Source organism: Podarcis raffonei, chromosome 7 (genome assembly GCF_027172205.1).
Source record: "Podarcis raffonei isolate rPodRaf1 chromosome 7, rPodRaf1.pri, whole genome shotgun sequence".
Classification (NCBI taxonomy): Eukaryota; Metazoa; Chordata; class Lepidosauria; order Squamata; family Lacertidae; genus Podarcis; species Podarcis raffonei.
In genome coordinates this window covers 67,140,936-67,212,865 of record NC_070608.1, presented here as the reverse complement: position 1 = coordinate 67,212,865, position 71,930 = coordinate 67,140,936, and the positions used below count along the sequence as shown (strand labels likewise).

The following is a 71,930-nucleotide window of genomic DNA, read 5'->3' as shown; positions in this document are numbered from 1 at the left end:
AGCTTTGTAAACAAGCATTTTGGTTTCCCTGTAAATGTTCCAGTCCTCAAACACTCTGCACTTCAATTGGGAGAAAGCTGCATTCACAGAGCTCAGTCGATGCTGAATTTTGGCATCAATGTCAGCCCTTGTGGAGACATAACTGCCCAGGTAGGAGAAGTGATCGACACTTTCCAACATTACACCATTGAGTTGGATTGGTGGTACTGCAGAGTGGTTGTTTTGTACTTTTTGGTACAGCACTTTGGTTTTTTGGATGTTGAGTGATAGACCAAGCTTTCTGTAAGCTTCTGCAAATATATTTAGGATGGTTTGGAGGTCATCTTCCGAGTGTGCACACACTACATTGTCATCAGCATACTGAACCTCTATGATGGAAGTTATGGTAATCTTACTCTTTGCTTTCAAAGACTGCTGCCTTCTCCAGAGTTTTTTGAGGTCTAAGACTTGTGTCCAGTATTAAGTCACTATATGAGTATAATGAATGCATTTAAATGCAAGGTGTTCATATTTCCTCATGGCCTGTGCTGGCAAGATCACATGAGAAGCCCTGGACCGCACAGGAGAAGGCTGTGGTGTGACTCCTTTCCAAGCCGGTGTAAACCTTTTAAAAAATTTGGTTGATGCTGGCATGGGAAGGGGGGCGGGGAAAGCCACAGGGTTCCTGCATACGGTCCAGGGCTTTTAACATTGCCTTGGTAAGAACAAAGGAAGGTGCTGAGGCAAATCTACAGCCAAGAGTCCTGGGAGCGTTAGGTGGAGGGTGTTGTACAATTTGTGACCCATCAAGGCAAGACCAGCCCACCAGCCGTATGAAGGACTTAATAAACCTTTTGCTTTGGTTACTGCCTTCCTGGGGTTGCAAAAAGAGACAGGTTGCCATAGCACCAGGCAATCCACAGTGTGTACCTTGTAGGCTGTGCTCAGCTTTCTGACTTGCAAATGGCGGAGGCCTGCCTCACATCTGTGTTTGATATGAAAGCTGCAAGTCATTGGTTCTCTGTCTCTGTCTCTGCAACTGTTACAGGAAATGGTATTAAGTAGACGGTGTTTACTTTGGAGTGTTAAGGAAATTCTGTCTCTGTCCCTTTGTGGCTGCTGTGACATTAAGGTTATAGCATTTTCCAGATATAAATCCCTGCCCCCCCATTTGTTTTGATTGTCAAATAATTTTAAATCCAAACATTTCCCAGAAAATGGATTGGAATCCTTCTGTCACCCTCAGTGTGGTTTAGTGGTCGGAGTGTCAGACTAGCTACTCCCCACTCAGCCATCAACCCAACTGGATCTGGCTACTGGGTGAGTTATTTACCTCACCCAACTGCCTTGGGCCTTTCTGACCAGTGGACACAGTTGCCCATCTATCAATAACCTGAAGACACCATGTTGTCAAGTGAAGGATTTTCCTTTGCCTATGTTAGGGGTGCCCAAACTTTTTACAAAGAGGGCCACATTTGATGAAGTGAACATGTGTGAGGGCCGACTTTTGTTTACAATTTTACCCCAAAGTTGATGAGCTTTTTAAAGGATTTGACCCCAATAAATAAACTGCCACAGGGGCCGGATTAGGCCCCCAAAACAGACTTTGGACATGCCTGGCCTATGTAGTTTGAAAACAAACCACATGGACAAAAACTGAGAGGTTTTCTCAGGGTGCAACCCGTTGACAGTTAAGCTTGATATTATCAAGGACTACAACTCCCAATATCCCTGACCATTGTCCATGCTGATTGGAGATGATGGAAATCGGAGCTTAATAACATCAGGAATGCCACAGGTTCCCCGCCCTTGCCGCAATATGACCTAATGGCATATTGAGATGTGATGCAACAGATATATGCCACATTTATCTTGCCACATATTACAGTCAAACTGACCACATACTACACACAAGTGGAGGATGACTTGTTGCTTCCTAACATGTGGAAAACTCTTAAGCTGACTTTAAAAAGTTGAGGACAGATAGCTCCCTATCCTACTACCCGTGTTTTGTTCACCCAGGTATTTGTATAAATATGCACATTTCCTTATTTCATTAATCTTTTTAACAATGCACATTAACAACCCACGACGTCTTTAGAGTCATCAGCAGTGCTTAAACATGAACAATCCGGATTTCTTAAGAAAGCTCCAAACAGAAAGTTTAATAAGGGTAATGTCTCACCTAGACATTTCAATCATATGTGGGTGGGTCCCAAGCTAACTGTACTTCAAGGATACCGCTATGCCATGGGCAATTGGTTACATGCTGACTTAACATTTCTTCTCCATAGGGAAGAAAGAATGTGGTATGAGCTTGTACAGCAGCAGTTTCCTCAACTCATGTTTCAGTTTTTCCTTGACTCCACCCCGCCTGAGATTTCCCAGCGCCTAAGAGCGGGTAGTGATTGTCAGATGTTGCTTCATTGTGAATCAATATTAAAATTGCGCTTCTAGGTCTACTGCAGAGCGTCACTGTTCCCACGGCACAAGTCCTAGCCCTCCTCACACGGCTGTTTGCTTCCCATGGGAAGGTTAAGGCTGGGCAAATTTGGTGTACCATTAGAACAAACTGGGCTTTTCTGAATGTAGTTTTCTCCAGCTCTTTTCCTTCTGCTGTTGATCACTCTCTGTTGGCTCCTGACACACTTCTTTGTCTGGTTGGAAGACTGTATGGCTGATTCAGAAGTACAAGTTGTTCCACCGGTGAGGCCTGTAACTCAGTGGTGCTCGCAGGAGAAGTCACTTAAGAATATTCCCCTGCATAAAGCAGGCACTATGTCAAAATTTACCACATCAGAGCAAATGCTTTCAGACCGACATAGAGATGGGTGAATCTGTCAACTTTGGTTTCTCTTAGCTTCTCATTTTTCCAATCTTCTGTTGAGTCCTCCACATTTCTACATCAGTTTGTAAAAACAACCACAACCACCCATGTTATTATGAAGAGTCATCTGCATTTGAGTGTATTTTTTTCCTAATATAAATGTTTATATGCAATTAGCCTAATAACACAAGCAATTTTCCATAATACAGTGCCTTTTTGTATGTGATTTTCCACTAATATTTGCATTTTGATGGACACTTTACCTCATGATATTCATTTCTGTAGACATTATTTGGCTGCAGACTGACACAGCAAAATTTTGAGACGTGCAGATTCTGAAGGATGGCTGCATTTCGGTTCTTGTTTTGGAAATTCCAATTTTGGTCCAGCTTCAAATGAGTACTGAACAGAGGCCCCAACTTGTGAGCGAGATTGGGGGAAACGTTGTGTGTGTGGTGTCATGTGTGACATGATATCATGGCATTGGGAGGAGCTGGGGAGGGCAAAAGGGTTGGGCCCCAAGGAGTTGGCACTCCTGGAACTGTACAAAATTCCTTCTCCATTCCTAGCCCAGCCCTCTTTCTGTCATGGTAAGTTTCCACGTGTGTCATAATTTCCACAAGGGAATGCTTTCAAATCACCTTGTCCTAGATGGTGATATGGTAGAGTCACCACATGAGTAATGCACCACCTAAGAAAATAGACGCTAAGGATACCAAGGATGAGATGGTTAAAGAAGTTATGATAAAGTGGGCTGTTGATTTTGGCTATAATATTGAATACGATAAATGGACTAAACTATGGAACGAAGGGATGAAATTTACAGCATGCTCAACCTTGAGAGAGAATTTGGGGGAAATGATGTACCGGTGGTATATTACCCCGGTCAAATTGGACAAAATGTATAAATTGAACAATAAAGCCTGTTGGAAATGTAAATTAAAAGATGGGTACCTCTACCACATGTGGTGGGATTGCGAAAAGATGAAAAGGTTTTGGGACCTAATATATAATGAATTGAAAAAACTTTTCAAGTACACATTTCCGAAAAAAACCGGAAATCTTTTTATTAGGGATAATAGGGAAGGAAGTAAAAAAGGAAGACCATAAATTATTTCAATATGCTACTGCAGCAGCCAGAATACTTGTGGCCCAAAAATGGAAATTACAGGAGACCCCAACGATAATAGAATGGCAGGCCAAATTTTTTGAGTACACAGAATTAGCTAAAATGACATATAGAATTCGAGACCAAAAAGGTACAAAGTTCGAAGAAGAGTGGGGTAAATTTGTGGTATATATAAGAAATAACTGTAGAAGTTTAACAACTACGGCACAGTTAACATAAATCCTGCGATGTGTATAGAAGGTCAATAAGAATCTACAAGAGAAGATATGTTTTAAGAAAACCGACGCAGGGAAGGAAGGAAGTCGTGGCGTGAAGATACGCAATGTAAATAAGATGACACAAAATGTTGATTGTAAAAGATTGTTTTATTTGTTGTTTGTTGAAAATTTAATAAAAAAGCATTACAAAAAAGAAAAAAAGAAAATAGACGCTAAGGCCACAATCCAATGCTGAATGAAGTGTGTTTTGGCCTGTTGAAATCAATGAAGTTAAGCACCCTTAACTAGGAAGGCAAAACAGCAGTTCTTTATAGGCAGGATTGGTTGGTATGGTAAATGTGTCTTTTCTGTTTCAGAACCACAGCAATGGATGCCCTACAAGTTGCAAACACTGCATTTGCGGTTGACGTTTTGAAGAAACTGGCCGAAAAGGACAAAACTGCTAATATTATTTTCGCTCCCCTTTGCACTTCAACCTCACTGGCTCTTGCCTACAAAGCTGCCAAGGGCGACACAGCAACCCAAATGAAACAGGTAGGTTTTCGCTTCCAACTTGGATTTAGGATAACGCAGCACATACATTTAAAGAACATTCAAAGGACATTCCCTCCCCCAAGAATCATGGGAACTGTAGTTTTTCAAAGGGTAGCTCTGTGAGGACTAAACTAGAATTCCAGAATTCTCTCTCTGTGTGTAAAATGTTTTTATTTAAAAATGTACATTTCCCCTTAATAACATGAGACTACACCACACACACACACACACACACACACACACACACACACACACAAATGGCCTAAGGTTGCACTAGATATTTGCTTGTAAACATATTTGGGGTTAAGGAGGGAGTTTGGAGAACCTAAAAAGTTATCTTAAATATTACCTATGTTGTTGCTGCTGTTTATAGTATTTGTTTTCCTCCTCCTCTGTCGCTGTTGTGGCGGCGCCATTTCTTCCTGCTGTCCCAGGCAGAGCAAACCCAACCAATCAGGAATCATATACAATGAGATCATAATGCCCTGTAGCCAGGAGCAAAGCATTAACTTTGCTCTAAATGAGTGTTGGGGAGGGAGCCTCGCTGCAAAAGAGTTCATCACTATTCTCAATTCCCCTGCAGTTGTTTGCAAAATACAGCTGGTACTTGTAAGTTTCCTCCTAACTGGCAAATAGCAGCTGGGGCGGTGTGATTTTCATCAGGAAAATGCAGCACCAGCCTAAGATGTTTTGCCGCCTGAGGCAAAGGGCAACATGATGCCTCCCCCATTCCACCTGCAGAAGTCAGTGAGACGGATAGTGCTGCCAATGGGACAGTATCATCCCACATACCTGATGTGGGCTAGCTTAGAGAGCGCAGGGCAGGCTGTGTGATACACACACAAGTTCCTCAGTATCTCTTACCCAAGGCAGCTGCCTCACTCTGCCTAATGATAGGGCAAGCGCTGGGAACATAGGTGCCAACTTGAACAAAATATTTTTTTGGGGGGCCTCCCCGATTGCTGGCTCCTCTCCTACCTCTACACTTCTCCACACCTTCCTCTGCCACGGGCAACTGAGAGCCAGTCTGTTGCTATGGCAATGATCCAGGAATTGTCACGGCAACACAGTCTCCCCTTCCCTCCACCAACCCACCTCTTGCCCCCGCCTGAGTGTAAGAAGTTTCTATGCACACTGCATTATGTGTTACAGGATATTTGGCACAATTGTGTTGACAGATCAGTACTTTCAGAGATGCATAATGGAAGCAATGTTAAAATCTAAACTAATTTCTTAACAGGGCCTACATTTAGAAGATGTCAAAGATGTTCCTTTCGGATTCCAAACAATAACAACGGATGCTGCCAAACTTAGTTCTTTTTATCCTCTGAAAATGGTCAAGCGACTCTTTGTAGAAAAATCCCTTAACCCCACTATGGTAAGCTGCTCAGAAATTCTAGCTGTTTCTGTTTGGGTCAACTGGTTGACTATGGTGGTTTAAATCTCACTGTAAACAGTGTTTCTACATGGCGGCATTGTAATAATAATAATAATAATAATAATAATACCTGCACTTTATTCAAACATGTTCTGTACTTTTTTTCTTTGTAAAACCTCCTTTGAAATTACAATAATTTTCTCTTTTTATAGTTTTATTGCACGAGTTGCATTGTATTTTGTTTACAGATTTTCTTTTTTTAAAAAATAAATATTTTTATTGATTTTTCAATATCATTCCAATAACAGCCTCATTATAACAATGCCAATTTTATCCAATTAATACAATTATTAAAACCAATTATTTATATACCAAATTATACAATTTAGTTGAAGTGGCTTCCTCACGTGTTAGATTTCATGGCTTACTCTTTGGTTTTTTATTTTATTTTATTTTCTGTGTTCCAAAATCTTAATAATTTCAATTACATTCCCTTCAAAATCATAATCCCATAAACAACAGCTATAGTACCATTACAATTGATGTTTAAATCACACATATTTTTTGTTAAGGGGTTTCGCCTTAAGTTGTGCGTGCTTATATTGTACACTGGATTAAAATGCATAATGGGTGGAATTCAACTTTGTGCTATTATGGTCTTTCCCTCAGCACAGGCATTACAGCTTGCCACATGGAGCAAGCCCCCACTCTCATCAGTGATTGAAAAAAGTTTCACTTCCAGCAGAAGAAAAATGGTTATACAAAACCCACTTTCTTGAAATGGTGTCAGTGCCACTGGGCACATCTGTTAGGAAGTTTGGTTCAGCATTATGCATTAGAACTTAACTTGGCTCCTCGTGCCTTTCAGGAGTTTGTAAGTTCTGTGAAAAGACCCTTCCCATCGGAATTGGAACTAGTGGACTTTAAAGAGAAAACAGAAGACACCAGACTGCAAATCAACAAATCTGTTTCTGATCTCACTGATGGTAAGCGTATCTTAACAGAGTGCTCTGTTCAAAATCCTTAAACACAGAAGTGAACTCCAATGAACAAACTCCTTGAATCAGGAGTGCCCCTCAGAGTGGAGCTCACCATATGTCAAATATTAAAATGGCACTTTCCACTTTGCCAGGGACCTTCAGAGAAACTTCTCATACCCTCCAACCTTTCTCCAACAAAAATAGGGACGTCCTGTCCCATAATGATAATAATATTTTTTTTATTTAAGCCCCACCCGTCTGACAAGGTTGCCCCAGCCACTCTGGGTGGCTTCCAACACATATAAAAACATAATAAAACATTAAACATTAAAACACTTACCGGTAACTATCCAGGACTGCCTTCAGATATCTTCTAAAGGTTGTAAAGTTACTTATCTGCTCGGCTTGGGGGGGTCACATACCATACCCTCCAACACTTCTCCAATGAAAATAGGGATGTTCTAAGGAAAAGTGGGACATTCCGGGGTCAAATCAGAATTTGGGGTGGCTTCTGTAAATCCAGGACTGTACTTTGGAAATAGGGACACTTGGAGGGTCTGACTTCTTTCCCAGCCTGCTTTGCTCCATATTTTATTAAGCCCCAGCAATGGCTCTTTCATTCCTCCATCAACGCACTTCCACCCCTGAACTCCTTTTCTCCACAGCATTCAGAAACCCTTGGCAGATTGGAGCTCCTCACACAATTGCACCTCACACCTGTCCCTCTCATGAGGATCTTCTTCCTGTCCTTTCCTCTCCATAATATATGAGGGCCAGGTTTGTCCTTTTGCCCTCTTTGATCATTTTAAGCAGCAAAAGCACCCAAAATCTGGCAGGACTGCAAAGAGGAAAAGCTCTCCTCCTGGGGCGCTGTGATAAAATTGCAGTTTAAAGTCCCCTAATACAGTAATCAGGGACGCGGGTGGCGCTGTGGGTTAAACCACAGAGCCTAGGACTTGACAATCAGAAGGTTGGTGGTTCGAATCCCCACGACGGGGTGAGCTCCCGTTGCTCGGTCCCTGCTCCTGCCAACCTATCAGCTCGAAAGCATGTCAAAGTGCAAGTAGATAAATAGGTACCACTCCAGCGGGAAGGTAAACGGCGTTTCTGTGCGCTGCTCTGGTTCGCTACAAGCGGCTTAGTCATGCTGGCCACATGACCTGGAAACTGTACGCCAGCTCCCTCGGCCAATAAAACGAGATGAGCGCTGCAACCCCAGAGTCGGCCACGACTGGACCTAATGGTCAGGGGTCCCTTTACCTTTACCTAATACAGTAATAGGTCTGGTTGATGGAAGGCCATTGGGTACATCCCAGATGCATGTAAGGAAATTCTGTGAATGCAGAGGCCAAGGATACTATATTGCATTGAAATGTTTTAACTTTTTTTTTAAAAAAGCCAGCAAATCCAATCCTGACTCCATTAGAGTTGAAGTAAAATCCCCCAGTAGTTTCAGTGAAGTTGTGTGAGCTGTTAGTACATGTGGCCATCAATTCATTTAACTCCCAACTGATCTATAACACCTCATGCAGCTGATGAAGTGATCTCTGCTTCATGATGGTTTCTTAAGCCGTAATATATTTGTTAAATCCTTAAGGTGCCTTAAGGCTTTGTTGTTGTTGCTGCAACAGACACAGGGCTCATCCAGATGACTATTCATTAAGCATTTGTCCTGATTTGCTTGCACAAAGCTTACATGGAGGTTAGATATCTGTTCTTTATTCTGATTTGTTTGCAGGGCAGTTATATGACAATGAGCCTAAATTCTGCATTCAGCTTGTCTTCCCTTCTATCACTTCTTTATCCTGTACTTTTCAATGCATTTTCACCTTCCAAACCATAAAAAAATTCTGATTATTTTAAAAAGTGAATTTGTTGCACTCTGGCAACAAAATGCTCTAATCTACTAATTGCGCAAACCTAAATTTACAATATGCACTTGGATCTCTCTTGTAATATAGTTGACACCCTAACTTAGCTATACCTCAGGATTTTTAAAAAAAGAAATCGAATGAACACTTGGGGCTTGTTAATTTGGAGAAAATGTGAGTATTGGGAGGCATGACACACCTGAATAAAAATATGCATTTTGTGGAGAATGTGGATAGAAAGAAGTTGTTCTCCCTTTTACACAATACTAAAACTCAGGTCACCCAATGAAGCCGATCACTGGAAGGTTCCGGACAGACAAAAGGAAGCACACCTTCCTTTTTACTCCAAAAGAAAACAGATGTTTGATATTAGGTGTGCTTTCGCCATACCTTGTACTGGCAGAGAGTAATTATGCTGTCGACAGGCAACCCTAAGGCTGTTCATTTGAAGCCTTAACCACTGCATGATATTTTTGTATTGAGTGCCCCCATGTGGCAAGAACATAGAAATGACACTCAAACATCCTTTTTGTGGAGGTAAATGAGGTACCTCACCCCTGAGGCCATGTGTGTGCTTGTTTGCAAGCAAACATTGCAGACTAAACTAAATGTGATTTCATTCATCCAATTAGCGATTCCATGAATGGGCTCTTAATTATAAGTGTCAATAGCAGGTGTCCTGTTAGGGCAAAAGTATGAGTGCATGCATATTTTTTCCTAAAAAGGCAATTAACAGTCTGGAAACAGGCTAATTCTCCTTCCCCTAGCACTGCAGTCCTGATCAAGTTTGCGCTCTCTCTCTCTCTCTCTCTCTCTCTCTCTCTCCAACTCTCTCTCTCTCTCTCTCTCTCTCTCTCTCTCTCACACACACACACACTTCTTTTTTTAAAAAGAGATGGAAGATCTGATTGTGGATCTACCTTCCATAGGCAACATTTTCTGCAAGCAGTCAATTTGCCTGTTTTATGACATGAAGTTGACACGTTAAGAATCTAGGCCAGGGAAAGTCAAGATAGTGTCCTTCAGATGTTGTTGAACTACAACTCCCATCAGCCCCAGCTAGAATGGCCGATGGTCAAGGATGATGGGAGCTGAAGTCCAGCAACATCTGGAAGTCACCACGTTGGTTGTTCCTCATCAATTATTCTGGAAATTGTTGAACTGCAATTATCCTAAAGTGTTAACTTTGGCAGAATGTACCTGTGACCCTGTACCTGTGACATTTGGGGTGTGTGTGAATACTGTTCTAATGAAGTATTATTTCTAATGCATCTGCAGGTAAAATGGAGAATATTTTGATTGAGGGGACTGTCAATGACCAGACAAAGATCCTCTTGATAAATGCTGCCTATTTTGTAACCAACTGGATGAAGAGATTTCCTGAGGCGCAAACTAAGGAGTGTCCTTTTAGGATAAACAAGGTATGGAAGAAAGCATTCCCCCCTTAAAATAATGATATATCATTTATCAGATAGAACCCGTATTCAAAACAGAAATTAATATTACACGAAAGTCCCTGACTTACTTCTGAGCTTTTAAAGCAGTCTTTGATTCTATCCACACCACCTAATTCAAGCAGTGCTCTATGGCAAAATGTTCCCTTAGGCACTGTTTCACAGACAGACCAGTATTAAGCATACGGGCAACATGATTAGAAGACATAGAGATATTTATAACGCAGTTAAAGCTGATTGACCATAAGATGACTACTTAGCATGTTGCAGTTGATGGTGTAGCAGAGAGATGTTTTGGGGTCATGCCAATTGAGCCGTAATTTATTTACATAGATACCATGACTAAGTAACCACTTTTCCATCATCCAGTTGGTTAATGATTCTCCACCACCTCTCCTCCCTTCCATTCTGATCCTGGATTCCTGGAAACATAGGAATTAACTTACTTGTTTGCATGACAATAACTGACCAGACATTGGGAAGAGCAGGCTGGCAAAATGAGCCATTCAGCAGTGGAACAGACTGTCTCAGAAGGGGTGGACTCTTCTTCATTAGAGGTTTTAAAACATAGGGCAGATGCCCCCCCCCTTAGAGATGCTGTACTAGTGGAGTGGCTACATTGTCCCTTCCAACTCTATGATTTGAAAGACAAGTTTTTTGTTCACAAAGCATCACATTGCTTAAAGCTCTGTCAGAAATCCCAGAAAGCCAGTGAGAGGTCTGTGTTCTTTAAAAGCATTTTCACAAACCTTGACTTAAGCTGTACAGTGGTACCTTGGTTTACAACCGTTTTGGATTACAACCATTTCAAACCCTGAAGTGTGTGTGAAGTGAGGCCCCTTTGGCGAAAGCGCGCCTTGGGTTACAACCTGTTTTGGTTTACAACCAGACCTCTGGAACAGATTATGGTTGTAAACCAAGGTATCACTGCAATCCTAAAGTGTTGGTGGTATAAATTATCGAGGTGGTTCTAACTGCCTCATTTTTTTTATCTTAAGGGACGATGACTTCCCCCCCTTCCCCCTCGCAGTTGGAAGAAGTGGGAGGGAAATGAGAACAAGGGTTTTAGACATATGAAAAGCATATCTAAATTTTATCTCAGTTGGGGGGCGGATCAGGATATCCTTTGGATCCCAGCTGCATCCTAGCACTCTGCCCTTTTGACCTTACTGACATTGGACTTCCTTCTTCAGCATCAGAAAGGATCACCTGATATATCCTATGGTCCCCAAGATGCTCTCCTGACCTGCCCCCAACCCAGAATACAATTTATATATTGAATTGAGCATTTCTCCCTCTCTCCCCTTGTTTCCAATGTGAGAAGGAAAGGGTTAAAAAATTAATGCCCCCCCCCCCCCGGGCTGGAAATGAATGAAATAATGCAGACAGTCCCTCCATCCTCAGTTGTGCCATGCTGGTGAGAAACTGGCAGGGCATTTGAAGGTGACCCGGAAACTACAACTAATCCAGAATGCGGCAGCTAGACTGGTGACTGGGGGTGGCTGCCGAGACCACATAACACCGGTCTTGAAAGGCCTACATTGGCTCCCATTACGTTTCCAAGCACAATTCAAAGTGTTGGTGCTGACCTGTAAAGCCCTAAATGGCCTCGGCCCAGTATACCTGAAGGAGCGTCTCCACCCTCATCGTTCAGCCTGGACACTGAGGTCCAGCACCAAGGGCATTCTGGCGGTTCCCTCACTGCGAGAAGCAAAGCTACAGGGAACCAGGCAGAGGGCCTACTCGGTACTGGCTCCCACCCTGTGGAACGCCCTCCCATCAGATGTCAAAGAGATAAACAACTACCCAACATTTAGAAGACACCTGAAGTTTTTAATGTGTGACATTTTAATGTATTTTTCATCTTTGTTGGAAGCCGCCCAGAGTGGCTGGGGAAACCCAGCCAGATGGGCGGGGTACAAATAATAAATAAATAAATAAATAAATAAATAAATAAATAAATAATAAAAAAACAACTATTATTACTGGGTGAGAGAGTTCGACAGCCTTCATAATTCCCACCACCTTACGACTGCCCCCTAGGCAACCATAGGATTGCACCATTAAAGGGTTGTTTCATATGCATTCACATAGTTGAGCAGTAATATATTTTATCTAGTGGTAAACCTTGCCTGGAAACTGTCTGAGAACTCATTCTCCAGGCACATTTCTAATGCAGGAAGGCGAATGTGAACATGCTCAACGGGGATCCCCATTGTGGGATCATCCACAATGAGCGTTCAAGCAAATTCGTTTTAATTTTTTGTTCATTCTTAACAGACGGAAACCAAGCCGGTGCAGATGATGAACCTGGAAGCTACGTTTTGCCTCGGTTACATAAACGATTTAAAAGTCAAGATTCTGGAGCTGCCCTGTCATAACAAGCACATGAGCATGCTTATCTTGCTGCCCAAAGACATTGAGGATGATACCACTGGACTCGAACAGGTAGGAAACCCATTTGAAAGCCCTCTTTGATAGCTCAAGTAAGACCTACACGTTGGTCACCCTCATCCTTAAATGCATCATAATGGTCCATTGAGAAGAGAGCAAATACATATGTCTCCATTGCCCTGGGTCAGGCTGCCCAGAGTCATCCAGAACTGTCAGGGGTCGGGGTATTGGGCAGGAAAGCTACAGGGGTCTGCTATACCAGTGTGTTGCCTGCAGGGAAGTCACTCATTCCTGACCATATGCTTCATCAGGGTTTTAAAAGCTCCAATTAAACATTAGCCATGCCCCCAAATTGACAACTTGAATAAAATATTTTGGGGAGGGCAGATTAGCCCTGCCCTGCATAATCGATCACATGATGCAGTGCACGCATACCATTTGAATGGCATTGCCCATCAACTTTGGGGGGCAGCCCCCTCAAATATTTTATTGGGGGGGTGAAGAAGAAGAAGAGTTTGGATTTGATATCCCGCTTTATCACTACCCAAAGGAGTCTCAAAGCGGCTAACATTTTCCTTTCCCTTCCTCCCCCACAACAAAAACTGTGAGGTGAGTGGGGCTGAGAGACTTCAAAGAAGTCTAACTAGCCCAAGGTCACCCAGCAGCTGCATGTGGAGGAGCAGAGACGCGAACCCGGTTCCCCAGATTATGAGTCTACAGCTCTTAACCACTACACCACACTGGCTCTCTAGGGAGTTGGCTCCTGTGGTGGGTGGTCCCTGGGTTGGCCCAGCACACGGGAAGTGGGGCCATGCACATCTCTGGTAATTAGTGTTATTCCTTTAGTGATGCTAAAATGTTGCACCAATGCAACAGGTGACAATTGCCATCTCAAAGCGTAACAGAGATTGTTCATAGGGACAGAAAGGTGTGTGGCCAGCATTGCTCAGACCTGCTTAAGTTGTGGCTTACCAAGCCAAATGAACCCCTTCTGAATATTGTGCCTTTCCAGGTGTTTGACAACCCCGCTCTTTTTGCAGCCCCAACCAGCCAGCCGTACCAGGTTTCCTGAACCTCCCATAAATGGCTGATGGGCTGCATCCAACTTTGGAAGCCACAAGTTGTACAAGTCTGCCATAGACTTTGATGGCCATCTGTCATGGATGCTTTAGCTGAGATTCCTGCATGAGATTCCTTTGGGTCCCTTACAACTCTTATGATTCTATGATTCTAACCATATCCTAATTGCTTGGGGGTTGTGCCGGGTGGACAGCATTGCAAGACAGATTTATGTTTGTACTCTTGCATAAGAAACTGCTGTAGCATCGTTGCACGTGGTTTCAGCTATGTAAGACATTAGACAGCTCTGTTGCAGTTTATTGTGGCAACTAATGGGCTGGCTGGCTAACAGAGCACTGTGACCACTGATACTCTAATTCATTTGCTGTCTTGTCTTATGTCTTTAGCTTGAGAAGGAACTCACCCCCGAGAAGCTAATACAATGGACAAATCCAAGTGTGATGGCAAACACGAAAGTCAACGTGTTTCTTCCCAAATTCAAAGTGGATGGGGAATATGATTTCAAGCCAATTTTAGAAAGTCTTGGCATGACCAACATGTTTGATGAGAGTGCGTCAGATTTCTCTGAAATGTCAGAGACCAAAGGGGTAGTTTTGTCTCAGGTCATCCACAAAGTCTCTCTGGAAGTCATTGAAGAAGGGGCAGAGTCTCTAGATGTACCAGGGTACCGGATCCTGCAACACAAAGATGAATTTAAGGCCGATCATCCATTTTTCTTCTTCTTCCGGCACACCAAAACTCGCAATATTGTTTTTGCTGGCAGATTCTGTTCTCCTTAAATGGAAAAAAGCAATTAACCAGAAGCCTGATTTATATATTTCTATCACAACAATTTTTTTGCAAACCTTTGAAAGCTGAGTATGAAGTATTGAAAAGGTAATCTAAGTGGTTTCATATTCTGAGTATTCTACATGAAGTTATTACTCAAAGCAGAATTGACAATATGCACTTTCCAGAGGCAGCAATTAACATAGCATGTAACTTTGTATTATGTCTCCAAAATAATGTGGCTCATTTCTTACTCATCTACAGTAATTAATTACTTTTCTGGAATTTTGGGCCTTGGGAAATACTTGTAGCATCTCCTCAGATGTAAAAAAACAACAACCTCTGGAAGTAAAATACCAGTATGTTACTGGAATCATTGACATCTTAAGTTTATATGGCCTTTGATTTGATGCTGTTTTCTGCCTGTGGGGAAAGAATTGTTCTAAAATTGAAATCCAGTTATTATTGTGGGATTGAACCAAATTCAAGTTGAATACAGTAAAAATGTAAGTTTTCATCTTTTGTTAACTCCCTTCCTGCTACCTGTGTTTGGTCATCAAGATTACCTTAAATCATTCCAAATAAAGCATTGCAGAAACTGAGTGTCTTCTCTTATTGCCAAAGATAAATGGTTTATGTAGGAATAAGTGTCGACCTTCACCTAGGGCCCAGCCCTACCATTAGGCAGAGGGAGGGAGGTGTCTCAGCAGTGATGGGTAGACAGAGTTGTGTGTGCCATTCAGTCTATGCTGCACCCTATTCTTACCTTTTGCCCTCAGGAACAGTGGAGGGTGTTGAAATACAATTCAGCTGCCAGCTTGGTCAGCTTTTGTACATGGCATGGGGAGGAGTGGCCATCTTGTATTTTGCCTCAGGCAGCAAAATTTATTTGGCTGGCCCTGCCTTTACCTCATAAATTCTGGCCTCAGATACCAGGAGAGAAGGGAATTTAATCAGCAACACCGTTTGTTATATAGGAAATGAAAACTGAGGTCCAAAATCTTGTTTTTAATGGAGCAATCATATGTATGTTATTCCCACTGTGTTCCATGAGGTTTACACCAAGGTACTGGCTAGGGATCCAATTAGATCTCATATAACTGCTGTTTTAAGACAGCTGCACTGGTTGCCAGTTGATTTCTGGGCTTAATCCAGATACCCACATTAGTGTTTAGGGTCCTAAATGACTCAGGTCCAAAATATCTGAAAGACCACCTCCTTCCCCACAGACCCTCTTAGGTGTTGAGATTGACAGAGAGGGGCACTCTTAGTAGTTCCTCTGCCCTCAGAGGCTTGGGGGTGGCAGCAGCCCAGGAGAGGGCATTTTCTTTGGCAGCCCCTAAGCCAGGGGTCAGCAACATTTTTCAGCCATGGGCTGGTCCTCTGTCCCTCAGATCTTGGGGGGGGGCAACCTGTATTTTTTTGGGGGGGGGAAATGAATGAATTCATATGTCCCACAAATAACCCAGAGATGCATTTTAAATAAAAGGACACATTCTACTCATGTTAAAAACACGCTGATTCCCAGACCATCCATGGGCCAGATTTAGAAGGTGATTGGGCTGGATCCAGCCCCCGGGCCTTAGGTTGCCTACCCCTGCCCTAAGCTATGGAACTGCCTCTCCACAAGGTGTGTCTGGCACCTTCATTATACAGCTTCCAGAGAATGTGGAAGATACACCTCTTTACTCCGGCTTTTGACACTTGAAGTGTATATTTTTAGAATATCTATCTATCATCTATCTATCATCTATCTATCTATCATCTATCTATCATCTATCTATCTATCATCTATCTATCTATCTATCTATCTATCTATATCTATCTATCTATCTATCTATCTATATCATCTATCATCTAACTATCATCTATCTATCTATCTATCATCTATCTATCTATCCTATCATCTATCTATCTATCTATCTATCATCTATCTATCTATCTATCATCTATCTATCTATCTATCTATCTATCTATCTATCTATCTATCATCTATCTATCTATCTATCTATCTATCATCTATCTATCATCTATCTATCTATCTATCTATCTATCTATCTATCTATCTATCTATCATCTATCTATCTATCTATCTATCTATCTGTTTTTAATACGTTTTAGTGTTGTAACTCACCCTGGGACCTTGGGGTGAAAAGCAGGCAATAAATAAATGAATATAATTTCAACTCAAACTCAGTTAACTTTGCAATGGAGTCGGTTTATGTATTCAAGTCTTCAAGTGATGAGAAATCAAGTGCTGTACATACATGTGTGAACCACACCCTAGAGAGAGAAGAAGGTTGCTCTTAGAAACTGAAGTCTACACAAGTTTTCTGGTCTCTCAGTTCATGGGGCTGGTACATACATGAATAAGCCTCCCTATGGCTCCAAACTACTTGCAGACTCAACCCTTTCAGGTGAGTCAGCAGTGAATCATTAAATTGTAAGGAACGTTACGTGTACATGTGAACTACTAAGTTGCACTCCAAGCATATACTTTTCCACACCCTTCCAGTTTGAATAGCTAGGCTTTTGAGGTTCTCAGCAACTCACCTCATCTCAGGAAAAGATCACAAGTTGCAGCAGGTCTGAGCCTGGATAGTATCTCTATGGAGAAATTGCACAGCAACGCCCACATGACAAGAAGGTGGAGGAAATAATTCTGCTCAGAGAATTATTGTGCACCCATACAGTGAATCAAGCACTAAATCCAAACTGCAAACCAAAACAGAAGGCAGCAACTATAACTATAACAGTGAAGTTCTGCTATTTTACTATGGGGCCACTGTAGTGGTGAGAATAAATGCCTTTTTAGCTACCTTGTCTATTGTCATTAAGCTGTTTCCTTTTCTTTAAAAAATCTTATATCTAAACTGTTCATTCTGACTTTGATTTTGGGTATTATACAAAGAGGTAAAGGTAAAGGGACCCCTGACCATTAGGTCCAGTCGTGACTGACTCTGGGGTTGCGGCGCTCATCTCGCTTTATTGGCCGAGGGAGCGGGTGTACAGCTTCTGGGTCATGTGGCCAGCATGACTAAGCCCCTTCTTGCGAACCAGAGCAGCGCACGGAAACGCTGTTTACCTTCCCACCGGAGTGGTACCTATTTATCTACTTGTACTTTTTCGTGCTTTCAAACTGCTAGTTTGGCAGGAGCAGGGACCGAGCAACGGGAGCTCACCCCGTCATGGGGATTCGAACCCCCAACCTTCTGATCGGCAAGTCCTAGGCTCTGTGGTTTAACCCACAGCGCCACCCGCGTCCCAACATACAAAGAGGTATTACAAATTAAAGCAGCCTTGTATTAAAAAACTAAGATGGTAGTCACAGGCAACAAGAAATTGCATGCAGATGAGTGAGGGAAGCAAGTGAGGAAACTTGTGGAGGAGGATATTGGGTACCACACCCCTTCTTGAAGCTCAGCATAGTCACCAAACAGGCTGCCAAAGGAGGGACAGAATTACCAGCAGTCTGGTAATTTTTCTGCAGGCTACTCACTTTCCTAAGCTTATTAACGCGTCTGAATTAAACAGTTCCATTTCAAGTGAGAACAGCCCCAACATCCATATTACAACAATACTTTTATTAGGCCAATCCTATCATTGGAGTTCTACAGAACTCTTCATCAGACTAGATAACAACAATAATAAAAATTATGTTACGGGGATAGTGACAAGGTACAAAATTTGGCTGGAGATAACTCCATGATTCTGAATCTGGTGAGAGCCTAAAGGCAGAATGTGGGAGGAGACAGCAGACATTCAGATAAGACTCTTAGCTGCTATGAGGGTATGAGATTGCACCAAGAGCTGCTTGGTTGGAATCAAATAATAATTATCAAAATAAATGTATTTATTTTTATTCAGTATGGGAATGAAAGAGCACATGATGTGTGTCGCCTTGTAATGTATTGACTTTAATTCTCTATCAAAGTGTGTTTTTCAAATCTGCTGTACCCCCTCTTTTCTTTATCTTCTTTCTATTTTTTATCTTCTATTTAGAATTCATTTTGCTTACTATTATTAAATTACACACAAACATAAAATTTATATCCCACTCTGGGCGGCTTCCAAAACATATAAAAACAATAAAAGTCAGACATTGAAACATCCCAATACAGGGCTGTCTTCTAAAAGTTGTGTAGTTCTTTATCTTGACATCTGAATGGGTGTGTGTGTGTACATGCATACGCACACACGTACATACACATATGAGCCACTGGGAGAATTACTTTAGGCAGTGGAACATAAAACGAATCCTGCTCATTCCTTTCATTCATATTACTTGATATAATTTGTATTGGCAGACTCCTGCTTCTCTGCTTTGAGTACATTCAGATGAGTGTGGTAATTTCGTGTGATAAAAAAGCTGAGACAAATGTACAGCTTTCTGTGCAATCAAATCTAAATCTGAGAAAATATAATCAGTGCGGGAAGACCAGAAGTCGGGAATGATCATGAAGTCATGTGGAATATTTATTAGTGGGCGTGGCCACACCTTAAATATTCCAGTTCCTCCAGAAAGCCGGAGACAGAGGAAGAGAATACTGAGTATATACTGATCTCTTGACTCCCGAAGACAAGGAGGTAAATATATGTTTAAAATTATTGTTTAAATAACAATATGCCTAAAGGTTGATTTCGCAAGGCATCTTGTTTACAACAGATTAGGGGTTGTAGACGAAGCTCAAATTTGTGGGTTTGCAAATGAAATGTCAGCTTATACCTTCAGTTCATTATACAATACAAAATCAGGCTAATTTGTTAAAATCAAGGTGTTCACATGCCTACGGCCACGGGGCCAAACTAGGCATGATGTTAATTGGGTGAATACAATTAATTATCATATATATATATATATATATATATATATATATATATATATATATATATTAAAAACACAGTAGCCATAGGGGTGGGCAGAGCAGCAGTAGAACTCCAGGGGGTGGGGAGGGAAAGTTTAATTATTTCTCCCCTGATGTGGTCCAGATGAAAAGCCCCCCCACCTCCTGAACATGATATATAAATTGGGAAGGAAACTTGGTGCTGCAACTGATACCCCATCTAGTTTACAGCACAAAACTAGCACCAAACTTTGGCATCAGTTTGGGGGAATCTAGAACTCTGGGTTCATTCGTTAATGAAGCTGGCAACAATCCCTACTCTCAGGTACTAACTTTTGAAACACTGAAAGCAAGCATGGATTACAAGACTTCACATGATATTTAAGTCTTGTACGTTTTGACATTGTAGTGCATAAAGGTAAAGGTAATGGTCTGTGGGGGAAAAAACTTTCCACTTGGGTGTGTGCCTTTCCAGTCATATATCTGCAGCAGAACTAAACCAGTTCCATGAAGTCAAGTTTTCCTAACTTGAGCAATCAATCATTTGCACGGCAAGTCCCCTCCCCCCCATGTGAAATGAAAACACCGGACACATTATTTAAGGTTAATGGGCGTAAAAGGCCACAACTTTATTGATTACAGGAATTAGAAGGTATTGGCCTTAGGCATTGGCTCCTATCGACTACCCGGCATGGAGACCGGGAAGGGTTATCCACCAGCCGTGGGTGTCCTGTTGAAGTACGCCAACTAGGATCCCACGGGTGTCACCGCTTGGGGGGCGTGCCGGAGGCCCTCACCTCCCTAGGTTTCGGACAAGGCAACGCCCCCCGGAGTCCTTTATCAGACTACCCTTTTCCATTGGGGGAAGGTGATGGCCTTTCCTTCCCCCTCATTTGCATAACAATTACCCCTGCCAATGCCTAACCACCAATCGAGCAAACCAGTCATATATCTGCAGCAGAACTAAACCAGTTCCATGAAGTCAAGTTTTCCTAACTTGAGCAATCAATCATTTACCTAACTATTTATTGATTTTCTCTCTGTCTCTCTCTCCCCCTCCCTTCACCTGCTAGTCATCATGGATCTGCATTTCACCAAGGACCCCCTTCCTACAGCAATTATTGCTTTTGGTCTCGATCTTTACAAGAAGTTGAATAGAAGTGACATTTGCAAAAACATCTTCTTCTCTCCAATAAGTATCACATCCGCCTTGGCCATGGTACAACTTGGTGCCAGGGGAAGCAGCAAAACTCAAATGGAAGAGGTGAGCAACAACAAATACATACAATTGCATCTCTAAGCGGCAAGAGGCTGCAGGCGCTCCTGCTCTTCTTCTTCTTCTTCTTTCTTCTTCTTCTTCTTCTTCTTCTTCTTCTTCTTCTTCTTCTTCTTCTTCTTCTTCTATTATTATTATTATTATTATTATTATTATTATTATTATTATTCAATGAATTTATATACCGCCCTATACCCAGAGGTCTCAGGGGGGTTCACAGAAAAGATCACTACAGTGGTACCTCGGGTTAAGAACTTAATTCGTTCCAGAGGTCGGTTCTTAACCTGAAACTGTTCTTAACCTGAAGCACCACTTTAGCTAATGGGGCCTCCTGCTGCCACTGCGCCACCGCTGCACGATTTCTGTTCCCATCCTGAAGCAAAGTTCTTAACCCGAGGTACTATTTCTGGGTTAGCGGAGTCTGTAACCTGAAGCGCCTGTAACCTGAGGTACCACTGTACATATATAATCAGAATAAAAACAATACCCTCCCATCACATGTCAAGGAAATAAACAACTATCCGACTTTTAGAACACATCTGAAGGGAACTTTTTAATGAAGTTTTATTCTGTTTTTAATGTTCTGTTGAAAGCTGCCCACAGAGTGGCTGGGGAAACCCAGCCAGATGGGCGGGGTAGAAATAATAAATTATTATTATTAACAACAACAACCCAATAACATCCCCCCACTTACCCAGGACTTGGTTTCTCTGGAATGAAGGTCAATGGGACTGAGGTGTCATTAGGATATATGGCTGGCTTTTTTTTACACAGCTTTATACAACCTGAGCATATGTAGGAGGAGGAGCTGACAGCATTAACACTCCCACAGATCTAGCTTCCCCACTAGGTTTCCAGGGAAACCCTGAGCCACAGCTTTCGCCCCAGCACAGTGTAAGACAACTCTCTATGTCTTCAGCTTCCAGCATCAGCCAAGACTCACACATACACAGCTCTCCCTTGGCCTATTGTTCTCCATCCTAGGATGGCATGGCATTCCCATGGTGTGAGATGGGGAAAAGCCCTTCCATGTCTCTCTACGGCAGCAGAGCTTACTCTTTAAAATGCAGGTGATGGGTACTTACCTGATAGGCTGTGGCCATTGCCTTAACAAAGGAACTTGTTCGACTAGTGTTAGCAAAGCAGAAAATTTGTAAGAAAACAAGTGTCGAAACACTATATATTCAAAGTAGCTGTAAGAGTGATTAAAAGAAGCCATTGGTACAAACCTGTAAGCTACGTACTTCATTTTTCATATTTATTTCTTGCTTTCTTTTTAAAACAACTACCGCCACAAACCAATGTAGTAGCTGTTTCAGCAGTAACAATATTTTTTAGCAGTTGTAGTCTCTTGTTTATTTAATCAAGGTAAGTGGGATTTTTTTGCCCCTTCCTATCTTGGATGCTTTGCATTGCTTTCAACTTGTTTCTGCTATAGGTGCTACACTTCAGTAGGACTCTGGGAAGCGCAAGACCAGCTGCTTCTGAGGGGAAAATGTGTCTTCTTGCGTCAGAACCCGAGAGAGATACTGCAGCTCAGTTTTCGGTGGTATGTCCAGAACTATTCTTAAAGCCATAGGACTAAGTGGCGGGTTATTTTTTTGGTACCATCAAGACCTGTAGCCAGAAATGTGGCAAGGAAGCCAGGCCAAGTGACCCTCTACACCAATTGCACTGAGTTGGCGGTGGATAGATAGACCATCAACACACTGGTAGAATGGCCACATCCACACAGCCTGGAAAGCAAGCAACACAGGAAAACAGGAGATGAAGTAAAAATGGCAGGCAGGCCCACAGCATCCCTGGGAAATGGACCAATCAGGAACAGTGCCAGCAATCGCACCCATAAGCTGCATGTCGCCCACTTTTGGAGGGAATCAATTACAGTCGTACCTTGGACTTCCAAAATGTTTGGAAACCAAAGCGCAGCTTCTGATTGGCTGCAGGAAGCTCCTCCAGCCAATCAGAAGCCGTGGAAGCCATGCCGGACGTTCGGCTTCCGAAAACAGTTTGGAAACTGGAACACTCACTTCCGGGTTTTGATCGTTCAGGAGTCGATTTGTTTAGGGGCCAAGGCGTTCGGGATTCGAGGTATGACTGTAATTCACAATGACAATGACACCCTCCCCAACACAAATCCCTTGAACCACACATGCGATGTTGCTATGGCTTCCCCAGTCCATCAGCCCCAGTGGCACTCCCAGTAGTGAACTGGAAGCCCTCGAGCATCCTTCTGAACAAATTCCCTTATGTTCCATTCAAGCACTGTTTTGGAGCACAACACACAACAGAATGGGGGGGAAAGCATATACAGCAACACATCCACATAGCTCCCTAGGCAGGAAGTCTTTAGAGTGTAAGCATATACATCAATCCTGTGACAAGTGTTGAAGACCCACTGGGAGAGGGAGAGGCCCTTTGGCCAAGCATCCAAATGGAGGGGCTGATACATGCAACAAGGCGAGCCATACACTGACTGCAGCAACCTCCAGAGGCTCACTGAACATGGGCAATCCCAATTTTAGAAGCTTTGGGATACCTGATTGGTAAATTGTTGCTGATGTTTGGCCTCTGTCATTTTTCTTTTCAAGCCCTTCAAAATAATAGATAGCAATGAGTTCTTGCTGCCAAACATTTCTGCATCCATTAATCTACTTGTTTCTCCCCCCATTTGAAATCTTCTTCTTAATACTGTGGCTAGGAAGAAGGAATCTATCCAGAGATCAAGAAACTTCTGTTTCAGCTGAATAATCTCAGTAACGACTATGAGCTGAACGTGGCCAACAATCTGTTCATGCAGAAGGGATATGAATTTTTAAAGGTAAGTGATTTCTCACCGTGGAAGGAAAGCCGTAGCTCAGTTGCAGAGCTGTCCACATGCATGCAAAAGGTCTCTTATACATGTCAACAGTCCTGATTTGAGCAGGATATCCCAGAATTATAATAATGAGAATAATAAAAAAATATTATTTATACTCTGCCCATCTGGCTGGGCTTCCCCAGCCACTCTGGGTAGCTCCCAACAGAATATTAAAAAACATGATAAAAGATCAAACGTTTAAAACTTCCCTAAACAGGGTTGCCTTCAGATGTCTTCTAAAAGTCAGGTAGTTGTTTATTTCCTTGACATCTGATGGGAGGGCGTTCCACATGGCGGATGCCGCTACTGAGAAGGCCCTCTGCCTGGTTCCCTGTGGTTTCTCTTCTCGCAGTGAGGGAACCACCAGAAGGCCCTCAGAGGTGGACCTCAGAGGTGGGCTGGACAGTGTGGGTGGAGATATACCCCACTGGGCCGAGGCCATCCTGGCTTCTGATAGGATCCCGGAGTGTACATAAATGGGAAGTTGTGGCTTAGTAAAAAAGAAAATGAAAGTGGACATTTTCACCGTCCTCTTGTGCATGAAGGAGGAGGAGGAGGAGGAGAGGGGAGTTGGAAGCCCACCAAGACTTGTTGCCAATAATTTTAAATGGTTTAAATGATAGTCTTCTGAACCCAGGGTACATTCATCATTAAATCAAGGGTGGGAAACCTGTAGCCTTCCAAATGTTGTTGGATTCCAGCTTCCTTCATCCCTAACAACTGTCCATACCAGTTGACGGTGATGGGAGTTGAGAGTCAAGCATCATATGGAAAGCCAAAGCTGCCCCCTTAGATCCCAAAAAGCTGTTGTGACCACAAAGGAGGGGTGTTGTCAGGGACTGGGCAGAGGAGGAATGGTGGAGGCCTCCTCATCTTGACCCTTCCAGGGAGGAGGAAGAGGAAGACAGTATAGATTAACAACAGGAGTTTGAAGGAGGTCACAGCTCAGAGGCAAATGAGGGGGAAAGTTGGGAAACCATGGGAGAGCCAGAACGGCCGACTGACACGTTGTCACTAGAAAGCATTCCAGACCCACCATCTCCCAGAACCCGGCAAGCCTTAAAAGTAGGAGAGCAAAGAGCTTGAAGGCAGAGGGTACTTAGTGGCACCAGTAAAGGAGGTGATGATGATGATGACAAATGAGGAAATGGGAGAGAAGGGGGTGGAGATTCACTCTGGACAACACCATTATCCAAGAGGCTGGGTTCTATAGCCTCTCTCTGTAAAGTTTGAAATAAAGAAGGATTGTGAGAAACTTTTCCTTGTCTTTATACTTTCCTGGGCAACCAGCCGGGAGCCGCTGACAACATCCTGACAGGTGTATAACTAGAAATACCTTGACTATATTTTAAGGGTTGGCTAAATTTTCTGTGCACTTTAAAAGGCCGACTTTGCATGAGTGCTGAGTGTTTATCTGCCTCTCACTTTTGTGGCCAAATGCCCCAGAAGAGGAGGCTGCAGTCCACACTGCATATCAAGTGTTGCTCTGGTGGGGTGGAGGGTTCCCTTTCTGTGAGAAGGTCTCATGGATTACCCAGCAAGGCACTAGGTAAGATCAGTACCTGTATACTGTCATCAACAAATGGCTCGCCTGGGGAATTCACAATATTTCTCTTTTGTTTTTAAAAACTCTACAGCAATATCTCACACGCACGAAGGAAATCTTTGGAGCTACGCTGCAAACGGTCGACTTTCAAAATGCTACCGAAAAAGCAAGGCAGGAGATTAACCTTGAAGTTGCCAGGCAGACAAAGGGTAAGGAAGCTGAAGGCCACTGACGACGTGTTTATTGAGCATTCCTCCTGAGCATCCATTCTGATTTGTTTGTGGGGATGTTAGACCTTGTTACACCATCAAGTATTATTCCACACTTCCCAGTGAATTTACCCATCACCCCACTCAGGAATAGCAACAGCCTGGAAGTACTCAGTGTTGCAGGAATCATTGATTTGTAGCACAAAACCAAGATCACCACCTTATTTTTCTTGCAGTGTGTTGTTTAGTTGTTTAGTCGTGTCTGACTCTTCGTGACCCCATGGACCAGAGCATGCCAGGCCCTCCTGTCTTCCACTGCCTCCCGCAGCTTGGTCAAACTCATGTTGGTAACTTCGAGAACACTGTCCAACCATCTCGTCCTCTGTCGTCCCCTTCTCCTTGTGCCCTCCATCTTTCCCAACATCAGGGTCTTTTCCAGGGAGTCTTCTCTTCTCATGAGGTGGCCAAAGTGTTGGAGCTTCAGCTTCAGGATCTGTCCTTCCAGTGAGCACTCAGGGCTGATTTCCTTAAGAATGGAGAGGTTTGATCTTCTTGCAGTCCATTGGAGTCTTCTCCAGCACCATAATTCAAAAGCATCAATTCTTCGGCGATCAGCCTTCTTTATGGTCCGTTTCTTGCAGTACCCCAGGCCTTTATTATTTCTTCTTCTTCTTCTTCTTCTTCTTCTTCTTCTTCTTCTTCTTCTTCTTCTTCTTCTTCTTCGACAAAGTAATAACCATAAATAAATAAGAATAAAAATGTACACCCCACCACTGAGACCATTCCATTGTAACTATCCAACCTCCCAAAATTTCAGCACCTTTTGTGATGGTTTGACCCCTTTTCATTTTAACAGTACAAATTCTACAAACACCTTCCATATCTCCTTGAAATAATTTTTCCTGCATATTCCCTGTCTATCCTTAATGGCATATGTTAATTTATCATTAATAGCTATATCCCACATTTCTTTATACCACTCTTCCATGTTATATTCTGCTTCCCCCTTCCACTTCCTATCTATCATAATTCGTGCAGCTGTCAATACATTTGTGAGCAAGTCTCTCCCTGGGCCTTTAACACCATTTTGCACAGCAAGCTAAATTTTATCCAGTGAAGTTTCTCCTCTTGTGGGTCCCCAGCTCTGGGACCCTCTTCCTCTGGAGGTGCAGATGGGAGAAAACCCTACTGGACTTTCTCCATCAAGTTCTTTCAGGTGCTAGAGGTTCCTTGGGGCGTCTTTTTTTAAATAATGCATTCATGCTTATGTGTACTCATGATGCTATCAGGGTGGTTTTACACAACCCCAATTTTCAATACTGTTTGCACCTGCAAAGGTTTTGGGGTAGCCATACTGGGTGGTGTTCAGCGCTAGTCCTTCCCCTAAGGCAATGTTTCTCAACCTGTGAACCCCCAGATGTTGTTGGACTACAACTCCCATCATTCCTAGCCAGCATGACCAGTGGTCAGAGATGATGGGAGTTGTAGTCCAACAACATCTGGGGACCCACAGGCTGAGAACCACTGCCCTAAGGGAAGGCCCACTGAAGTTGTTAAACACTACTAAACTTAGGATGGAATTCAATCTTATGCTATTACAAATGCTCCTTCTGCACCAATATGTCTGTTTGCCAGGCAGAATGATCCTCGTTCCCTTGCATGATGTTCTGGGGATTCTACAGGACTTTCCTGGGGAAGAGTGAGGGAAAGCCCCATGGCACTTTAAGCAGAAGCCCTTGTGTCGACAGGGTTCATAAAGTGAATCCCACCTTTTAGTTCATTCATCTCAATGGTTCTGCTATGAGTTGGACTTGGTTGAATACAACTCACAGCTTATTTCCCAATCAGTGCATGTCCTGTAACTTTCTGCTGAAATCCTGTAACTTTTCATACCAAAAATATCCTGGTTTATTTCATATATATATATATAAAATTCCAGTTTTTTTGCTCAATAGTGTAAGACATCCCACCGGACAGCAATAATGGGGTAACACTGAGGAAGCATTGCAGGGCTACTAAAAAGGTGAAATGATGTGTAATCCACTACTAATGTATTATTACTGCATCAATGACATATTGCTGAATTCACTTGCAATGTCCCACTGCCCCAACCTAGGTAAAGGTAAAGAGACCCCTGACCATTAGGTCCAGTCATGACCGACTCTGGGGTTGCGGCGCTCATCTTGCTTTATTGGCCAAGGGAGCCAGTGTACAGCTTCCGGGTCATGTGGCCAGCATGACTAAGCCGCTTCTGATGAATCAGAGCAGCTCATGGAAACGCCGTTTACCTTCCCGCTGGAGTGGTCCCTATTTATCTACTTGCACTTTGACGTGCTTTGGAACTGCTAGGTGGGCAGTAGCAGGGACCGAGCAATGGGAGCTCACCCCGTCACAGGGATTCGAACCGCCGACCTTCTGATTGGCAAGTCCTAGGCTCTGTGGTTTAACCCACAGCGCCACCCGCGTCCAACCTAGAGGAGCTCATAATGAGAGTTGCCACTGTTATTGGAGCTTTATGCTTCCATGCTAATCATTCGGTTCTTATTGTCAGTTGTATTTATTTTTATATGCTGAAAACTGCCCTGGGATAACCTCAATGTGATGGAGAGTAGTCTATAAATAAATAAAAATAAAACAGCAATTGAGGGGTTGGGGGAAGTGTGAAAAGCACACTTCCTCAGTTCTGTGAATCAAAAACAATTCAGTCGCTTTTACTATGTATGCAAGGTGGTGAGGTTATACTTTAAAAAAAATCCACATTAATTCAAATTTCTTTTCTCTAAGGAAACATCAAGGACCTTTTCCCTCCGGGAACTATTCAGCCAGACACTATGTTGGTGCTGGCAAACGCCGTCTACTTTAAAGCAACTTGGGAACACCAGTTTGACCCAAAGCTTACGACAGAAAGAGAATTTAAGCTCAATGAGGTATCGTGGCACAACTGAATCTATCATTTTAGAATCGTGTGAATGTTCAATGCTGATTCAAGTATGTTACAAAATGGCGGCCCAATGGCACTCTACCAGCCTTCTCAGCTGAGTAGTAGAACAGGTCAAAGACTTGGTTGGCTGGCTGGCTCAAGCCATGGATCTTGAACTTCCTTTGGCAAGAGGCCGTAACTCATGCAAAAGGTCCAAGCTTCAGTCCTCAACATTTCCATGTGTGTCTAGGAAAGAAGCTCTGGAGAATGCCTGCTAGTCTGTGTAATAATAATAATAATAATAATAATAATAATAATAATAATTTATTATTTATACCCCGCCCATCTGGCTGGGCCTCCCCAGCCACTCTGGGCAGCTTCCATAAAAACCAAAAATACAGTAAAATATCACACGTTAAAAACTTCCCTGAACAGGGCTGCCTTAAGATGTCTTCTGAATGTCAGGTAGTTGTTTATCGCTTTGACATCTGCTGGAAGGGCGTTCCAGAGGGCGGGCGCCACTACCGAGAAGGCCCTCTGCCTGGTTCCCTGTAGCTTTGCTTCTCGCAATGAGGGAACCGCCAGAAGGCCCTCAGCGCTGGACCTCAGTGTCCGGGCAGAATGATGGGGGTGGAGACGCTCCTTCAGGTATACTGGACCGAGGCCGTTTAGGGCTTTAAAGGTCAGCACCAATACTTTGAATTGTGCTCGGAAACGTACTGGGAGCCAATGTAGGTCTTTCAAGACCGGTGTTATATGGTCTTGGCGGCCGCCCCCAGTCACCAGTCTAGCTGCTGCATTCTGTAAATGCTGCTGAGCTAGATATATATGTCAGTTTGCATTTCTTAGTGCAGAAAGTGTAGAGATCTTTCCTATTCTAATTAATTCAAGAAGGTTCTGGAAGCTTATGTGTGTGAAAGAAACAAGCAGAAGTTTGGGTTATTCCTTCAGAGAAGCTGAGTACAGTACAGCTGGTTTAAAATGGTTCTGTTATCTCTTCTTCAAGGTCATGCTGATTATAATAAGAGGCCAGAAGGAGCCTGAGTTTCACTTTTTCTTTCCATCTCTTTTCCTTCTGATGTGGTGTTCTGTACATAGTATTCTTAGTGTTAAGGTTTAGACTTATTATAAGCTATTGTAAATTGAAGTGGGGCCCTAAGCTATAGCTTATTTAGCTTATACAGTGGTACCTCGCAAGACAAAATTAATTCGTTCTGCGAGTTTTCTCGTTTTGTGAATTTTTCATCTTGCAAAGCACGGATTCCCTGGGTATTAACGGTTTTAAGAAAAAGGAAACAAACTTGCAAGACATTTTCATCTTGCGAAGCAAGCCCATAGGGAAATTCGTCTTGCGAAGCAACTCAAAAAACGAAAAACTCTTTCGTCTTCCAAGTTTTTCGTCTTCCGAGGCATTCGTCTTGCGAGGTACCACTGTACATAAATCCAGCACTGGGGGGGGGGGGTACTAAATAAATAGCAGCCCACGTGGGCAGTGTGAAGTGGCACATCCTCTTCTGTCAGCTCACAGCTTTATTCTGCTATATGTGTAAAGGTAAAGGTAAAGGGACCCCTGACTGTTAGGTCCAGTCGTGGCCGACTCTGGGGTTGCGGTGCTCATCTCGCTTTATTGGCCGGGGGAGCTGGCGTACAGCTTCCGGGTCATGTGGCCAGCATGACTAAGCCGCTTCTGGCAAACCAGAGCAGCACATGGAAATGCCATTTACCTTCCCGCCGGAGCGGTACCTATTTATCTACTTGCACTTTGACGTGCTTTTGAACTGCTAGGTTGGCAGGAGCAGGGACCGAGCAACAGGAGCTCAACCCGTTGTGGGGATTCGAACCGCCGACCTTCTGATCGGCAAGTCCTAGGCTCTGTGGTTTAACCCACAGCGCCACCCACTATATGTGTAGCTTAAGCTAAAGTCTGTATAATGCAAATGATTTTACTCCAAGGGTTCACAAGAGGGCGCTCCTCTATTACTAAACAATCTCTACAGTGACAGAGAGGATGATTACATGTGGAGATGTTTTTTTTTTTAAATTTTGAAATAATTTTTATTTGATTTTACAAATAAAAAAAATATAACAATCCAAATACATATCCGTATATAGAGATGACTTGAGACTTCCCTCCATTCCATCTGTGGGTCCTATTGTCAACATTTACAACTGCCATGTTATTCCATAGTCCATATTCTATATTTTATATCTATCCATCTTTTCCTTAGTGTTTGCTACATTACAAGTGAGGTTAAAATCCTGCTAATGTTTTCACCTGCTTGCAGTGGTCTCTTCAATAAATTATGATTTTTTCCCCATTTTTAAAAAAGTTTTTGCCTTCTTGGTTCCTGAGCTTTCCAGTCAGCCTTGCCATTTCGGCGTAGTCCATCAGCTTAGCTCATGTGGAGATGTTTTTAGATGTGCAATTTGTCATTATATTATGTATTTTCTTGTTTTAATATTGTAAACTGCCCTATGATCTTCTGGCGAAGGGTAGCATATACATTTAATAAATGGGTTAAACAAATAAGTAGGCGTGGTCCACGCCCAGGACCTCCATTCCAGGACCTCCATTCCACTACCAGGCTGTGTGTTGCCACAGGAATATATTGCAAAAGGGATTTAAAATTTAAGACCATGTAGTAAAATGTTTAATCCCTCAACACATTTTGCTGTACTTATCATAGAAAATTTATATATCCAACCCTTTCAGACTCAGAACCTGCTTTTAATGCAGACATGCATTTGGGGATCCTTTTTTTAAAACCATATATTTTTTTACCATATATTTCCATGGGGTCTTGACTCACTAGTTGAAGATTTATATGCTTCCCCTCACTTGCTGGGATTTTGACTCTTTGTTTTTAATTTTTTTGTTTTGTACAGTGCTCAGTTTCATTTATGATACACAGTCACATTTTTATCTTGTTTTTAGGAAATTTTATAGACAGTTGTATTTAAATGTTTTCAACTAAACCATTTAGATATTTTTTATGATATTAAGTGCTACATTTTTAAAGAAATACATGGAACACCTGCAACTTATTGCAGAACATTCAGCAATATTTACTACAAATGCTACAAAAATGGTTAAAAGGCATTCCTAAAAATGTCACCAAGGGGGGGGGAGAGGCAGTGTCTTCACCAAGGAAAGGTAGCAGAAAATAAGGCCATCTCTGGTGGACAGAAAATGGAGCGTACACTCAATTCACTTCAAATATTCAAAGCACGTCACATACTTTAGCTCAGTAACCCAACAGCAACTCTGGATGCAGCAATATTTGTAACCCCCCCCCCACTTTGAATGCAGTATAAATTTGTAACACCAGATGGCGCCAGAGAACAAAGAAATTCCCTATGTGATTTTTACATCATGTTTTTTTTTGTTATAACAATTTAATTTCTGACTTATTTATAGCATTTTTTCCTGTGTGTTGATCCACCCTCTGTGAAGCAGACAAGCATAGTAGCCTCACCTAGCAAATTTGTGGTTGAACTGAGATTTTAATCATCTATTTCCTCACAGCTCCCATTCTTAGCCAGTGCTGTCCCCTGCCAGCTATGACCATCTGAAGAATTGGCTTGTACAATGCTATCAAACAGTTCAGCATTTGGCTGACCCAAGAAGTGAAGTCTTCTTGCCATATTTATTGAAAACCAGGGCGTGTGTGTTTCTGCTAAACCTATGTCTTTCTCTATTGCCTTTCGAAACAGAATGAAAGTAAACGTGTACAGATGATGCACCAGAAAGGTCGATTTAAGCTGGGATACACGATAGAGAGGGATGCACAGATCCTTTGCCTCCCATACCATGGCAAAGTGTTGTCCATGATCATTATATTGCCAGACGACATCAGCAATTTGAAACAGGTAAGTCACAAACAAGTCACCATGTTTGAAACATAAATCACAGAGTTGCAGAATAATGGTCTGGTTTTGACATACGTTTCTCAGTTTATCTGAACCTTGTTCATGCCACCCTTTCCCCCTTTCTGTCCTTGCATACCATGATTGGAGACTTCCTAGTTTAATTAACCATTGCTTTCCATTAAGGCCAAACCCAGGAGATTATGTTTACTAGGACTGGAGCAAGGAAGGATCGCTGTGAGGATCAACCCAAGCAAGAATCTGGATCACCTTAAAATGAGTCTCAATGTGTTCCGCAAGTGTAGGGCACCTCTCATTTTCAAGACCCGCTCTTTCAAAAAATCTCTACTTTTTTTTAACAAACTCAACTGTTTTGAGTTTCCTTCATTTGATTTGCCCTCATAACTTACAGTGAATCATGTTTGGTTTTGTAAATAATTTTACAATTTTTACTAAAATCCAATATAAACCACATTATATCAATCTCAAATTACAATTCAAATTCAAATATATATTAATTATAAAGCCAATTATAAATTTTGTGTGGCCTCCCATGTGCTAGATTTCAAGGTGAGATCATTTTATTTCGTCCTGCTTCCGAAGTCTTAATTAGTCCTATTACATTCAGTCTTGATCTTGATCCCTTATCAGCAGCTACAGAGTTGCTTTTTTTTACTTCCAATCATATTGGCACATTTAATAAATTTCATTTTTCTGCAAGCGGAGTTCTGTATCCCATATATTTCCTGTGTGTGATGTTCAGTGCCGGATTTACATATAAGCTAAACAAGCTATAGCTTAGGGCCCCACTCTCTTGCGGACCCCCCAAAAAATTAAAGGGAAAAAAACCTGGATGTACATTTCCAAAATATAAGATAAAAAACAAATAAAATAAAACCTACACACAACAACAGTGTTTTGTGTTGTGTAGGCTCCTATGATGTAAGTAGCTAGTCTGCTCCCTCAAATATCACTGGTTTGCTCATTTCTATATATAGGGTGCCTACATTCTGCATGGACTGGTTGCATGACAACATGTGCAAATGGCATTAGATACCTATTGGGTCCATAAATTACCACATATCTTCAACACAAAAAACAGCAGCAATTTGTTGTTTACGAAGGACAGCTGGACATATAAAGGGCCTCATGACTTTCAGTAGCTTAAAGTAAAAATAAAGGGACCCCTGACCATTAGGTCCAGTCATGGCCGACTCTGGGGTTGCGGCGCTCATCTCGCTTTATTGGCCGAGGGAGCCGGCGTAAAGCTTCTGGGTCATGTGGCCAGCATGACTAAGCTGCTTCTGGCGAATCAGAGCAGCGCACGGAAACGCCGTTTACTTTCTCGCTGGAGCGGTACCTATTTATCTACTTGCACTTTGACGTGCTTTTGAACTGCTAGGTTGGCAGGAGCAGGGACCGAGCAACAGGAGCTCACCCCGTCGCGACTATCCGAACCGCCGACCTTCTGATTGGCAAGTCCTAGGCTCTGTGGTTTAACCCACAGCGCCACCCGCATCCCTTCAGTTGCTTAGGGCCTCATTAAAACTAAATCTGGCCCTGGCGATGTTTATTTTAGCCATGTTGTTTCTTAATTCTTTTTTTTTTGCCATACAGGTTGAAAACACCATGACCAATGAGAATTTAGCACGCTGGACTGCCTCAGAAAACTTGACAGAGGAGAATGTCGAGGTGTATCTCCCCCAGTTCAAGCTTGAAGAGTCCTTCGACCTCAACTCGCCTTTGCAAGCCCTGGGGATGATTGATGTGTTTGACAGATCCAGAGCCGACCTTTCTGGGATGGTTGCCTCGGATCAACTATACTTATCCAAAGTGCTTCACAAAGCCTTTGTGGACGTTGACGAAGTGGGGACAAAAGCAGCCGCTGCCACAGGCGCTGTGGTCTCCAACAGATCCTTGGCATCCTATAAACTATTTGAGGCTAATCACCCGTTCCTCTTCTGCATCCGGCACAATCCAAGCAATGCCATCCTTTTCCTTGGCAAACTCTGCTCCCCTTAAAACGCAAGTCAGATTCCTTCTGTCAGCTTATTGAAAAGGGCTGAAAACAAAGTGCCTTGTCCAATGTAATATTAAGCTCTGTTTTTTATTTCTTTTGCAATAGGGGACCACTTACGCCAAAGATGGGAAACTTTGGGCCTGGGAGTTGCATGTGACTCTTGATGCCTCTCTATTTTATTTTATTTTTGATAATATTTTATTTTTATTAGTTTTGAATTACAATAATAGCCTCATTTCTTGCCAACCTAGCAGTTTGAAAGCACGTCAAAGTGCAAGTAGATAAATAGGTACCGCTCCGGCGGGAAGGTAAACGGCGTTTCCGTGCACTGGTCTGGTTCGCCAGAAGCGGCTTAGTCATGCTGGCCACATGACCCGGAAGCTGTATGCCGGCTCCCTCGGCCAATAAAGCGAGATGAGCACCGCAACCCCAGAGTCGGTCACGACTGGACCTAACAGTCAGGGGTCCCTTTACCTTTAATAGCCTCATTATAACAATACCAATTTATAATACAATTATTAATACCAATCGTTCAAATACCAAATTGCATAATTTAGATGAAGTGGCCCCCTGTGTGCTGGATTTGATAGTTTGATTCTTTCCTTTATTTCTGCATTCCAAAATCTTATTAATTTCAGAATATCAGAATAAATGTAGTTTAACAGTGAATTTTAGATACAATGGAAAGATAAAAGATTTGGATTATGATAAAAGATGCAGGAGGAAATGATTAACAGTAGGACCCACAATGGGGAAAAGGGAAGTTCAAGAGATTTATTGGACTCTTGTTTTTATGTTGTATGTTGGAAATGTGGCTGTAAATTTTAAATCTGAAAAACCAAATAAAATAATTTCAAAAATAAAATAAAAATCTTACTCATTTCCATTACATTCCGGTCTTAATAATAATCCCTTATACAACAACTGCAATATTAATAACTTCTATTCGTGTTGACACATTAAATGATTTACAAAACTACAAGTGAGGAACTCAAACTACAGTAGTACCTCAAGTTACATACGCTTCAGGTTACAGACTCCGCTAACCCAGAAATAGTGCTTCAGGTTAAGAACTTTGCTTCAGGATGAGAACAGAAATCGGGCTCCGGCGGCGTGGCAGCAGCAGGAGGCCCCATTAGCTAAAGTGGTGCTTCAGGTTAAGAACAGTTTCAGGTTAAGTACGGACCTCCAGAACGAATTAAGTACTTAACCTGAGGTACCACTGTATATCCTTGTTCTTCCTGTGTGTGGCAGTTATTCTGTCTGTGGTGTTTCTTCCTGTCCTTGTAAGATATGTCTTTCTTTCCCCCGGTTGTTGCTGTTGTCCATCATGCCTTGGGCAGATGGATGCCTCTCTAAATAAACATTTGTTGCTCCACCCGCCTTTGCGGCTGGCTCCAACCACCACTGTCAAGTGGGCCTCTGGAAGTTTCCTAGCAAGGGACACGGCCCTGAAAAATGCTCCCCACACCTGCCGTCTACAGAGGTTGATGCTGGCCGCCATGTTTTCAGCTAGTGCAGAGGCTCCCAACAGATGAAACATGTACAAATGGTTTTGCCATTTTTCCTTCTCTTCTTTCTTTATGCTTCCACCACCCCTTATTTTTATTCAATGCCCCCCTCCCCTCATCTCGCTCTATAGGCCAAGGGACCTGGCGTTTGTCCGCAGACAGCTTCCAGGTCATGTGGCCAGCACGACAAAGCTGCTTCTGGTGAACCAGAGCAGCACACGGAAATGCCGTTTACCTTCCCGCCGGAGCGGTACCTATTTATCTACTTGCACTTTGACATGTTTTCGAACTTTTCCCTTCCTCCCCCACAACAAACACTCTGTGAGGTGAGTGGGGCTGAGAGACTTCAGAGAAGTGTGACTAGCCCAAGGTCACCCAGCAGCTGCATGTGGAGGAGCGGAGATGCGAACCCGGTTCTCCAGATTACGAGACTACCGCTCTGAACCACTACACCACACTGGCTCCCAGTTGTGGACGACTCTGGAGTTGCGCGCTCATCTCGCTCTATAGGCCAAGGGACCTGGCGTTTGTCCGCAGACAGCTTCCAGGTCATGTGGCCAGCACGACAAAGCCGCTTCTGGTGAACCAGGGCAGCGCATGGAAACGCCGTTTACCTTCCCGCCAGAGCGGTACCTATTTATCTACTTGTACTTTGACGTGCTTTTGAAGTGCTAGGTTGGCAGGAGCAGGGACCGAGCAATGGGAGCTCACCCCGTCGCAGGGATTCAAACAGACGACCTGCTGATCGGCAAGTCCTAGGCTCTGTGGTTTAACCCACAGCACCACTGAGTAGGGGTGCTTGCAAATGAACATTTTATGCTGTCCTATCCTGCCTCCCTGAATAAGCTCCCCCCCATTGGAAAAAGGAGGACAACTGAGTCCCCATGAGTAGACTGACTGAATCTGGAATCTGCCCCCTTGCCACTTTGAGAGGTTCTGATGTTTGACTGAGTCAACCAAGGGCCCCAATTAATTTTCCGCATGAGCAGCTTTTTGCTTGCTCAGGCCTCGCCCCCACGGAAAACAGAGCATCATTGCAGTGAGACAAGGGCTGGAAACCGAAGTTAGCACAAATGGTAATTGGAATAAGATGCATATTTTTAAGGCATTTTGAAACTGGCTGGATTAGCATCTTGTTTTAGCTGAAGGTGGAAAGAAAAGCACGCTGAAGTGAAGTGTATTGGAGGATAATTGTCCCCTTTACAATTAAGGACAATTTTTAGTATCAGGAGACACAGGGGTCTCGTTTTGCTGCCTGGGGTGAAATGGGAATGTGTGCATTGATTCACGTACAAGCTGACACACCTCATTTGCCATTATTCCCTTTATCACTGGTGCTAAAAGTCTGCTACTCCACATCCTACAAGGGAGGAAAAGCAGAATAGCTCTTTTGCATTGCATGAGAACATTAGACCTGATCATCAGGCACGGTGAGAGACAGGCCCATAAGGAGGTATGGTTCAAGGGTCCTTGCTCTTCTATAGGAGAGAGAGCAGATTGATTGCATGAAAAGAATTGACACCGAGTAAATTAGCTAAAATGTATAAATCTGAATCAGATATCTGCTGGAAATGCAAAGAAAAAGAAGGTACATTCTATCACATATGGTGGACATGCAAAAAGGTTAAGACTTACTGGGAGATGATATATAATGAATTGGAAAAAATGTTCTAAAAATATTTTGTTAAAAGCACATAAGCTTTTCTTTTAGGTATAATAGATGAAGGTGTACTGGATACAGAATTACTAAGCTATTTTCTGCTTTGTTTTGAATTCTGAATCAATCCAGGGATATGTGTGAGAGGGAGATTTGCCCTTCACCTATTTTTAAAAAGACAAGTTATTGCATTCTCCTGCATTAGGTACAGCTGGAAAATGTGCTGCGCTACCTGAGCTCCTTTGAAATCTGTGTAATCAAAGGAAGAATTGCAGCATCACCATCAGTTGCGTGTGGCCATGGGTTACTTAAAATACATTCATAAGCATCATTATCATGGACTAATTTGATCCTGATACTGTCTGCAACTGCTTGGACATTAAGTATGTCTAAACTGACTATTAGATGCAATCTTTATTACCTATTATAATGATCTTGTTTTCAAGGAGAGGTGACTTATCTGGTTATTTTACCAGCTGAAAATGTCTGAAGTGTGCATTTGTTTTTTAAAAAGGATTGTAGGGCAATGACATTTTCCTAGCATTCATTTCCCCTGCTTTATTAAGCTATTTTTATTAAAGCTTGAAAAATATATACATAGAAATCAACATCAAATATCAAGCATATTTTTACATGAATAGTAAACGAAAGGCTCCCAATTCTCGAACTATCAGCTTAAAAAACTTATACAAAATTCTTACTTCATAATAACATCCAACTCTTCTACTTTCCTTAAACCAACCTTTTGTTCAGTCTTCAAAGCCAGATATCAGAAGCTCGTTTTCTTTTTTGTGCAAAAAAGTCCATAAGGGGTTTCCAATCATTAATAAATGTCAACAATGATCTTTCCCTAATTAAGCACGTCAATTTTGCCATCTCAGCCAAATCCATTAATTTAAATAACCATTCTTCCATAGTAGGTAATAATAAGTCCCTCCATCTTTGTGCATATAAAAGTCTCACCGCTATGATCGAATATTGCACTAATCTTCCAAATTCTTTTTCCAGTTATATATCCATCTGTTCCAGCAGGAAGAGCTTTGGTTTCAGCTAAGCAAATACCTTCAAAATCTTCTGCATCTTGTATATAATAAACAAATGGAATAAATATACTAGATAAATATACAGGAAAAGTTATAAAACAAACTGTGCGATAAAATTAAGACAATAGAAAAAGTATTAGAATGATTGGAAGTTTCTTTCAGAAGACTTTATTAGAAAAGACAGGATGTTATAAGCAATATTTATTTCTTATTGTTAACTCTTCTTTGCTTTTTATTTTTATTTTCTTTATCTTTTTTCTATTATATTTCTGTGTTTAATTTTGATGTAACTATTTGTAATATATATATAAGATGATATTTTAAATCAATAAAAATGAATTTAAAAAACAAACAAACCAAAAAACCAAAAACAAAATCTTCTGCATCAATGTATGTACAGTGGTACCTCAGGTTAAGTACTTAATTCGTTCTGGAGGTCCGCTCTTAACCTGAAACTGTTCTTAACCTGAAGCACCACTTTAGCTAATGGGACCTTCCGCTGCCGCCGCGCCGCCAGAACACAATTTCTGTTCTCATCCTGAAGCAAAGTTCTTAACCCGAGGTATTATTTCTGGGTTAGCAGAGTCTGTAACCTGAAGCGTATGTAACCCGAGGTACCACTGTATTTGTATCCAACATGTTTTAGCTTTTCTGTATGCCCACCTGGCATGATAAATGTCCCTTCGTGTTCTTGACACTTCCAACAAACATTTGGGACATTTTTACACATTCTAAATAACTTCTCGGGAGTTAGGTACCAACGACACATCATTTTGTAAAACTTCTCTTTAAAATCAATGTGTTCCCCGCTATTCCATCTGCCTGGTATTCATTCTAAGGTGACAGATACTGTGATCCTGTCAAAATCCACCCAGCAGCATTTAACTCAGTGGAGCTTGGTTCTAAGTCCAGATGCATGGCAACGGGCTGCAAATATCAGTGGAACAGCAGAGAAATTAGCTAACCTGAACTCTCATTCAGTTACAGGAACCCACTAGAGCAGGGGTCAGCAAACTTTTTCAGCAGGGGGCTGGTCCACTGTCCCTCAGACCTTGTGGGGGGCTGGACTATATATTTTTTGGGGGGAAATGAACGAATTCCTATGCCCCACAAATAACCCAGAGGTGCATTTTAAATAAAAGGACACATTCTACTCACGTAAAAACAGGCTGATTCCCGGACTGTCCGCAGGCCGGATTTAGAAGGCGATTGGGCTGGATCCGGCCCCCGGGCCTTAGTTTGCCTACCCATGTACTAGAGTAGCTTATGCTACCAGGCCAACTTCTTGCAAGTGGGCTGGGACCAGGATACCATCCAGCAGTCGAGATTCTTGATGGTTGGATCCTTACACTATGCCACACCAAGCTTGGTGCACTATAATCAAGAGGGTTGTGGCCTTGTTAAGCCTCCATAAGCCTCTGCATCATTTAGTACTTCTGCACTAACTCCCAAGCTGCACATGGGTACACAGGTACAAGTTCCCCATCTCAGCAGGGGACCCAGAATGGTGCCCCCATCATGAGTGCAGGGGGAAAAATGGGTTCCCTTGTCTGTGCATGGTGTGTTTAGATGGTTTGCAGTGCTGCCTCTGGGGAGCCAATGAGCAGGCCTGTTTTTGAGGAGCCAATGAGCAGACCCATTGGCTTATGGGGGTGGGACCTTCAGGGGTTGTTTGGAGAGATATATCCCCTTCCCTCCCACGATTCCTCCCCACTAAAGAGTTTCATAGTGTCACAAATCAATTCCTCCAGATGTTTCTGTGGAGTTATGTGGAGTCATCTCAGGGAATTAGACATAAGTCTTCTGATATTTTACATTCTCAGTCTTTGAGGAGCTTCAACCAAAGGACCCCATATGAAATTTTATTATTATTATTATTAATTAGTCATCTGGAAATTTTCTTGTTGATTTTTTGGGGGCTGGGGAGGGAAATAAAGCAAGATTGACATTTCAAGGTAACGTGCAGACATGACTCAGGCGTTGCGAAGAATCAGATGAGGGTGGTGACTGGATTTAAAGCTCCCGAAAGCACAGACTGGTTTAATCCCCACAGGGAAGACATTTCTATGAACACACTTCTTGCTGCCATTTCTAGTGATACGTGCCAACAAGGCAGGCACTGAAGAGACGGATGCTCTGCTAATCTCCATTAATGATAGCTTAGGGATCATGAAGCAATTAGCTTTCATTAACTTTCAGGGTTACTCGGAGTCACCCGAAGTGTCGATCTCATATGAGGAACATACTGGCAATGGGTAACTTTTCCAGATGTAGAACACCCAGTGCTACAGAATCATTGCTCTGTCCCTTCTAAGCTACAAGTGGAATTGAATGGCCTTTCTGTATAGCCTGGGATGTTGCACTTTTCCAGAGTCCACTGCTGGCTTATTTTTACTTGCTGCTGCTGCTGTTATTTTCACACCATTACATGCTGCTTATTCAAACTTAAGACCTCCAAGTGCTTTACAAAAGGCACTCTAAAACTTTCATTAAAATACTAATAAAAGTAAGCGTTAAAAGCAAGCTACACAAAGGTGTACATAAAAACTTAATGTAAAACTTAGCAAATTTTAAAACAAGTATACTAACTAAAATCAGATGTTAAAATTGTATGCTGAAATCACATGCCTGGGTAATGCGATTTTTGCTTTGATTCTTAGCTTAGCTGGAGCTGAAAACAGAACTTTGACAGTGCCTGCGTAATATTAATGGGAACTTTGGGGGAATGACACACCAGTGTGGACAAACGGACAATTTGCCCTTATCCTCTCCCTCTCCCTCCCCTCCCCTTCAAGGGACTAATAAAAAAAGTGTGATGCTTGGGAGACAACTGGCACCTTTTCATCTGCAGTAGTCAAGCAAACACACACATGTTCTTGGAAAAACAGTGTGGTGGAGAAGCTATGACAAGATGGGTTGGTGGCTGATCTTTCTCCCAACACCCTTAATGAAATGAAGCGAATCATCAGTTGCATATATGGGCAGTTGTATTATGTAACCATTAGGTCAAGCCTTCTAATTCATTTTGTTGTCTTTCGTCTTGTCTACATTGTGAATTAGATGGCAATTCTGTCTGGGTAAGCCACCTACAAAGCTGAGAAGAAGGTTGCGGTTGCTTACGTTCCATGGAGACAGAATGGATCCCTGTCCTGCGGTCAGGGTGCTGCCAGATTTTCTTTGGTCCTTTAATTCTCCTCCTGGTCATCAGAGGTTCAGGGGGAAGCAACTAAGAGGGAAAGAATGTTGATGTTGTGCAAAGTGTGGGGTTGCAACCTCTTACGCTGCAAAAAAGAAATATGTTGCAGGAAGATCAAAGCAGACAGACTTGTGCTCCTTGTGAATCTGCAAATATGCCATCCAGTTGCACACATGTAATTTTCTGGATGCGACTGCATTTTGAAGTTTGAGATTCAAATAGTTCTAAGACAGGGCTCAAAGTCTAGCTGTGCATTGACTGCATTTATTTGCATTACAAAGTATTACAAAGTTGTGGGGGTTTTTTTTGCTTTTTGTACAGTCAAGGGCATTGGATAACTTTTTAAAATAAGCTTTGTAAGAAAAAAAAGTCTGTGGACCAAATGGAAGGTGAAACTTGAGTGTAGTTGCTAAGAAATGAATATAGGAACATAAGAAGAGCTTGCTGGATCAGGCCACTGGCCCATCTAGTCCAGCATCCTGTTCTCACAGGATACGAGCCCAAGAGCACTGTCTCCTCCTGTGGATTCCAGCAGGTGGCGGGCAGAAGCAGGATTGCCTGCAACTGTTAAGACAGAAAGTAGCCATCCTGGCTAATAATAATAATAATAATAATAATAATAATAATAAATTTTTTATTTATACCCCTCCTTCCCCGGCTATAGGTGGGCTCAGGGCGGCTAACACCAGTAAAATTACAGTAAAAACATAATAAGAAAAATAAAGTAAAATACAGGTTAAAACGCAATTTAAAATGCAGCCTCATTTTAAAAGTAGCCCATAGATCAAAACCATGAGGGGAGGGAAACATAAGGGTCAGACTGAGTCCAAACCAAAGGCCAGGCGGAACAGCTCTGTCTTGCAGGCCCTGCGGAAAGATGTCAAGTGGAGGAGGAGGAGGAGGAGTTTGGACTTGATATCCCGCCTTTCACTCCCCTTAAGGAGTCTCAAAGCGGCTAACAATCTCCTTTCCCTTCCTCCCCCACAACAAACACGCTGTGAGGTGAGTGGGGCTGAGAGACATCAGAGAAGTGTGACTAGCCCAAGGTCACCCAGCAGCTGCATGTGGAGGAGCAGGGAAGCGAACCCAGTTCACCAGGTTACGAGTCCACTGCTCTTAACCACTACACCACGGAGAGATTCCTCAGGCTTGACACCTGCACTTATACAAAAGGTACCCACTGATGGCATGTTCTGTTTCTTTGGATGCCATTTATCAGCTCTATTTATCCAGAAGCCAGCACTCTTCCAGGTGACGTTGCTACACTGTCCCCCATCCTGGTCCAATCTGCCCAATGGAGTAGCTGTGAGAGTCAGTTCCCATGCCAATAATCCAGTTCCAGGCAATTTACACATGGGATGGGGGGGGGGGAATCATTGCTAGTATAAGAAACTGTTCAGCTTGGGTGTAAAAGCTTTGTTCAAAGCAACCTTTGACCCACTGCTGCTCCGCAGCGCCACATCAGATGAGGAAATCGGATTCTCGCCTTGTATATTCTAGACTGCCCAGTGAGTGAGACACAGGAAGTGAGAGAAGTCAATGGCACACATAAGAAATACAGTTTAAGAATTTTATGCCTATTGCACATACAGTCGTTACATGAATATGCAAAATGCATACTCCGAGGTCTATGAATACATAGCACGCATTGTTTCCATGTATGTATGCACATGCATAAAAATGAAGCAGGAAAAATGGTTTCAGCTCCACCCTCTCTCAGACTTTCTGCTCCCATTTCTAACTGGTGGGTTTTGAAATAAACAAGACGTTCATTTTCCCTGGACATAGTGTCAAGTGTCTGGAACCCTCAGGCAGCTGCAGGGATCCTGGTACAATCCTACCAGCATTGACATCTGCACCATGCTTGGATCCAGCCTGCCCTGTCACCACCATTCTTGAGTTTGGGATTACCTAGTGCCAGAGGTGACCGTTTTAAATTAGGGTAGCCATGCTGGTTGCCAGAGGACAGCCCTCTGTTTGAGATCTGCCCAGTCCAACTCTAGTTGAAAGATAAGGAAGGATAAAAAGTGGGACTGTGCAACCGATTTGGCCAACTCCTGAAATGGTTTGAGTCAGTTTGTGGGAGATTTAAGTTTGGGATGGATTCAGGGAAGGTACTCCTGTAAGACAGCATCTTAAAAAGCAGAGACATCACCTTGCCAGCAAAGTTCCATATATTTAAAGCTATGGTTTTCCCAGTAGTGATGTATGGAAGTGAGAGCTGGACCATAAAGAAAGCTGATCGCCAAAGAATTGATGCTTTTGAATTATGGTGCTGGAGGAAACTCTTGAGAGTCCCATGGACTGCAAGAAGCTCAAACCTCTCCATTCTGAAGGAAATCAGCCCTGAGTGCTCACTGGAAGGACAGATCGTGAAGCTGAGGCTCCAATACTTTGGCCACCTCATGAGAAGAGAAGACTCCCTGGAAAAGACCCTGATGTTGGGAAAGATGGAGGGCACAAGGAGAAGGGGACGACAGAGGACGAGATGGTTGGACGGTGTTCTCGAAGCTACCAGCTTGACCAAACTGCGGGAGGCAGTGGAAGACAGGAGTGCCTGGCGTGCTCTGGTCCATGGGGTCACGAAGAGTCGGACACGACTAAACGACTAAACGGCAACAACCCCTGTATTTCCCTGAGTTGGACCACACAGATCTGCCCAGATCCAGGGATTTCAGGGGTCAGAGTGTTAGGTGCAAAGGGTGCGAGGATCCATTTTGTCAACAAGATCCCTAAAGGCAAGGTGAAGCAGACCCCAGCAAGATTGAATCTTCCTGCTCTCAGTTGGGATGTGTGTGAAGAAGACCCTGTCTCTCTCTCCTCTGCCCCCTGCTGACTATATCTATAATTAGGATTTAAAATCAAACAGTAGACCCATCTCCACAAACTCATTCTGGGCTGAATCTGGGTTGGGAGTTAGCCATTTCAGCCTGGATCAAATCATGTGGTGGTCTGTGTGTTGCCCTAATAAAAAGGGAGACCAGGAACCTTGAAATTGCCCACCAATATTTAGCAGCACCTGGTCAGCAGATTGGTCAAGCACAGAAGTCACCTGATGTCTTCCCCACCATGGTGCAATGCAGTGTATTACAATATAAATTATAGCAATGGTCTCCTAATTTTATACCCATACATATAAATTACTACATGCAAACATTATGCAGATTGGTGTAGTTTTTCAACCTCTTTTCGACCCCTCTCCCCATCCCTCCACTGCCTTGGAGCAAAGTTATGTTGGGACATTGTGGGCAATTAAAATGGTGGTGTTGTGGTCATAGCTATCCATGACAAATCAGAGCACTGCTGCTGTTTTCTCCTGCTGGTAACCCCCTGGGGAGCGTTGTTGGAAGCAACACACTAGAAGGCAGTTTGCCAGGGACAGCTCTCAGATGTGGATCTTCCCCTGATTCTTCCTTCTCCATCTTCTTCTTGTGATCATTTTGAGTTTGAAGGAGGTAAGGAACTGAGAGAACACAGCACTACGCTTTGGTTATCCCATTTCTGCTTTGCATTCCAGAACACCGATTCTGAAGTGGGGACTTCAGAATCTCCATCTCCATGCTAAAATTGCTAAGCAGCTGATGTCTGGTGATTGTGCCACAAAAAGGATTAGGCTCTTTGGGTTGAGGTGAAATGCAAATGGAAGACATGAAGAGCAACTGATGAGCGCTCCTTAGACTTTGATCCCATGACTTTGCAGAGCTGCTGTGGTTTGAGCCAATGCAACTACAGAGGCTTGTTTCCCAAACTTGACACCAGGCCAGCTGCTTGTTAGAATGAGGCAGCATGCCTCAGGTGATTTATGGTTTCGGGGTACCGTCAAGGAACAGCAAATTGGCAACGATTTAGTTTATTATTATGTTTTTATGAGCCGGTGTTGCCATTTGGATTTTCTGCCTCAGGCAAATTGTGCCATTTCTGACTGAACAAGGTGGGACAGGTTCATCTGGTTTAAGCTACTGGTGAGTTGCAATTCTGTTATAAAATGCTGCTACTTGCCGCAATTGCTATGTTACAGCTCCTCTGTTGGTGGCAGTATGCATTTGGGTGCCAGCTGCTGGAAACTGGAGGTGGGGAGAGTGCTGTTGCACTCATGCACAGGGGCGAAGGAAGGTGTTGTGACACCTGGGGCGGGCGCCATGTCATAGGGCGCATGTAGCGCGAACACGGCTGTAGCAGCGATGGAGGGATCCCGACACAGTCTATACGGCACTGGAACAGCGCCGGTGGCAAACCGCTATACAGCGCATGTGCGGCGTCGCTACATACAGCACATGTGTGCGACGCCACACATGCACTGTACTTAGCGGTTTGCTGATGGCGCTGGGATCCTCTGCTTATGGCTGCAGCCGAAAAGGGGGAACCTCCAAAGGCAGATAAGGTGGCGCGACAGCTGCTTGCGCTGCCGTGAGCCCCCGCAGGCTTGTCACCCCCGCAGGCATGGAACCCGGGGCGTACCGCCCCCACACCCCCATTGTGACGCCACTGCTCATCCCTGTTTGTGGACATCCCATAGGCCTCTGGTTGGCCACTGCAGTGACAGGTTGCTGGACTTAGATGGGCCTTTGGCCTGATCTAGCCTGCTCTTCTTAAGTTGTGTACACATACAGTTGTCTTTGAGATGCCTTAAATATGATAACCAAGACCTTCCCTTTGTAACATCCTGCTTCTCTCCATCCAATGTTGTTCCATGCTGTAGCTTTATTTGATACCATTATCTCACCTATGATTATTCCTATTTCATAGCTGCTATGGCTCAAGTTGCTGATGCCCATCCTAAATGGCCATATACCTACAGTCATGCCTTGTGTTGCGTTAGGTTCATGTTGTGTCTTTTCGGTTTGTGAACGTGGTTTCGCCGTGTGTGTGTGTCTGCAGAAGTGTTCTGCGTGCTTCACACATGCACAGAAGCACCGCTCTAGTTGCAAACGGCACCCCAGAACAGATCGCGTCCACAACTAGAGGTACCACTTTATTTATTTTAAACTGTATTATCATTGTGGTTTATTAAATTTCTAAACCACCTTTCATCTGAAGATCACAGGGTGGATTACAATATAAAAACACAAAAATACATGCTATACAATTTTGCTGCTGCTCTTTCGGGAGGAAATACCATGAAGCTCAATAAAAATATTCAGCACTGGAACTGAAGTCTTAGAAAACCATGCTTGCAACTTATAAGCTTATAGCTTTCAAAGTGGACATTGCCTACATGTGACTTTAAAGTTGTGAATGGGTAAGAAGCCTCTGCTGGTTTTGTATTGGAAATTTCACACAACAGCGAAGACTTCCCAGCTTTAAGGAATCCTACTATCTCTTTGGCATCTGATGGGAGGGCTTTCCACAGGGCGGGCACCACTGCTGAAAAGACCCTCTGCCTTTTTCCCTGTAACCTCACTTCTTGTAGTGAGGGAACCGCCAGAAGGCCCTCGGAGCTGGATCTCAGTGTCTGGGCTGAACGATGGGAGTGGAGACACTCCTTCAGGTATACATTGAATACACACAAAAACAGAGGATTAAAGTTCAAACTATGTATAGGGAGATAGTTATCTTGTATAGTTATCTTGGCAAACAAGTAGCTCCAGCCTCACATTTGCTGCGATGACAAGGAATTCATGTGGGGAAGACATCTAGGGGGAGGAGGTGCTTAATCTCCCTTGTACCTAGAGATGGGGGATAAATCCAGTTCAAATGTGGAATTCAGTTCACATTTAAAGGTGGAGCAACCTAAACTGCATTTTCTGAAACAATTGGTGCACCAAAACAGAGTCATCCTTCTGAAACTGCACTTCTCCTAATTTTATAGTGCCCAGTGTGCATAAAAATGCATTATGTTAGAGAGAATGGTTTTTGCAAAAATGTATATACTGGGCAAAATGCATATGTGTATACAGCAGTAGGAGAAATTTGCACTAAAATGCCAATAAATTTCCATGAGGACTAAATGTTTTTCCAAAGTGATGTGGATGGAAATGTGGGAAACTGGAAAAAGGAGACGCAGAGAGAAACAAAAAATGCCAAGATTCTCTATGCACAAAAATGGAAGGAAGTAGAAGTTCCCACCAAAGACAAATGAATAGGTAAGGTGATGGACTATCCAAAAATGGCAGTCAACAGCCAAAACAAGAGAATCTAATGATGGCTGCTTTGTGGAAGAACGTGAACCCCTTTCAGACTATATAAATAATTATTGTTTGCTGAACTCGCGAGCAGGATTTGAAGTATGAGCAACATCAGGAATGAGAGAATACAATTGCTGTGTTGGTATAAGAAATAGAAGGTATTGCGCAGCAGATGGGGAAAAATTAAAACACCATGGAAAATTATGTATTGAAGCATATATGTTAAACTTTTGAAAATTAAATTTAAAATTATTACGAAAAAAAGAGAAACAAAAAATGGACAGATGTGCCCATCTCTGCTTGTACCTACCAGTTCTCTTCTGCTAGGCTCCTTTCTGTTTTGGGAACATTGCTAAGGGAGGGGATCTTCTTAAATATCATCTGGTGAAAAATTGCAGGAGAAAACTGACCTGCCACGAGACTGCAAGTGCCCTGGATAACTCCCAAATTAATGCCACAAGGGAAAGATGGGTTTGCGTATCCCATGTTTTCCGTGTAACATTTCCTTGTGATATAATGGTTAACCTTAATAATAGCCTATTAATTACACAGGTAGAACACCCATGCCTGAGGGCTTCTAAGGTTGATTGCTGTGATGCTTCACTTTGAACCATGACTCTTACAAATGAGTCAGTCACCTAGTCTTTGTATTCTTTTAGCAAGTGGGCAAGTGGGGGCGGGGAATGATGTGTAATTTTGATCTCTGGTGGAACTAGCTGACCCTGAAAGGGGCCTTTAGAATTTATGTTTAATCTCATCCTTGGCCCCTTCCTTTTTTGCAAGTTAGAAGCAAATTTGGGAATGCGGTTGGTGTAGGAGGTTTGCTCAATTTATCATCACTTTTTTGGATTGAAACCTATGCCTTTAAGGACACAATATTAAAACTTATGTTTTCTCTTTCATATGTGGTGGGCTTGTAAAAGGGTAAAAAAGTATTGGGAAATGATCCATAATGAATTGAAAAAAATGTTTAAAAGTACTCCCCCCACAACCCCCCCTAAAGTCCTTTCTGTTGGAGATAATTCAGACTGAAATTCCCAGGTGTCAAAAAAAGGTTATTTATGTATGCTACCACTGCAGTTTGTGTTTTGTTAGCCCAAAAATGGAAAAGGAGCAAGGTCCCAACTAAAGAAGAATGGCAACTTAAGTTGACAGAATATGCACAACTCGCAGACTTAACGTATAGAATACGAGAACAAGAAGAACATACATTTAAAGAAGATTGGAAAATGTTTATTGAATGCAGTATGGGAAAGAATTGTATACAGCTGAAAACACTGCCAGCATTAAGACAAATTCAACAGTGTAAACACTTTTTGATGGATGTACAGTAATAATGGAATACTGAATGGTATAGTTTTATATGCAGGGATTTATGATATGTAAAATGAACCATGGAAAGAGAAGAAGGGAAGTAATTGATATCTTATGGATGTAAAATGAGTATTTTAAATTGTAAAACAGAAAATAAAAATTATATATAATAGGGAGTTAAGCAAAACAAAGCAAAACAAAATTTATGTTTCCTGATAATCCCCCTGAAGTTGGAACAGGGATTGGAGCACCATAATGTCATTCTATGGGACCCAAAGCTCATGCCGCCTCTTCCCAGTTCATACTAGATTCCCTCCCTCTGCCCTGGCTGATCTTATAATGAAGAGGGTGCTTTGCAAAATGGAATAGGGCACTTCTTTGTAAATGTGTTTAGGTTCAGGCTGTTTAGGATTAGAGTGTACCATTCTGTTGTTCGTAGGATATTCCAAGTGAAGGTTCTCCTTGATTACAGAAAAATCCTCAATTTGAGGCCACCACTTTTGGCTTCATTAGGCAAATTATATTTAGTCATCGGTTCCTAACAAATGCAAATCAAAATAAAGTAGGTGTGGAAAAAGCCTATATATAGATATATTCTCCAGTGAGGAACAACCAACCCTCTGTCAAGCAGCTCTTAAATGCACCCTGGAAGACCAGGTAAAGAAATGTCTTATTTTTCAAAGCTGAACTCACCCTTGCTTTTGTTGATGGAAATTTGTATAATTTAGTTTCCGTTGTAGGCTTGTTAGTAGATCTGCCAGTTTAGCCAATCTAAGCAACCTTTGTGGAGTTAGAGTGATTTTACTTACTGGACAGTTTTGTTTATACATTTGCACCCCACCTTTCCATAACAAAACCCCCTCAAAGCAACTTATTCTTGAAAATACAGATATTTTGGATTTAGAAGGTTTTAATAATATTTTTGGGTGGCATGCATATTTGTGGTATGACAAGGTTAAAGCACATAAAGGTTTTAAAAACCATATTGTCAGAAAAGCACTATTAAATGTCTGGATTAGATATAAAGATTTGTTGGAAAATAAAACCCCAAGGTGGCTGTCGCCAATGGAAGCTAAGGCAGTTAAAAAGTTAAATATGGAGTCTAAATGGCCAAGATACTGGGAAATTTTGGAAAAGGAAGGGGACAGACTGAGATTGCAGAGTTTTGAGAAATTAAAAGGGAAAGTGAGAGATTGGTTGCACTATCATCAAATAAATGAAGTGTTTAAAATGGACAGTAAAATTGGCTTCCAGGTGGAAAAATCAAAATTGGAGACTGAATTGTTAGAATCCAGCACTAGAAATTTGTCAAAAATGTATAATTTGCTGCTGAAATGGAATACACAAGATGAAACGGTTAAATCAAGTATGATTAAATGGGCTCAGGACATTGGTCATAACATTTTGTTTGCTGATTGGGAGAAGTTATGGACCACCGGGATGAAATTTACGGCATGTAATGCCTTAAGAGAAAATATTATGAAAATGATCTATAGGTGGTACATAACCCCAGTCAAGCTTGCAAAGATTTACCATTTGCCTGACAATAAATGTTGGAAATGTAAGGAAAAGGAAGGCACATTTTTTCACCTCTGGTGGACGTGCCCGAAGATTAAGGCATTCTGGGAAATGATTTATAATGAACTGAAAAAGGTATTTAAATATACCTTCCCTAAGAAACCAGAGGCCTTTCTCTTGGGTATTGTCGGCCAAGGGGTGTTAAAGACGGATATAATTTTTTTTATGTACGCTACAACAGCAGCAAGAATACTCATTGCGAAGTACTGGAAGACACAAGAGCTACCCACTCTGGAAGAATGGCAGATGAAGGTGATTGACTATATGGGCCTGGCAGAAATGACGAGCAGAATCCGAAACCAGGGAAGAGAAGCAGCGGAAGAAGAATGGAAAAAATTTAAGGACTATTTAAAGAAATATTACAAAATTAATGAAAGTTAAAATGATGTTGGACTAGAAAATAAATGGTTACTATTAGTAACGGTTAAGACAAGGAGAATAAGGAAGAGTAAATTAAATTAAAATAAGGGAAGATTTGCTGAATAATTGATTAGAAATTGGAATACAGAAAAGGGAGGCATGAGGAAGTCGGAGAAGAAAGGTATAAGAAATTAAGATCTGAAATTGTACTTGTTTTTTGTTTTTGTTTTTGTTTGTTTGTGTATTTGTTACTGTAATGTTATGTTTTTGTGGTTATAAAAAAATTCTTTAATAAAAATATTATAAAAAAAAACAAAGCAACTTATTCAACTGAAAACATCTCAGATACTAACACTAACAATAATACAAATCAAGAATTAGCAAGAAACAAGACGCGCGCTCACAGACCACAGACATACAGATGCGATGATCTCAGCCAAAAAGTCCCTAGTTGTCATTAAAAGTTTGAGAGAAGCTAATTGAGTTAATCATAGAATCACATAGTTGGAAGGGACCACAAGGAGAATTTAGTCCAACCCTCTCCAATGTAGGAATCTCAGCTAAAGCATCAATGACAGATGGCCATTCAATCTCTGCTTAAAAACCTCCAAGGAAGGGGAGTACACAACCTCCCACGGGAGACTGTTCCACTACTGAACAGCTCTTATTGTCAGAAAGTTTTTCCATATGTTTATTCAGAGTCTCCTTTCTTGTAACTTGAAGCCATTGGTTAGAGTCCTGCCATCCAGAGCAGGAGAAAACAAGCTTGTTCCCTCTTCCGTGCGGCAGCTCTTGAGATATTTGAAGATGGCTATCATATCTAGTGCCTAAATTAATCTAGCATCTAAACATCTAATCAGTAACAATGATGGTACCAGGCATAACATGTTGGAGCTAGCCTAAGTTGATCACACTTTAGAACCCGCTGAAATCAACGGAACAAGTTAGTTATGACATAGAATGCAGTCCTAACCATGTATACTCAAAAGTCAGTCCTACTGAATTTAATGGGATTTACTCCCAGGTAAGTGGGGTTGGGATTGCAGTCTCCGTTTGGATGCAACCCAGTATGTCTAAGAAGGGAATTTAACAACCAGGGCTCCTTCTCTCTAATCACTTATCTTCCAAAGGTGGAGGTGCCCAGGGCTTTGGTATGCAGACAGAGGTGGCATGAAACAGGGGTGGGGTGAGGCAGACATTGCTAAAAGTGGCGATTGAGCAGAAGAATATAAGCAAGTTCCCCTGTATGGCTGAAAGGGGGAGTTCTTCCACTTGCTGCCTGTAGGTGATGCTATGATGCCAAACAGTCTCATGTGAAATCCTCCCTTGAAAGCTAATGCACTGCAGAGAGTTGTGCTCACACCAGAGGCACCTAGATTCAAATCCACACCTTGGCTATATGTTACATTAAAAGATGTTTAAAAGCTTATAACTTGCCATGTTTCTATAAAGAGGAGCTACGAGTCGCCTTAGACAAGAGAAGAGTCTCCTGGATTAGGCTAGTGCAGGGGTCAGCAAACTTTTTCAGCAGGGGGCTGGTCCACTGTCCCTCAGACCTTGTGGGGGGCTGGACTATATTTTTTGGGGGGAAAATGAATGAATTCCTATGCCCCACAAATAACTCAGAGATGCATTTTAAATAAAAGGACACATTCTACTCATGTAAAAACACGCTGATTCCTGGACTGTCTGCGGGCTGGATTTAATAAAAAATAATAAAAAATAATTTTTTATTTATACCCCGCCCTTCCCGGTTTAAAAACCGGGCTCAGGGCGGCTAACAGCAAATATAAAACACTGATTAAAATGTGACTTAAAAACAGCATAAAACAGCATAGAACATAAAATGCAGCATCAATATCAATAAAATTCAAAAATTCAGGGGTCATTTTTTAGGGGGGGAAACCCAGTTAGTAGACATTGAATGATCCCCAGGGCTAACTGGCCAAGTGGGTCCTACTAGGGCCAGCAAGGAGATCAGTGAAGAATTTAAATGTGGGGTCCCAGAAAGGGTTTCTTCATAGAAGAGGAAAGGGAAAAGGGAATAGAGGATCAGGCTAATTCAAACTGAAGGCCAGGTGGAATAGCTCTGTCTTACAGGCCCTGCGGAAGGAGATCAAGTCCTGCAGGGCCCTAGTCTCATGGGACAGAGCATTCCACCAGATCGGAGCCTGGCAGTTGGGCCAGATCCGGCCCCCGGGCCTTAGTTTGCCTACCCATGGGCTAGTAGCCTATCTAGTCCAGCATGCTCTCACTGTGGCCAACCAGTTGCCTGATAATTTCTGAAAATTGCAGTGCTCTGTCCTTGCTTTTAGATTTTGTAATGGCCTCTCCTCACACAGAAGCAAATGCAAAAGCTGCCCTTGACTTTTTCCTGAAGTTGAGCAAGGATGAACACTGTGAAAGCATCATGTTCTCTCCTGTAAATTTGGCAGTCGCCTTGAAAGTCCTCCTTTCTGGGGCCAGGGGCCACACAGCTGATGAACTGCAAAAGGTAGGTATGATATAATACATCATCCCAGTCTTTTGAAGCCAAATTCAAAGGGCAAACCTTAATTTCAATTTCAATTCAAAGGCAATGATCAGGAATAATGGGAGCTGTAGCCCAACCACCTCTGGAGGACACCAAGGTGGGAAGAGTTGGCATAGTCTAAGTGCCCATCCTGCTTCCTAAAGCATATCTGCACTTCATGTTTATGGCAAGGCAGGGTCACTTTGGGGTGTGCATCATGCTTCCAGTATGTGGCACCCATTCAACTCATTCTCATTTGAATTGGAAAATGTGGGAACCAGTTTCAGCACAACTCCAAAATCTGCATGAGTTATACCTAAGAGGAAGAGGTATGTTTCCTGTCCTTGGTTTCCTCTTCAGATTTGTGCAATTGGGCAGAGAAGACAAAAGTAGATTGCAGATTTAGAAAGCGTAGATTGCAAATTTAGAAAAATAAAGCAAAATTTATTTTATATTTATATATAGTGGTACCTCGGGTTAAGTACTTAATTCGTTCCGGAGGTCCATTCTTAACCTGAAACTGTTCTTAACCTGAAGCACCACTTTAGCTAATGGGGCCTCCTGCTGCTGCTGTGCCGCCAGAGCATGATTTCTGTTCTCATCCTGAAGCAAAGTTCTTAACCTGAGGTAATATTTCTGGGTTAGCGGAGTCTGTAACCTGAAGCGTATGTAACCTGAAGCATATGTAACCCGAGGTACCACTGTCCATCTAACCATGTAACAGGGGAAGCCATCTTAATGTGCATGGGTTGCTGAGCACCGTTGCACAATGAAATGTACCATCTACCACAATATTATTTATGACTGCAAACCAAAATTCCTCATTAGATACTTCATTTGGAAAAAGAGGAAGAATGTGGAAGAGGATGTCCTGAAACTGCCAAAAGCTGTGGGACAGTGGACAGTAGGCAGAAAACACAGGGCCCAGCTCCACACGCTTGTGACATGGGAGCACCTTCTCCTGAACTTCGCCCTCATAGGGTATGCTTCTGTTCCGAACACAAAAGGCACTTGAGAAATGAGAGGGGAATCCAATCTGTTGTTTGTGGGTTTCTGCTTAAGTTGACCTATAACCAGAGCTTTTTCCTCACAACCAGAGCTCAGAGGAGCTCAACTCCAGCCCCTCTCAGGTGGGTCCCATTGCCATTCTAGGAGAACAAGGGAGAAGTTCATGGTGAGCTCTGGCACCTCTTTTTCTAGAAAAATAGCACCGCCTATAACAACATCACACCGACTGGACTGAAGGATGGATGTGTTAAAGAGATGAGTGCGCATCCAGAAAGCAGGCAGGGTTTTATTGTTGAAGACTTTGTGGAAGCACATTGCTAATGTGGAATTAAATGAAATTGAGCAGAAAACGAAGACACTGGAATGGGCCATAAATCTTGCCACCAGGCACAACTGTCCTTCTAAGCTAGGCATCATTATTTATTTATTATGGCTTACATGAGGAAAATGGTCTTTCCTCCATTTTATCCTCACCACAACACTGTGAGGCAGGTTAGGTGGAGAGACAGCGACAGGCCGAAGGCCACCCAGTGAGCTTTGTGGTGGAGTGGGGATTTTAACCTGTTTCTCCCTGGTTCAGGTACTCTTAGGGGATAATATTTTGGACATTTTTTGTTTAGCACCAGAATAAGACGTGTTTCACCGTTTCTTGTTGTGTTTTTAGGAAGCTCCTGATTATAAATGTGAGATGCCCGAAGGCAGCCATAAGGAGTTCCACAAAATCCTTGCTCAGCTTGACAAACCGAGCAGAAACTACGAGCTGAGCTTTGCCAATCAACTCTACGGAGACAAGTCTATTGCTTTTGTCCAGGTAGGTTTCTCTTTGATACCTTGTTGTTTCTTGCTTGGTAGTATATGGTGCACAGAGAAAGCTCTCCTGGATCAGGCCATCTAGAACCATAGAATTGTAGAGTTGGAAGAGACCCATCTAGTCCAACTCCCTGCTATGCAGGAATACACACCTGTCCCATACAGGGATCAAACCTGCAACCTTGGCGTTATCAGCACCATGCTCTAACCAACTGAGCTCTCCCAGGCTCTCTCTAGTCCAGCATCTTGTTCTCACAGTGGCCAAATGTATGCATATGGGAAGTCCATAAGAAGGACCAGAGTGCAACAGCATTGTCTTCACTTGTGGTTCCCAGTCACTGGCATTCAAAGGCATGCTGTCACCAACAGTGGAGATAAAACATGACCATCCTATCGCCTTATCCTCCATGAATTTGTCAAATCATTTTTAAAGCCATTCAAGGCGGTGGCACAATAATCTCTGACGGCCCTACCCAACCCAGATACCTTTTCAAAATTTCCCAAATTTTATAACATTTTCCAAACTTCCATTGACCAAGACACTCTTTAGGAATGCTAAGGTGCAAGACAGACTTTCAGGATTATCTGTCTTTTTGATATAGCATTGATAAAATTAAAACTATATACATATATAAGAATCTGTTTAAAATATACAAATACAGTGATACCTCGGGTTAAGTACTTAATTCGTTCCGGAGGTCCGTACTTAACCTGAAACTGTTCTTAACCTGAAGCACCACTAATGGGGCCTCCTGCTGCTGCTGCACCGCCGGAGCCCGATTTCTGTTCTTATCCTGAAGCAAAGTTCTTAAGCTGAAGCACTATTTCTAGGTTAGCGGAGTGTGTAACCTGAAGCATATGTAGCCTGAAGCATATGTAACCCGAGGTACCAATGTCATTACAATGAAAACAGCACAACACCAGCCCTTTCCCAAAAGCCTGTTGGAACAAGAAAGTTGTCAGCAGCCTGAAGAAGGATAGCAATGAGGGAGCCAGTCTAGCTTCTCCAGGGAGGGAGTTACAGAGTCTGGGAGCAGCCACTGAGAAGGCCTTCTCCTATGTCCTCACTAAGCATGCCTTGGAAGGTGGCAGAACCGAGAGAAGGTCCTCCCCTGAAGATCTAAGCCTGGGCCAGTTCACATGAGGTAATACCGTCTTTCTAAGCCAGGCACCCCCAAACTCAGCTCTCCAGATGTTTTGGGACTACAATTCCCACCATCCCTGACCACTGGTCCTGTTGGCTAGGGATCATGGGAGTTGTAGTCCCAAAAGATGTGGCTACAGCTGTTCTCATACCAGCATGAAAAGCACCATTAGTGGAAGAATTCAGTTATTCCGATTAAATAGAGCTATCTTGATTAATAGCCATTGTCAAATGGTATCATGATAGGTCTCTGCTGAGACGGAAATGTCGGAGCCTCACATTCTTATTCTTATTCTTGTTATTATTTCTTACCTGTCGTTCACCTTGAGATTCCATGGCAGGTTACAAACACAAAAATACAAAGCAGCTTAAACAGATTACAATTAAGAGAGAAAGGTGAGTCCTAAAATATGTATCTGAAGGTAAGGAGGTGTGTCTTCATCATAGGACAAAAACATATAAGGAAAGTGCCAGATGCATCTCAGTGGAAAGGGAATGTCACAAATTTAACTTATATATGTCACAATTCCCTGCAGTTATTCAGCTTAATCACCCTGTGAACCCTTTCTAGTCTAGGCTGACCTAGGTAAAAGTAAAGGTAAAGGGACCCCTGACCATTAGGTCCAGTCGTGGCCGACTCTGGGGTTGCGGCGCGCATCTCGCTTTATTGGCCAAGGGACCCAGCGTGCAGCTTCCGGGTCATGTGGCCAGCATGACTAAGCCACTTCTGGCGAACCAGAGCAGCGTACGGAAACGTCGTTTACCTTCCCGCTGGAGCGGTACCTATTTATCTACTTGCACTGGTGTGCTTTCAAATTGCTAGGTTGGCAGGACAGGAGCAGGGACCAAGCAATGGGAGCTCACCCTGTCGCAGGGATTCAAACTGCCAACCTTCTGATCGGCAAGTCCTAGGCTCTTTGGTTTAACCCACAGCACCGACCTACTTGTTGGTAAACATGCATATAGGATTGCACTGTTGATTGCACTGTGAGACTTTGGTCTTCTTGAGTTCTACATGTACCTGCCTTTTTACCATATATGTTATGATGTAATTTCCTGGTTGTTGGTGTCTTTATGTCTTTATGCTTATCCCTAACTCTAACCCTAACCTTAACTCTAACCCATTGGGGAAGAATCGGCAATCTCCATCTTGAAACTCAATCTATAAGCAGACCTCCTGGCTATGTCAAGTCAGCTTTTCTATTTGTTTTTGACTTTGATATATTCCTTCAAAAGCCTCTTCCCTCCTGTACAGCAATTCCTGTTCTGTGCATTGAAGCAGTATCTGACGGAGGTAGACAGTGTTGACTTTCACAAGGCTCCAGAAGAGGCCAGAAAGCTGATAAACTTATGGGTTGAAGTCCGGACACATGGTATGAGCAAGTCATCTGTCTGTCACTTGAACCTTTTATTTTTTTTCAAAAAAAAATTAAAATTGGTTGTGTGCACACAATACAAGAATCCTGCCAAAGAACCCTGGAAACTGTAATTTGTAAAGGGTGTTGGGAATCAAAGTTTCCAGGAGACTTTGGAAGGAAATATGCTTTGAATGTGCGGTGTGCATGCAGTCATAGTGTCCTAGGAACTGAAACTTTATCCCACAAATTGTGGTTCCCTCCAGATGCTGTTGGACCAAAACATCCATCAGCCTTAATCAATATGGCCAGTGATCAGGGATGATGGGAGTTGTAGTCAGACAACATCTAGAGACCACCAGGTTGGAGGAGGCTGCTCTTAGCACTGCACCACACTGGAAGTGTGAAAAGAGAAAATCCGAGTAACTTATTTGCTTTGTGAGGCCCTATCCGTGCAGTATCATACCAGAGTCCCTTGGGCAGAGGGGTTGACTGCTAAGCCACTCTGGGAATTGTAGCTCTTTGAGGGTAATAGCATAACCCCTCAACCGTCCCGATTTTCCCAGGACATCCTAGAATCACAGAAGCCACCCTGGCTTCTGATTGGATGCCAGAATGCCCTGTTTTAGCACCGTGCTCTTGTGAGACAATATAACACCGCTCCTGAAAGACCTACATTGAGAGACTTCCGGAGGCGGCGCCATCGGCAATGGCGGATTCCCTCTAATCTCGAGGGAGTAGCTCCGCGGAAATTGGGTCTTGCCGCTACGGCGAAGCGGGAACCCCTTTGAAACTCACAGGCGGGAGAAGCCTGTGATCGTGGGACTCAGCGGGCACCATTAGCGCCCCCGCCCAATTTGCGAGGGAACCCCGTAAGGGGCTCCGGAGCGTAACGGGGGTTTGGCGCGGTGCTGAGAGTCAACTGCTCTTTCCGTGGAGTGAAGCCGCACAGCTGTTGTCGGAGAGTGCTGACCTTTTTCCTGTGACAATTTGGCTGATAATCAACTACCCGTGAGTAGGTCAAGTTTAAGATCGAGAATATAAGAAAAAGGATTAATTTGGCACTGAAGCGGGAAGGCGTAAACAGGAAGTCCGCCTTCCGTTTTCTGTATATAGATCAAAGCAAACACTCTTTAAGCTAAAACCTGGAGAGTTGCGTCTAAAAGGACTTAAATCCTAACATCAGACTAAAAGAATTCCCCCCCTGAATTGCAGGAGAGGGGAGGGAAGAGGAGAAAGTAATTTTTGTTTGCAAAAAAAAAAAGGAGAGTAAAGAGAATAAAGACCACCACTGAAAGACCTACATTGGCTCCCAGTATGTTTCCAAGCACAATTCAAAGTTCTGGTGCTGACCTTTAAAGCCCTAAATGGCCTTTGTCTAGTGTCCCTGAAGGAGCGTCTCCACCCCCATCTTCTGGCCCGGACAGTGAGGTCCAGCTCCAAGGGCCTTCTGGCAGTTTCTTCACTGTGAGATTACAGGGAACCAGGCAGAGGGCCTTCTCGGTAGTGACACCCTCCCTGTGGAACGCCCTCCCATCAGATGTCAAGCAAATAAACAACTATCTGACTTTTAGAAGACATATGAAGGCAGCCCTGTTTAGGGAAGTTTTTAATGTTTGATGTTTTATCGTGTTTTTAATATTCTGTTGGGAGCCGCCCAGAGTAGCCGGGGAAACTCTGCCAGATGGGCAGGGTATAAATAATGAATACTAAACTATCATCATCATCATCATCATCATCATCATCATCATCATCTCACACAGGAGCATGGCATCAAAGGAAGTGCGTCCCAATTTTAACCAGCAGAATGTTAGTGTGTAACAAGGGCCTCTTAACAAACTAGCACAGGTTCGCTGTGGTTAAGAGTGGTGGACTCGTAATCTGGGGAACTGGGTTCACATCTCTGCTCCTCCACATGCAGCTGCTGGGTGACCTTGGGCTAGTCACACTTCTTTGAAGTCTTTCAGTCCCACTCACCTCACAGAGTGTTTGTTGTGGGGGAGGAAGGGAAAGGAGAATGTTAGCCGCTTTGAGAATCCTTCAGGTAGTGATAAAGCGGGATATCAAATCCAAACTCCTCCTCCTCCTCCTCCTCCTCCTCCGCTGTGGGGAACCATGGCTGTTTAAAGTGGTATGGTACTGCATTAAACAGTGCAGATGAGGCCTTACAACAGGGAGGAGCCCTGAGACACAAAGCTTATGGCAGGCATAGGCAAACTCCGGCCCTCCAGGTGTTTGGGACTACAATTCCCATCATCCCTGACCACTGGTCCTGTTAGCTAGGGATGATGGGAATTGTAGTCTCAAACATCTGCAGGGCCAGACTTTGCCTATGCCTGGCTTATGGTATGCTCAATGGATAGATTGCAGGCAGAAGTTAATATGGTAAAGCAAACCGTTTCCGCCTGTTCCTTATTAAGGCAAAATCCAGGACCTGCTGCCGGAGTTCAACGACGAGATAACATGCCTGATTGATCTGCTTCTGGTGAATGCCCTCTACTTCAAAGGACAATGGGAAGTCCAGTTTGACAAGGAGCTCACCAAAGAAAGCTCCTTTTACTTGAACGAGGTAGTTCCAATGCATGTATTTCAGCTATGTGTTATCCTCCTGCTATCTGATAAAGGCAATCGGCATAGTGGGGCAGATTCCAAGGGAGGGAGCATTGACGTTGGAATACATAGCCTCCAACCGCCCCAAGGGTGCTGGGTTTCTCACTAGGTCACGCAGAGTCCTGAATTTTGCAAGCAGAGAAAGGAAGCAGGAAAGGGCGGGGACACTGGGAGGAGGAGGAGGAGGAGGCCCCGCCCTTCATGGTGGTACCTAGGGATCCATGGGAAGGGGAGGAGAGGGGCGCCAACAGGCACACAGAGGCCCTTTGGAGGTAATAGCTGCCAATCATAGAGACTGCATTGCTGCCGCTTGTGAATATCCATCGCGGGTGCCTCCTCCGACGTCCAAGGTGGGCTGATGGAAGCCTTGCAGTTTTATCATCTAAAGCTCTCGCATATTACCAAGACATTTGCCGGTATGGTATTGTTACATAGGGATGCAGGTGGCGCTGTGGGTTAAACCACAGAGCCTAGGCCTTGCCAATCAGAAGGTTGGCGGTTCGAATCCCTGCGATGGGGTGAACTCCTGTTGCTCGGTCCCTGCTCCTGCCAACCTAGCAGTTCGAAGCATGTCAAAGTGCAAGTAGATAAATAGGTACCACTCCGGCGGGAAGGTAAACAGAGTTTCCGTGCGCTGCTCTGGTTCACCAGAAGCAGCTTAGTCATGCTGGCCATATGACCCGGAAGCTGTACACCGGCTCCCTCAGCCAATAAAGTGAGATGAGCTCCGCAACCCCAGAGTCGGCCACAACTGGACCTAATGGTCAGGGGTCCCTTTACCTTTTATTGTTACATGCTCCTCTTGGTAGCAGCCATTGGGGCAGCTCAGCCAGCCCCTCCCTTTCCCCTATCCCATTGGCAGTGTGAGAATATAGGGAATGCAGGACAGGGGGATACACTGATGTAGAATAGAATGTCTCTATTTTTTATCTGAGGAAAGACGGAGGGTATGGAATCAGCCTGGAGAAATAATAGGCACTAAACACACTGGTGACTTTACTGCTGCAGTCTGTAGGTAGAGCATCTGCTTATGGTTCCAAGTTCAATTCCTAGCATCTCTAGGTACGGCTGGGAGAAAACCATACCTGGTTTCTTGGAGAGTCTATCAACATCTAGAGGGCATCAGCTCGGGGAAAGCTGATCTACTGTTACTAAGCCAGAGTGTTTGTCATTAAAAGAAATGCATATTCTTCCTTTGTTATTCCCTGCTTCATCAGTAGTTTCTATGTTTATTTTCAGATTGTAAACCCTTATCTCTAGATTGTAGCAACTTGTCAAACCTGCTCCTTGCAAAGCACCATGTTACTATTTATTTATTTATTTAGAATGTATGATTTACTACAAGGCTCCAGGCCCCCCAAAACAAGGAATATCTCTTTTGGCAACTGTAAAATTACTTTGCTTTAAATATGCTTTATATATGTTGAAAGCTGGCATACTCAGTTTAGTGCACAGCAATAATTTTCCTCCCATGCTCCACATTTAGCGAGTCCCTCCCCACCCGAAAACCCTTAATAATTTTACTAAGATATGTTTTCAATATCTTGTTGAGCTTAAGATGCATAGGAAGAACAACAACAACAACATTTGCACTGAAATTGTTGCATATTCCCCCTCTGGCTCTTTCCTCTTTTCAAGTGGAGTCATATCTGAACAAGTCTTCAGCTGACAAAATTAACATTAAAAGAAATATTGTATGCAAGAAATAACTCATAATAAATATTTGCCTTTGTAAACATCAGTTTCCTTGCTGATTTAACATTGTTATGGCCTCTGGCTAACCAGGAAAGTCTCGCTATATTATTAACTGAGGCTTGCCATTTCTTACAGAGAGACACCAAAACTGTGGAGCTGATGCATAGAAGAGGCCACTATAAAACGGGAACAATTGAAAGCTCTCAGGTCCAGTTCCAAGTGCTTGAGATCCCCTATAAAGATCATGAACTGAGTGTGTTCATACTGCTGCCCAAAGATTACAACCCCAGTTCTCTTCAACAGGTAATGTTTTGGTATCTGCTAGCTCATTCATGAACTGTAATATCCTTTTGTAATCTCACTGACTTAACCTTTGCCCTGTAGCTGGAAGAGGAACTTACCTATGAGAAGTTATTAGAGTGGACCTCTGAAACCTGCCTGAAGGTGGAAGAGGTAGATGTGGCTATCCCCAAGACCAGGCTTGAGAAGAGCATCCCAGCCCTCAAATTCTTGGAAGCTCTGGGCCTGAATAATGCGTCCAATCCGGAAAAAGCCGATTTGTCTGGAATTACAACAACCGAAATGGTGGCTGTGAGTGAGATTGTTCATGGAGTTGCCTTAGAGATGGATGAAGATGGTGGAGGGGAAGCACCACATTGCCCCAGAAATAGGCACCCAGTGAGCCGGGCAGATGTGCAGTTTGTGGCTGACCATCCTTTTCTTTTCTTTATACTGCACAAATTCACCAACAGCATCCTGTTCTTTGGTAGATTGGCTGAACCGGAAGAAAACACAGCTTGCCATTAACAAGCCAGGGATAAGAGAAACAGAGTAAGGGCCACTTCATACGTCCTTTGGAATGCACTTTCACCCTGACTTGTGCTCAGGGTGGTATTGGGGCAGCTGCCCATGGTCCTGCTTTCAATCTTGTTTGTGTCTGCAGATGTTTAATAATGGGCATACTGGTCAATTGCCAGTCAGTGTATGTCTTGTACTCCTGTAACTTTTCATACCACAAATGTTCTGGGTTACCCCTGGCTTCCTGCTTTTGTTGCTCTGTATGCCCTTCTAGATGGCAGTAATGTGGCAGTAATGTTGGATCAATCCATCAGCCCCTGAAGGAGCATCTCCACCCACCACATTTACATAGCAATTAAAACAAATAAGACAGGCTGAAAGGCCATGCTACAGCTTTTCAAAAGTAGTCCTCAAGCATAACAACCAGTACCAGATTTATGTATAGGCTAAGCAGGCTGAAGCCTAGGGCCTCTAAATCTAGGGGGCCTCGCCAGCCTGCCCGTTCCCCAGTGCCGCAGTCTCCCCTCTCCCAAAATTGCAAACCCAAGACTTCATGTGAAGGCAGGGCAACTCGGGCCTCTAAATATAGGGGGCCTCGCCAGCGTGCCTGCTCCCCAGTGCCACAGTCTCCCCTCTCCCAAAATTGCAAACACAATAATTCATGTGAGGGCAGGACAACTTGGGCCTCTAAATCTAGGGGGCCTTGCCAGCCTGCCAGGTCCCCAGTGCCACAGTCTCCCCTCTCCCAAAATTGTAAACCCAAGACTTCATGCAAAGGCAGGACAACTCAGGCCCAGCAACTATGAGACTATAAGGGCTAACCAGTGGGGCCCAATTTGAAGGAGTGGGGTGCAACTTGAATTTTTTTTTGTAGGGCCTTAGTTCACAGCCAAAGTCTTCAAAATCTTATGGCTATAAATAAAATTCATCTAGATTGCCCTGGTGCAGGGGCCCCCTTAGGAGCGGCCTGTAGGTCCCAATTTGGCCAAATTGCTCCAATTGCCTTAAGGTCAGCCCTGATGAGACTGTGCAGGGGCTGGACTGACAAGCCCTGCACCTTCTAGGTCCCTGGGGTCACTATTCAGAGTACAGACTCAAGAACTTGTTATGGAAATAAAGGGGAGGCACTTATTGGAAATCAGTTTTGTCACCTCTCACCCCCCAAACCCCGAGACAATGAGCCCAGCCACCTTTTATTCACAGTCACATAAGCACTACACTACAGTATGGCCATAAACCTGTACGATCAACTGCTGAAATATACACCCAGTATGTAGCAATCGAGATATATGTTACTGCTTTATAAATGAACACTGTGTTTTATGAATGCACTCTGTATTTTGTGAATTACCTAAGAGTCACCAACAGGGAGCTCTAGAATCTGACAGCTAACAAATTGGGTACTACCCAACAGCGACCCCTATTGCTGAAAGCAGGTAACCAGCAGGAAATGCTTCAGCTCAGCCTTTGCACTGTTGACTGAACACTCCCTGCTATGCAGATAAAGGAGAAAGCTCGTAAATTGTATCCCTTCTGGCATCCTGGCCAACCCTATTGCGCTGGTGTAAACCCTGGTGCACCAGAAGCTCAGAATAGCAGCAAAAAAAATCTGCTCATACGTCAGCAACTGATAAGACAACCAATTCTTCCAAAGTCTTCCTAAATTATAAAGCTCCAAAATACAGGCCAAAAGGGAAGAGGTCTGGGAAGAACAAGGCATACAATGGGCACCACCAGTGAAAAGGCCCTGCTCTGTGTAGCTCCTGTCGTTTGATAGAGTGCCTACTTGCCCTCCTTCTTGACATGAAATGCTCTCTATTGGAGTCTCCAGGTCCAGTACAAAGACCATAAGAAGGGAGAGCAGGGACCTTGAAGTTCCCAACAGCTGTTAATCAAGCATGCAAGGACACAGGTCACCTTTGTCACAGTCAGGACGCCTATGTCCTGGCCAGGCCTGTGCCCAATCTTGTTTTTGTACAATCTTGTTTGTTCTCAGTAACCAAAATTATATTATCAACATATAGAAGCAGAAAAGTTGTTTTCCTTCATTTGCAGGGAGTCATACAAAACAAAGTGGCACTAATAAAGAAAAGTTCCATGGTGGCAACAGAAAGCAAACTAAAAATGCTTTTGCAGTTCATCAGAACTATCCAGCAACATCAAGTTATAGGAAAACTGGTGCTATTAACAGTAATGCTTCTAGTTGGTTAATTGGTTTGGCAACTTCCATGCACATGACATGTGATGCTAATTATTTCCCCAAAGAGTTAACTGATAACTAATTAGAGGCAGCTACAGTTGCAAATGGCAACAAAATATCTGTGAAAGGAAGAGGAGCAGGTTTGCTCAAGTGTGTTGCAGATAGAAATACTGTTTGTAATGAAGTGAGAGCAGTAGTTTACTTGCTCAAATTAACATATAAGAAAGTTTTGAGAATTTAAATTCTAGATTAAAATTGATTACTTCATTGAGAATGGGATTGTAACAAAAACACTGGGGCCTAATTTGAATAGTAGAGTGCCTGGTATCTGGTGGGCAATCCTTTATTTCCACACTGTGGCTGCAGACCAAATCACCTGCCAAGAGAGTTATGAGATTCAGGTGAGGTTCAGATGCCTTGTCAATCCCAGCAGGTATATAAAATGACCACCCTGGCCAGGTCTTTGCCCTGGCCATTCAAATGATGTGTGTGCACAGTGTTCCATGATTGATTATGTGGGGTGGCACTTACCTGCCCCCCATATTTTATTCAAGTTGGCCACCCCTACATCTTTGTTCCTTTATTTTCAGTGTGTGCCTCCCTTTCTAAATGTTCTTGCTAGGGTTTTTGCAACCTCACCCACTCCTTTGGGAGGAAGGGCAGGATATACTTGCCATAAATATTCATAATAATTAAATAATAAAATGCTTGCTTTTTGTAAACTATCGGCCTCTAATCCTTTGACAATAAGGACATGAAACCAGGTCACATCAAAGATCCACTATACATGCAGTCTCTGGAGCAACATGGATTTGGTAAGCCACAAAGGGCAAGGAAAATATAACAATAATTTTGGAGGGTGAGGCCAACATAAACCCACAGAGACAGACATTATGTTTTGGTAAGTCACACATCACTACCATTTGTCTCTTCAAACCAGGGACAGGGAGCCTGAGGTTCTCCAAGTGTTGTTGGCCAATAACTCTCATCATCCCTCACCAACTACCATATTGGTTGGGGCTGATGAGAATTCAAGAATTCTCCACCGATCTCCCACCTCAAATCTCAAAGCCTCCCATGTTTGTCCGTAGGTGCTTCCACTTTCTGTGTGTAATGAACACTGCCGCACTGGTCATCATAAGAAGAAGAAGGAAGAGAAAAAGTTCAGCATGTCTGCCAACCTGTCTGGAAATATTCGCCAACTTCCCTTGGCAAATCTATTTTCCTTTGCCTGACATAACATGGTGGCACCAAAGAGACACAAAAACTGAAGTGTAATAATCACTTGAGGGTACGTTGCTGAAGAACTGGTTGTCCTCACCTTACTTTGAAATAAATCCTGGCCTTTGGCACATGTAAGGCAGCTGACAAGGAGAGCAGGTCATTCTCAGATCAGAGAAAAAGAGTGAAACACTTGGTTAACTTACAGTTAGTTTTTTTTTATTAAGGAAAGCAGGACAAAGAACACACAGAGACTTCTAAAGGTTGCTCCTGTCTTAGTGAAGCAATTGCCCAGACTGGCTTGTAGCTCCCCCTTCACTGCCTAGCTCTCTGTGTCAGGTCCTCCTCTCTCTGTCTACGGTGAGCTCCAAGGGACCCTCTCTGTGTCTGCCTGGCTCTCTGCTTGGCAACATGTAATAAATGCCTGGTTCTGGGAGTGGGGAGGGGGCTTGCAGGCTGAGAAGCAGAGGCAGAGCTAGCTTCTCTGGCACCTGGAGGGCACTGTGCATGGCAAGTATCCTATGGGGGTAGCTCGGTGAGCACAGGGGTGGTGGTGCCCGTGGCAATCGTCCCAGGGGGCAGTGCAGTGATGTCACCCCCCTTGGGGAGGACACCCAGGGCAGACTGCACCCACCACACCCCCTTCCTCTGCCAGTGCAGAGAAGATGTCAAAGTGGCTCTGTGGGAGGACTGCCAAGTCTAACTCCTGTCCCTGCCCTGTGCTGATGTGCCTGGTTTCCCACCACCAGGATCCAGGATCCAAACCCTCTCCCTCTGCACTTTCCCTGGGGGGCTCTTGGTCAGCAGGCTTCCCTCATTCCTCATCATCTAGCCAGCCCCTGACAGCTTTGATGTCAGCCAGCGTATGTCCCGTGTTTTTGGGCTAAGCTTGTTAGAATATTTATATCCTTCTTTTTCTCCAAAGAGCTCAGGGCAATGTACAAGGTACCTCCAGCTTCACAAGTTTAAAAGTACTTTCCAAAAAACCCAGAGTCCTTTCTGTTGGGGATAATTCAGACTGAAATTTGCAGGTGTCATTTTATTTTTATTTTTATGTATGCTACTACTGCAGCTTGTGTTTTGTTAGCCCAAAAATGGAAAACGAGCGAGGTCCCAACCAAAGAAGAATGGCAACTTAAGTTGACAGAATATGCACAACTCGCAGACTTAACATACAGTGGTATCTCTGGTTGCGAAACAAATAAAAGAACTCAAAAAGAATTGAGGGACCAAAAGAAAGAGACAGAAAAATTAAAGGATGAAATAAAAGACTTAAATAGAGCGCAAGAGAAAATATGGGACAATTTAGCCATGACAGAAATGCGTCAGAAACAACTTAATTTAAAATTCAGAGATGTAGCAGAAGAAGCAAACGAGAATATAAGAGAAAGAATGATTAAAGAACTTGCAAAATGGTTGGAGATAAAAGAAGAACATGTAGCATACACGATAGAAAGTGCGTTTAGAATAAGAGTGAAATCCCAACAAACCAAATAAAAAAAAAATCCCCGGTGACTGTTTAGTTATATTTAACTCAATAGAAATGAAGAACACAATATTAAGAACAAGCTACAAAAGAAAATTAATGATTGGAGGCTGTCCAATTATCATTTTTAAAGAAATTCCAGTCAGGATTCTGCGCAAAAGGGAAGGATACAGACAATTAACAAGTGTCCTGAAGAGAAACACAATACAAATGGGAATTCCCAGAAGGGATTTTGTTCTTTTACAAAAACAAAAGGTTCAAATTGACAGACATACAAGAAGTGGAAAAGTTTCTGAGAAGATACGAAAAGGATCTTGGAAAAGAAGAAGAAAGACTTGGAGGAGGAGAGATGGGCATAGAGGAGAGGAGGGGAAGAAGGGGGAGAGAGGCTGAAGGAACGGAGAGGAAGAGAGGAGAGGCAGAGGAAGAAGTAGAAGAGGCAGAATCGGGGGAGGAGGAGGAGGGGAAAGACAAGGAAACCATTGGAAATAGAAGTACTAGAATTTAAATCAGAAATTAAGATAAAGCGTACGCTAGATAAATATTGAAATGACCCTTAAATTTTTGTCTTGGAATGTGAACGGTTTTAACGAAAAGTCTAAGAGAAATAAATTTGAGAAAATTGTGAAGAAAAAAAATATTGATGTGATTTGCTGCCAAGAAACACATGTCGCCAAAAAACACAAACATATTTTAATAAATAAAAAGTTGGGAATAGAGTTTATCAATTCAGATTCTAAGAAAAAAAAGGGGGTAGTAATTTATGTGAAGGAGAAATTAGAACCTAAATTAGTATGTAAGGATGAGGAAGGAAGAATCCTAGGAGTACAAATTAATTTTCAGGGAGAAAAAATCAATGTGGTAACGGTCTATGCGCCAAATAAAACAGATTTTTTAAAGAAATTAGAACAAACCTTACTGGACCTAGAGAATAATAAACTGGTTTTACTTGGAGATTTAAATGGGGTGCCCACACCAGAATTAGACAGAAGCGCGAAAAGGAAGAATTTAAATCAAGGGAAACTTCCAAGATCTTTTAATGACCTCGAGGAAAATTTAGATTTAATAGATATATGGAGACATAAAAACCCCATGACAAAACAATTCACCCACTTTTCAGAACCACATCAGAGTTGGAGCAGGCTGGATCAGATTTAGATCTCAAGAGAATTAACAATAAGAGTGTCAAAATGCGAGATACAACCCAGAACACTATCTGATCATAGCCCAATAATGTTACATTTAAAATGGGAGACCCAGGGTATGTATAGATGGAGAATGAACGATTATTTATTTGAAAAAGAGGAAGTGATTGAAAAGGCTAAAACCACCTTGAAAGATTACTTTGATGTGAACATTAACAAAGAAACAAATATGGACATAGTATGGGATGCCAGTAAGGCAGTGTTAAGAGGTTTTTTGATACAACAAAATAGTTATAGAAAAAAGGTGAGAGAGCAAAAAAAGAAGAAGAGTTAATTACACAAATGAGAGAATGCGAAAAGAATCTGATAAAAAAACCGAATGACGAAAGAAATAAGCAATTGTCTAAGATGTTACAAACACAATACTCAGCATTAATAAATCAGGAGGTGGAATGGGGAATTAAGTTAATGAAACAAAAATTTTTCGAGTCTGCAAATAAAACTGGTAAATTTCTGGCGTGGCAACTAAGAAAAAGGAGAAAACAAAATGTAATCAATAAAATAAAAGTAGAAGAACAAGTCTTGGAAGATCCTAATGAAATAAAAAAGAGCTTCCTTAAATTCTATGAAAAGTTATATAAAAGAGAAGAAGAAGATGTAATAGAAATAGGAAAATACATAGAAGAAAATAGAATTAACAGCATATCGGAGGAGGAAAGAAGCCTATTAAATAAACCCATAAAAGTAGAGGAAATCCAGGAGGCAATAAAGAAGACGAAACTGGGGAAAGCTCCGGGGCCAGATGGCCTATCGGCCAAGTATTACAAAGTCTTAGAAGAACTTTTAACACCGGTGCTCTGTGAAGTAATGAATGAGATTCTAAGAGGAGGAAGAATACCAGCGTCCTGGAAAGAAGCACATATTACGCTAATACCGAAACCTGACTCAGATAAACTTAACATCAAAAACTACAGACCGATTTCATTATTAAATAATGATTATAAGATCTTCGCAGATGTAATGGCGAGTCGACTTAAAAAGTGCTTAGCTAAACTCATTCACAATGATCAAGCTGGTTTTTTACCTAATAGGCAAATAAAAGACAACATAAGACATACACTAAACCTTATTGAATACTTAGAATGGAAAAATGAAATTCCCGCGGTATTAATGTTCATTGACGCCGAAAAGGCTTTTGACAATGTATCCTGGCTTTTTCTAATAAAATGTTTGGAAATGACAGGGATAGAGGGCACATTCCTGGAAGGAATAAAAGCAGTTTACTCACAACAAAGCGCTAAATTAATTATCAAGAATAACTTAACAGAATCCTTTGAAATTTCAAAGGGTACAAGACAGGGGTGCCCTCTATCACCTCTTTTGTTTATTTTGGTGTTGGAAATAATCACAAATAAGATAAGGAAAACTTCGGAGATACGCGGTATAAGAATTGGAGTGAAAGAATACAAATTAAAATCATATGCCAATGATCTTATGTTGTCGCTGGAAGACCCAAAAAAAGGTGTCGGTAAAGTGTTAGATTTGCTAGAAGAATTTGGAAAATTATTCAGCTTTAAATTAAATAGAGTAAAAACTAAAATGATGACCAAAAATATGTCAGAAGAGGTAAAAAACCAACTTGAATCACAGACGGGGATTAAAGCAACTAGAAAAATAAAATACCTCGGAATTTGGCTAACGACGAAGAATATAAATTTAATGGAAGACAACTACACAAACACCTGGAAAGAAATAAAGAAAGACCTGGACACCTGGAACAGAATAAAGCTATCCTGGTTGGGAAGAATGGCAGCAATTAAGATGAGTTTATTACCGAGATTGCTGTTTTTATTTCAAAATCTACCGATAATCAGGGGAACCTCAGTTTTTAAAGATTGGCAGAAAATACTCTCCAAATTTATTTGGCAAGGAAAAAGGCCAAGAATTAGATTCAAATTACTTACAGATCAAAGAGACAGGGGAGGATTTGCAGTTCCAAATTTAAAGTTGTATTATGAAGCTTCCTACCTTTGTTGGGTTAAAGATTGGATTGTCATCAAAAACACAGACCTGTTAGACTTAGAAGGATTCAATATAAGATTTGGTTGGCACGCTTATTTGTGGCGCAATAAGGAAAAGGTCCACAAAGGATTTTCTAATCATATTATTAGAGGGCCACTGTTGGAAGTATGGGAGAGAAACAAAAAATTACTGGAAAAAAATACCCCTTGGTGGTTATCACCCATCGATATATTGACAATAAAAAAAACAAACATTGAAGGAGAAAGATGGACGTATGAAGATTTGCTAGTAAAAACAGAAAATGGATGGAAGATTAGGCCATATGAAGAGGTAAAGAATAAACTGACAGGTTGGATCCAACTTCACCAAATTAATGCTTTGTGGACTGAGGACAAAAAGAACGGGATGAATGATAAAAAATCCAGATTCCAGGTAGAAATATTAGAAAGCAAATCAAAACTCCTATCAAAAATGTACAGCCAGTTGCTTGAATGGGACACCAAGGATGAGGAAATAAAGGAAGTAATGGTGAAATGGGCAATAGACATTGGATACAACATAGAATTTGATAAGTGGAAGAAGCTCTGGAACAAAGGTATGAAATTCTCGGCATGTACAACACTTAGAGAGAATATGTATAAAATGATGTACAGGTGGTACATTACGCCTGTAAAACTAGATAAAATGTACAAAACTGGGGACAAATTATGTTGGAAATGTAAGATCAAGGAAGGCAATTTCTATCACATGTGGTGGTCGTGTGAGGTAATTAGAAAGTTTTGGGAATCTATTTACAATGAACTAAAAAAATTATTTAAATATACCTTCACAAAAAAACCCGAGGCCTTCCTCTTGGGGATAATTGGAGAAGAAATTAAAAAGGAAGACCAAACACTTTTCCAATACGCAACAGTGGCTGCTAGAACACTAACAGCACAAAATTGGAAGACAGCAAAAATCCCAACTATAAATGAGTGGCAATCTAA

The 71,930-nt window shown here is 42.6% G+C and overlaps 3 protein-coding genes across 3 annotated transcripts in view; all 3 read left to right on the top strand.

Moving 5' to 3' along the window:
- SERPINB5 (serpin family B member 5) overlaps positions 1-14,743 on the top strand; it is an 18,479-nt gene extending 3,736 nt beyond the window's left edge. Inside the window, exons 2-7 of the mRNA XM_053397051.1 lie at positions 4,510-4,687; positions 5,928-6,065; positions 6,934-7,051; positions 10,195-10,337; positions 12,651-12,818; positions 14,231-14,743. Coding sequence (XP_053253026.1) covers positions 4,520-4,687; positions 5,928-6,065; positions 6,934-7,051; positions 10,195-10,337; positions 12,651-12,818; positions 14,231-14,623 — 1,128 coding nt within the window. The 5' untranslated portion in view covers positions 4,510-4,519 and the 3' untranslated portion in view covers positions 14,624-14,743. The remainder of the gene's footprint in view (positions 1-4,509; positions 4,688-5,927; positions 6,066-6,933; positions 7,052-10,194; positions 10,338-12,650; positions 12,819-14,230) is intronic.
- Positions 14,744-19,140: 4,397 nt separating this feature from the next.
- LOC128417852 (serpin B12-like) lies at positions 19,141-34,373 on the top strand. The gene is made up of 8 exons (XM_053397049.1): positions 19,141-19,199; positions 20,530-20,720; positions 22,171-22,281; positions 23,434-23,553; positions 25,230-25,347; positions 28,132-28,274; positions 31,982-32,137; positions 33,752-34,373. Exons 2-8 carry the CDS (start codon positions 20,535-20,537, stop codon positions 34,154-34,156), a joined length of 1,239 nt encoding a protein of 412 aa, XP_053253024.1. The 5' UTR covers positions 19,141-19,199; positions 20,530-20,534; the 3' UTR covers positions 34,157-34,373.
- An 18,888-nt stretch (positions 34,374-53,261) lies between these two features.
- Positions 53,262-62,879, top strand: LOC128418109 (serpin B3-like). Its single transcript, XM_053397572.1, has 5 exons — positions 53,262-53,432; positions 55,123-55,269; positions 57,668-57,785; positions 60,188-60,336; positions 62,457-62,879. Exons 1-5 carry the CDS (start codon positions 53,262-53,264, stop codon positions 62,877-62,879), a joined length of 1,008 nt encoding a protein of 335 aa, XP_053253547.1.
- Positions 62,880-71,930: the final 9,051 nt, after the last annotated feature.

Bases quoted from the DNA above. Each gene is read 5' to 3' on its own strand.
- LOC128417852 (XM_053397049.1), top strand. From the start codon at position 20,535: ATGGATCTGCATTTCACCAAGGACCCCCTTCCTACAGCAATTATTGCT. The intron at 28,275-31,981 runs GTATCGTGGCAC...CTTTCGAAACAG, and splicing joins GAGAATTTAAGCTCAATGAG to AATGAAAGTAAACGTGTACA. The intron at 32,138-33,751 runs GTAAGTCACAAA...TTTGCCATACAG, and splicing joins ACATCAGCAATTTGAAACAG to GTTGAAAACACCATGACCAA.
- LOC128418109 (XM_053397572.1), top strand. From the start codon at position 53,262: ATGGCCTCTCCTCACACAGAAGCAAATGCAAAAGCTGCCCTTGACTTT. The intron at 53,433-55,122 runs GTAGGTATGATA...TTGTGTTTTTAG, and splicing joins CAGCTGATGAACTGCAAAAG to GAAGCTCCTGATTATAAATG. The intron at 57,786-60,187 runs GTATGAGCAAGT...TTCCTTATTAAG, and splicing joins GGTTGAAGTCCGGACACATG to GCAAAATCCAGGACCTGCTG.